At 39.3% G+C, this 72,089-nt stretch overlaps 1 protein-coding gene across 4 annotated transcripts; it reads left to right on the top strand.

Moving 5' to 3' along the window:
• Nucleotides 1–12,019: 12,019 nt before the first annotated feature.
• On the top strand, nucleotides 12,020–53,500 carry Dsc3 (desmocollin 3). Of its 4 annotated transcripts, none has more exons than XM_006525593.4 (17): nucleotides 12,020–12,148; nucleotides 12,358–12,573; nucleotides 22,834–22,918; nucleotides 24,719–24,918; nucleotides 26,038–26,157; nucleotides 27,305–27,460; nucleotides 28,655–28,799; nucleotides 30,728–30,894; nucleotides 33,177–33,311; nucleotides 33,644–33,829; nucleotides 40,131–40,390; nucleotides 40,504–40,646; nucleotides 42,828–43,052; nucleotides 45,987–46,211; nucleotides 48,089–48,210; nucleotides 48,548–48,802; nucleotides 50,861–53,499. In XM_006525593.4, exons 2-17 carry the CDS (start codon nucleotides 12,505–12,507, stop codon nucleotides 51,056–51,058), a joined length of 2,691 nt encoding a protein of 896 aa, XP_006525656.1. In that variant the 5' UTR covers nucleotides 12,020–12,148; nucleotides 12,358–12,504; the 3' UTR covers nucleotides 51,059–53,499. The 4 variants fall into 4 exon arrangements, with proteins under 4 accessions (XP_006525656.1, NP_001278738.1, NP_031908.3 ...); NM_001291809.1 differs by lacking the exon at nucleotides 12,020–12,148 and adding an exon at nucleotides 50,739–50,781 and having other exon boundaries at nucleotides 12,333–12,573; nucleotides 50,861–53,500; NM_007882.3 differs by lacking the exon at nucleotides 12,020–12,148 and having other exon boundaries at nucleotides 12,333–12,573; nucleotides 50,861–53,500.
• The last annotated feature ends 18,589 nt before the right edge of the window (nucleotides 53,501–72,089 follow it).

The raw sequence follows: 72,089 nt of genomic DNA, 5'->3' as shown, positions 1-72,089 counted from the left end.
GCGAAAACTAACAGCAGTGTATCAGAGACAGACCCAAAGAGGCAAGAAGGAAATAGAGACAGCTGATTTTTCTCAGGTCACTGATTCCCATTGGTTCTCCTGAATGATCAAGCAGAAACATAGATGTAAGTGAAACTAGTCTGACTAGAGGTAAAGCCTGAGGCAGAAGCAGAGGCACAGAAAATGTAGATGTGAACCAAGGGTGTGTTCCTGATGTGATCAGTATAGTGGGATTAACCTTCAGAGTTACCTTACTTCTCAATGGTTAATTTTGATGACCAACTTCATTGGAAGAAAGAACATCTAATGAGGGGGTAATTGATGAAGCATGACATTGGGTGTGTCTAAAAGGGATTTCTAGAGAGGATTAGTTGAAGAAAGAGGCATACTCTGAAGGTGTTGGCTTCCTCTAGTACTGGAGATGGAGGAGGCTCCAGGGAGTCTACAAGGGTAACTCCAGCTAAAACTCCTAGCAGTGGGGGAAATGGAACTGGAAGTGGCCACTTTCTGTAGCAAGGCAGGACTCCCAATGGAGGGATAAGAACATCAACCCACACACAAAACCTACCAAAATTTGTTCTGACTACAAGATTTGCAGGGACAAAGATGTCTCAGGGCCTGAGGGAATGGCCAACAAATGACTGGCCCACCTTAAAAGCCATCCCATTGGCAAGCACTAATCCCTGACACTATTAATGATACTCTGTTATGCTTACAAACAGAAGCCTAGCATAACTGTCCTCTGAAAGGCTCCACCCAGCAGCTGACTGAAACAGATGCAGAGACTCACAACCAAACATTAGACATAGCTCAAGAAGTCTTGCGGAAGAGTTAGGGGACGTATTGAGGGACCCGGATAGGGACTGCAGAAGACCAATAGAGCCAACCAACCTAGACTCTTGAGGGCTCCCAGAGAGTGAAGCACCAATAAAAGAGCACACAATGGCTGGACATAGGCCCTCTGCACATATGTAGCAGGTGTGCCACTTGGTCTTCATGTGGATCCCTCCACAACTGGAGCAGGGGCTTGCCCTGACTCTGTTGACTGCCTGTGACCCTGCTCCCCTAACTGGACTGAGTTGCCTGGCCTCAGTGGGAGAGAATGTACTTAATCCTACAGTGACTTGAGGTGCCAGGGTGGGTTTGTACCTGAGGGGGACCTTCCCCTTCTTAGAGGTGAAGGAGAGGGGGAATGGAGGGAGAATCTTGGGGGAGTGGTAGGAAGAGATGAGGAGGCTGCAATCAGGATGTAAAGTGAATAAATAAATTAATTAATGGGAAAATCTAAATTCAGTCATGTCCCATGTATTAAAATAAGAGTCTTCTTCAGTAGCTTTCTGTAGGTGGAGCTAAAGGCTGCACCCTTTGGTATGTGCTGTGAGACCATGGGTAAGTAATGTCTCCTTTCTTTAAGTCCTCCAAGTCTTTTACCTCTTGTTACCACTACACCCCCATACCTATTCATTCCTCTCTGTGCTCTAAACAAATCAAGCTTGTCCTGATTCAGGGCCTCAACATCCATAGATCTCTCAGACTGAAAAGGTTTTCTCCCTGGTTCACTTCTGGAATCTGAGTGCTGAGCTAAAGTTCACATTTCAATCCTTCGTGGGGGACCTCTCTAAAATACCACCCTTCTCTTCTATTTAAACCAGTCCTAAAAGACATGGCAGAAAGGTGTGGTTTCCAGAACCATGTTGCCATTACTGTCAGAGGTCTGTCACCTAGTGCTCTTACCATTTCAATTCAGAGCTAGAGAGTGAGGTGAAAGGTAGGAAGAAGAAAGATAAATGGAGAGATTATAACAAAACTCATGCTCTGCAGGTGGAGATGAAAGAGCTATTTCAAAGAGAAGCAGGATTTACTTTCAGAACTGTCCTAAGCCCCTGATTAGTAAAATACTGTACTTAGTAGTTAGTGTGCGATAGTGGAACCATATGACTTTGTCCTGTATTTACTTATCTCCAGATGCTAAGAGCATTACAGAGGCTTTAGGTAGCCAAGAAGAAATATAATGCTGATATAATGTGGGAACTCTTTTCAACAGCTTCAGACATCAAAGTGAACTGTAAGCATCATGTATATTGTTAATAGAGGGAATGTTAAAAGGAATCATATAAAACTATAAGCCCTGAGAGTTAAAAATATATATTATCCCCTGGGTAGAGGAAATAGAACCCCTGGGGGCTTTGAAGTGATGGGTATTTCTTCAAGGATAAGAAACATCTGGATTTGAATGATGATGAGAAAGAAATCCTTCCTAAATACCATTGTGTATTGGAGTTTCTATAAATCAGAGACTCTGAAAGTAAGAGAGTACAGGAAAAAGAAGGGCAAAAATGATAGCATGCTCAGTATCATTCACCGAGAAAGGGCTTTACAAAAAATAATTAGATTTTTTTTTTTATAAAATCACATATTAGATGGATAGTAAAGGTTCGGTAGAGCACTAAGGCTTGAGGAATGGAGACACTACCTTAAACTCAAAATAAAACTGATTTTACAAAATAGCTGTTGGAGAACCAACTCATACAATTCCATATAGTTCATGGGGGAAATAAAATCAGCAAACCATTCCAGATATGTCTGATCACTTCCTGGGTTTAGTACTGCTATCATAATGTTTCTAGGTAAGTGAAGGGGTCTCATCTTTCAACGGATATTACTGAGTGAGGAGTCTTAGTTTGAGGACTGTGTACCTAAAACAAGAATCATATCCTCCACCTGCACAGTAGAACATTCTTGGAAATCTGACAAATAGCACAAAGCAATACAAAATTGAATCCTTTCTTCAAGATGTTCATGTGATTGGACTGGGGTAGGGTTCCAGGTGGAGCAGGTGCTGGTGCTTATTACAGTTTCCCAGGAGATACGTAAGCATAGTCAGTACTCAGAACTACTTTTCTTGGTGATGGTCCCCTACACTTACAGCTTGACTTGTGGGAGAAACAGACTTTTGTCTTGCCTTAGCTGCAGCCCACATTCCCATAGGTTCTAGTCATGTTCAGACCTGAGTTCCTTTTGTGATGATATATTTCATCTAGGCAGATAAAAGAGTTTTTAACTTTTTATTTGCAGAGCTGGAGAGATGGCTTAACAGTTAAGACTATTTACTACTCTTCCAGAGGTATTGAGTTCAATTCTCAACAACCACATGATGTGTCACGATCATCTGTAATGGAACCCAATACCCTCTTCTGGTATGTTTTTTTTTTTTTAAGATTTATTTATTTATTATATGTAAGTACACTGTAGCTGTTTTCAGACACTCCAGAAGAGGGAGTCAGATCTTGTTACAGATGGTTGTGAGCCACCATGTGGTTGCTGGGATTTGAACTCTGGACCTTCGGAAGAGCAGCCGGGTGCTCTTACCCACTGAGCATCTCACCAGCCCTTCTGGTATGTTTGAAGACATCTACAGTGTACTCATATTAAATAAATAAATAAATCTTAAACATTTTATTTGCATTTTGCTGAATTATTCTGAAGCTTAATTGTTTTTATCATCCCAAGATCGTCTTCTTCTGTCCAGCTTCCTCTTCTGTTGCAGGAGTTGTTAGCCTCCCAAGGACTATCTCAGTACAACATTAGTTGTATGCATTAATTTACCCATGATCTCTATGAGTCCTGTGACATGTCTTGTGTTTTTTTTTTTTTTCCTCATATCGTTCAAAGGCCAGAGAATGTACAGCAAAGCCATTAAGTTCCTCATGAATCTCTCCATTTTCAAGCAGAAATAACAAGAACTCAGCACTTTCTTTTTTGACCTATCAACTCTGGTCTTTATGCTTTCACAACAAGTCAAATGGGATATATCCCCAGCCTCCATCTAAAAAGAAACGTTAGAATAGCCTTTTGCTCCCAACGTGTTTTTGCCAACATCTTCCTACCATAGAACAACAACAAAATCAGTTCTTATTGAAAGAATTGGGCTAGATTTACAACAAATAAAATAGAACACTAGTTGAAAGTGTAAAAAAATTTTAATTTTTAACTAAATAATATTTAAATATTTGATATTATTATATGTTGTACATAATTACATGTCAGGTAATATTTGGCAAATATTAACATTATAAAACATCACATACTGAAAAGCAAGCCTATTAACTTAAAATTGATAAACAATCATATAAAAATTGCTCAACACTGTTATTACTGCAATACAAACACAAGCACAAAGAAATAGACTTCATCAGAGGAATGTAATTTAAATCACATGATGCTCATGGCTGACACTCTCAGTCCAGGAGAACAATGTTGAGACGGATAGAGCGTGATTAGATTCCCTGAGGTTGATGAGGACTGGTTTATTTCTAATGAAGTCAATTGTAGCATCTGCCCTGTGCCTGGGTGATTCTGATCATGGAGACATAAAAATAAAGAACAGAAATAAGGCTTATGCATACGAAAAGAAATGTGTATAATGTTCATGGCTCAATACAACATGGAAAGAAAATGTTTAGCATCTTTTAACAAATTAATACAATGTAATTCTGTAGGACATGTAGAAGAGTGAGCTGCTGACACACTTGACTATAGCCAATAAGTCTCAAACATGTTGTCTGAGCAAGAGCAGACATGATCACCCATGCCATGTGGTAGATGGTGAGCCTCTAGGAGGGTGTTCAGTGGTTTCTGCCTCTTGGTGTTCATAGCCTTGGGTAACTGTGGTGCTCACATGCTTTCCTGGATGAAGAATTGCTTAATGACTACTACTTAATAAAAGTCATAGAAATGACAATCACTTCTGATACTGAAGTCAAAGTCAGTAGCGTCTGTTTTGGGTATCTTTCCTTCCTTGCTTTTTCTGCATGAAGCCTGTGAGATACACTGTTTGCTGCCTCAGAAAGCCTGGCTCCTCATAAGCAAAACATGGTGATGATGCCTCTAATGCCAGCACTTAGGAGGCAGAAACAGGAAAATGAGTTTGAGACCAGCTTCAACTACTTAGGGAGTCCCTGTCTCAAACAAAGAAACAAACACAAAGTCCGTTTGGTCTCCAACTGGTGATCATTAGGACCCTGAGGCCTGCCAGCAGACACACTATTAAGCTTCAAGTCAGGATTACATTGAACCTTGAAATAATAGCATCTCCAGCTAAACACTGACTAAATCCTTGGTGGTAGTTCCCATGTAAAGACAGATAGTTAAGCCACACACTGGTTTCCTAGGATCTATGGGAAGAGAAGCCCTTGTTTAAGACACTCATTGATATACAAGTGATTTCCAACAGATGAAAAGAGAGACATGAATAGATCACAGCTACAGTGTAGGGTTCCCTTTATGAGAAACTCTAGGGAACTCAGAATGACTGTAGGTGAAGGAAGAAGATTGTTACCCCAGGCTAGGGTTGGTGTTGATGAGAAGAAAGAAACTGGCCTATTTATCATTGTGAGTGGTGACCCAAGTACATGCATTTGTCAAAATGGATGGAACCCTTCATTTAAGGTTGGAATTTTATTATATTCATTACAACTCATAAAGAAAAATGAATGGCCAGGAGTGTCATTCTTTGATCAACTGACTGAGATAACTTTGAATCTAATTTGGGCATATTGATGGCAATAATTGCATCAAATGGTAAAGAAAAAAATCTTTCCCAGAGTTCTTTGTTCTTGTAAAATAAAGCATCCAGGGTTTTGAAAAAATAGAGCCTAGTTTAAGGCAACTGTGCCAAACGAGGTAACAGATGATTTAAATCTTCATTAAAGTAGCTAAGCAGATGGGGCTTGGAAAGCCTCACAATCCAGAAACCTAATATTCGTAGTAATGGAAAAGCATCTTCATTTTTTAGTACCCTGTGACTGCCAAAAAAGCACCTTTAATTTTGTTCTAACAATAATCAAATACACAAAGGTATTGAGAATTAAAGAATGTTGTCCCCATTTGTTCAAAATTAGAAGTCATCTACAGGAGGAATAGGCCAGAGAAACCTGGTACCCATCTGGTTAACTGCCTTAACACAATTCTTTCTCTTGTGAATAGAAGTGTTTGAGAAGTTGCCTGTGGGTCAGTCAGAGGTATGCTCTCATAGGATGACATTCTAGGAAATTATCTACATTATAAGAAGGAAATGTAAAGGGGGAAAAGTACATTAAACTTGCCTGAGTACTAAGATCATAGTGTCTCAAAAATCCTTCAGGAGAGAGAGAAAGCCCAAGTAAGAAAGAATGAGGAGCTGAGACTGGATGCTAGTTATCTTCAGAATTCATAAGGGTGGGTCACCATAAAGGATAAAAGAGGACATGGTCATAGCCAGAGCACTTACTCACCTAGTCTATTTGAAGGCAGTTAGGACAGGTAGCCATGTGAATGAGAAGAAAGCGCTTTAACACTGAGCCTCAGTCCCAGCACTGTCCACCATTCTAGCACTTGGGAGAGGGGCAGATGCAGGCAGAGCAGAGCATAGACGTGAGATGTCCATCATCAGATGATTGAGAATCTGTTCAGATACCATCCGATAAAAGCGTAAGTCTGTTCAGAGCTGAAAGTGAGGCAGCTCTGGCTGATGTCAGTTTCTGAGTTTGGGATCACTTATTCAGAGTAATTTTAAATTATTATTCAAACAGTAGAGGGCAAAAATTAGTAAACTAAATACTACTTCCTGATTAGAGACTCTTAATTTAAAACTGAAGCATTAAGTATGAAGCTTTTTTTTTCTGATAATCAACCATAGAGAAGTTGGAAATAGACACAGCCAATTTTGTAGAATATATCAAGGTCACTGAATTCTTACTGGAAAGTGTGGATAAATATATTTTCTGATAAATTCCTACACAACTACTAGGAAGACTGATATCTCATTTCCAGTATTTTGAAAAATATTATATATAGTTATTTTATGTATATGAGTGGTTGTCATGTTCACCAAGTTTGTACCTGATGCCCACAGAAGCGAGAAAAAAGAGTTGAATTTGAATCTGGAGTTACAGACAGTTGTGGCTGCTGAGAAATAAAGCCCTATCTTTTTCAAGAACAGAAAATACTTTTAACCACTAAGTCATCATCTCTCTAGTGCCTTCCCTCTTAAATGTTCATAAAGGACCACTGAGTTGAATTTATGAAAGAGTGGGACTCTGGATGTATTCTTACACAGATGAAGTTGGGAGCAGGATAATTGGAGAGGAAGAGTGGGATGCAGATATGACCTAAGTACATTGTATTCATTGATGAGATTTTCAGACCATACTAAAAAGATTTTAAAATCTCAGCCAGTCTTGGTGTTGTCAGGCTAAGGAAAGAGAATCAGTGTGAGTTCAGTCATGAGATACAAAGTGAGTTCCAGACCATCCTGGGCTGCCTAATAGGACTCTACTCAGAAAAAAAAAAAAAAAAGCCAAAATATCCCAGAACAAATAGCACATCAAAAAAGAACACAAACAAACAAAAAGATTTTACAATAAGCCAGTGCACAAATTTTAATAAACTTATACACAATTCATTTTAAATAAAACTTAGGCACAATTATTGCTAAAGCAAAGAATGAAGGAAAGGTTGTTAAACAAAGGCATGGACTTCACATAGGGAGTTGATAGGAAGCTCCTTTGTACTCCTGATCTAGGTGACAAGCCTCTGAACCGGGGACTGTGCTAGTTGCCTAGGCAGATGTTGAAGGATGGTCCTCAGGTTCTGGGAAACTAGAGGCTGATGGGGCAGTGATTCAAGCATGACGCTAGGATAATGACACAGGAGATCTGGAAGTCAGCCCACTCACATCTTAACGTTCATGCCTGGACAATATCCTACATACAGGCAGAAGCTTACAGTGAGCTCCAAAGGACACGGGAAGGTCCAGAAAAAACTGAAGTCTCATCCAGTAAAGAGATTCTTCCCTCTGAAAGAATTATAGCTGGGATTTTTAAATTCATTACATGAGATGGAAAGATGGCCCCACCAGTCAAAGCACTTGTTGTGCAAACATGAGGACTTGAGCTCAACTTATATAGATATATGTGTGTATATTTGTTTATATTTGTGTGTTTGTACGTGTGTGTATGTGTATATATATGCATGTGTGTGTGTGTATGTGTATGTGTGTGTGTATGTGTGTGTGTGTGTGTTTGCAGTGGTGGTGGTGGTAGCCTAACTCCAGGTTCGGTGAGAGATTCTGTCTGTAGGGAATAAGGAAGAGAATGTGATAGAGTAGGACTTCCAACATCTGCCTACTTCTGATCTTCATCATGCACAGCAGTACATACATTTACATACAACACACACACACACAATCAATTCCTCTGACTATGAGCTTTTGTTCATGGCTGTAAGACATCATTATTGACACAATGGGCTTTTGTTTTCTTAGTGGAAATTATCCTCCCTACCAGACTAGTGGGAAGTCGTAAGGCCACTGCCCTGACTCCTTAAAAGGACTGCTTGCTGAACAGACTAATTGTAAAGAGCTTCTAGACTCCAGTAGAAGAAGAGAAAGACCTTGGAAGAGTTCTTGACTCACATGTTAGTAAAGGGAGACTGACAGACTTCCAAGCTTGGCACACCCTACATGAATTCATGAATTGGCCTTACTGTCATCATTCCTGAGACTGCATGGTGATGAATCTGGGAAATGAATAAGTGTAAAACTTGTGTGATGGTTGCTAATGCTATATTGGAAGGCCAATACTCTCAATGGAAGAGTTTTCTGTGGACAACACTGGATAATCCTACTATTAATCACTTGATGAAGAAACAAATCCTAGGATGAGAAGTGAGACTTGAAGGGACCAGTAGCAGAGCCGGATGAAGAAGAAGCACCTTATTCTAAGGAGATATGGATATTTGAGTCTATATCTGAGGTTCCCTGGGCTGCTTGGAAAGTTTCTGTGGGACAGAATAAAAGCTCAAAATTTAGAAATGGAGCCAGACAAGGATTTCTGGATGGCTCTTACACTGGGCAGAAATTCTTGAATGAAGGTTTCATTTCATTCCAGCTTCTAGCAGTCTTTTGAGTGGACCCCCAAGTCAAGTTTTTTGTTTATTTAGTATCATGGGAGATTTGCAGATGTCCTCTAGCAATGTTGTAGCTTGCTATCCCAAAAAGTGGCTGTAAGGTAAAATCCCATGGCAGAATTAGTTTATTTTGTGTCACTGGAATAATTATTCAAGGCCATTGTCTGCCTGTTCTTCACCAAAACTGTGTTTCAATTTCTTGTTGACAGGTTTCTTTCAGGCATCTTGCTGCACTGGCACAATATTACAGAAGTGTTTGAGGTGACCCACACTTGCTACAGCCCTGACCACAGACACTGAGGTTGAGTGGGTGTGCTAGACCGGTTGGTACTAGGTTGCACAAGCTAGGCCAGATCAGTGGATCAGGGGTCGGCCTTTACCTCCTAAGATTAGTAACCCCTTGTGATTGCCAGAGACTCTTCAAGGTCCAGGCACGTTACCCACTCCCTCTGATTCTCCACACTCCTTCTTTTTGTGCTTTTGGCTTGAGATGCTAGGCTTTTGCTAAGCAGCCTACTTGAGACAAGAATTTATTGCACAACCGTGGTAGTCTCAATGTCACAGTATTCCGGTTACCACCTCTACAAGCTGAGAATCTAGACGAAGCCAAAGCATTCAGTTCAGAAACTCCTAGGATTGTTTCAGTTTGCTTTCTGTGAACTGTACTCTAATCCACCTAGACTAACACAACTTTGCATGCTCAGCTCAAATCTCTTCCTAGTATTGATTCTTCTTTACTTTTTTTTTTAACCTTTAAAACTAATACCAGAATGGGTGGGGGTAGTAATTGATTTCACACCTGGCTCATTATGCTTTTAGCAATGATTCCCAAGTGACTTCCTATTGTGAAGGTCAGAATAGTGAGACATGTTAGAACAGGGCTCTTTGCTTCCTCATGTCTCATGACGATTTAAAGTTGATTTTTATTACAGATAATACCCAATTCTAACTGCATTCAAGCCAAAACTCATATTTTAAACAGACATTCCAAATATATTTTAAAATAGAATTCATGTGAAAATATATACAACTGAATGTATCTCTAGGGTGTTCTATGTTGCCATTATGAGTGACAGAAGGATGTTACCCCTTTGGGTAGGAATTAAGAGTAATGTCTGTCCAGAATGGGGACTTCCAAGCCAGCTACTAATGCTACATTTCACCATCATAATGCACTTAGCATGTTGCATGTGAACTTTTATAATGTAGGTTGGATGTATTGCTCACATGCTTTCTTAGCGTGTATGAAGTAGACTTGCACCAGTGTTATATTTTAGGAGGACACTAAAAGTAACTGTCCTGTCAGTAGATTTACTAATACTGTGTACCAGACAGCCCAACAGCCAAAGGACAACTTTGCTGAAGTTTTAACCATTTGGGAGACAGCCATAGGGGGTAAGATTCTAGATAATGTAAGATCTAGTTGAGGTTATTAAAAATAAAGGAACATTTACAATAGAGTAGAATGCATAAAAATATCTACCTATGTGTGTGTTTATGCATAGAGACACACATATTCCATAATGATTAAGGAAGAATCATATAAAAGAATAGTTTCATAGATAATGGACCTGAAAGCCCCATTACAAGCCCTTAAGTATTCAATTTCACATGTGCTGAAATTGAATATATTGTCATTTCTTCTAGGAGAAGCTCTAGCTCCTCTGTATGGCTTGTCCTGAGACAGTTATCCTAGTCCAACTCTCAGCCTGTCCAGCCGTTCTGAACCAATAGGCTTTTCTGTCTCCACCATTTGAGAAGCTAAGTCTCTCCAGTGATTCTCACACTCTGGCCTTGCTGCCTTTGCTCTTACCGGAACACTCCGAACCGTCTGCCTTTCTCTGTTCTTATCTCACGCATCTTTGCTTCCTCATAGGCCGAAAAACCCTGCTCTAGAGTTTCTTCCCTCTTCAGCCCCTCAGCCAGAGGAAGAATCCTGAATGGGACAACTCTGTGCTGGCCTGTCCTTCCTCCTGTACAGCAGAAAAGCCAGTTCCACTCTGAATCGCAAACTGATTGAGTTTGGGGAAGACACAGCTTTCCCTGTGGTTTCTCTGAGTAAAGGAGGTTTGAGAACAGGAGCTGTAATTCTCCAGCGAGGATAGATTTGAAGTGCTGTCTCTGAGACCAGAAAAGCCTTCCACACAGACTTCAGCTGACGGTGTTTTACACAGACCAGGAAGAAGACCATGGGACTAAATCGAGGCATGTCTGAATATCGAGAGCTCGGGGAACCCTCACACTTTGGGGGAGCACGTGGCTCTTAGATACGGATGCTCTCAGAAGTAATCAGGGGAGGGTGAATGAAGGCAGTCACATAATTATTACCACATTACTGTGCACTGATCCATGGTTCTGACCAAGAATTTTGAATGCGTTTTGAAGATCAGCAATACATCTGACAAGGATTTCTTCATGAATTCTGCCAGCAGAGCTCTAAAGGCCCTTATTGTGACAAATCAGTGCCCATGGATCTTCTTCCCACCTAAACTTCGAGTCACTTTGCACAAAAACTGGGTCTGTGTGAATGCTTTCTCCAGCCCTTGGACAATTATAAATGTCTCTTGAATGATGAAGAAACTGCAAACCCCGTTTTACTGAGCACTTTGCTTGGGAGATTTTCCTGTAACCACATCTGAAATTTTATTATCTTAGTACAATCACATTGAAAAGAAAAAAAAGAAAAAGAAAAAGGAAAACTCATTTGACCAATTAGTGAACATGCAAAAAACAAATCTCTGACCCCTCTCCCTCTCCTTCTCTCTCTCTCCTTCTCTCCCTTTTCCCTTCTCCTCCTCTCCCCCTCCCTCATTCCCTCCCTCCCCCTCCCTCCCTCTGCCACAAATATTGTGAGTAATTAAAGCACAAAGTGTTTTTTTTTTTTTTTTTGGGGGGGGGTGTGGATAAACGGTCAGGTAAGCACTTCTTTTCTCTGATTTTAATATCTGGCACAGAAGATCCATGGCATTCGGGACAATTTTCCTTCAGTGGTTTATTTAAAAATGTTAATGAGGTTTGGAGAGACTACCTGGGTTTTGTTTCAACGTGTGAAGAGGTTGCCCAGATTTTGCACAGCAATGGGCTGGATGGGAGGATCCTATGATCAGATCAGGTGTTCCTGGCACCCAGAGTAGAGTCAGAGCAGGCGGCTCCAGGTTCCGTAGTGGGGATGCTCAGCACAGTATCAGCGAAAGGGACGCGGGTAAGGTTGGGCGGCAGCCCCGCGGGGCAGAAAAGGGGTGTGGGAGAGTTGGCAAAGGGTGGACCCGGGACCGCTTTCCTGGGAGTGAGCTCCCTGGCGGCCGCGGGGAGCTCAGGGCAGGCTCAGGCATCTCCAAGGCGGCCCTGGAGGTGATAAAACTTGAGAAATAACTAGGAGGGGCCACCCAGCGTCTCCTTGGTCCAATCCAGTTTCAGGCGAGAACACCGCTCCTGGGCGAAGAAGCTTGAGAGAGGCCAGAACGACTTCTCGGCAAACTGCTGCGGAAACCCTCCTGCGTCCAGGCTTAGAGTCCTTGTTTGGCGCCGGCCTGCGTCCTCCTGAGGCTGCACTGTGCGATGGTGGTTCCTGAGTTCCGGAGCCCACAGTGCAGGGCACTATGCACGAAGCTGCTGCTGACCCTCTGGGTGAGTCACTCATGGGTGTAAGAATGGGGACCCACCCAGATGGGAAAGGAGAAAAGGTCCTCTCTGGTCTCTACGGGGACTCAAAAGACGACAAGCAATGGGTTGAGAGTGCTATTTCTTGCCTGGTTCAAGTTCGTTGCGGAGGAATGATAGGCTAAAAGTTATTTGAGGTGATTTTATTTGAGGCGATTTCTGATTTAGGGCTTGTCCTCTAGCTTCTTGGCGGGCTGGTGTCTTGGTCACAGTGGGCAGTAAATATGTGAGTCAAAAGCAATGAGGACAGGTGTGTGTGTGTGTGTGTGTGGTGTGGTGTGCTTTGGAGAGGGTATTTAGGATCATCGACCTAGCAAAGGGCTGGTGTGGTGAAACTCCAGGGACTTCTTTTCCCTAGATGTGTATTGAGCCCAGCAACCTTAGTGCAGGCCCAACGCTGTGTCCCTGAATGCTGTCCTGGGCCTGTCTCTGAGAAATGGTGTTTTCAGCTATGCCTCCCTTAAAAGATTACTCAAAAGGCTGGCAGAGCTGCCATCCCCACACCTGCTTGCTCACCTGTGTGCCAGAGATCCAGGTGTGGGAAGGCTGCTGAAGGGTTGTACTGGAGTTCATGGGCAGACAATGGGACTAGAGTTGCAGCTTTGTCCCGTGAAAGCATTGTTCCTGTGTAGAACATATCATTGGATCTCCAGTGTCATCCAAACCCAGAGTTGAGCTTGTGATCTTCCTGGAAAAGAAGTTATTGACAGTTTTCTAGAGCTAGGGAGACTAGATGTGGAAAATGAGGAATTCTGACCACATGGTAACCTGTAAAACTTCAGTCCTGTCCCAGCTAGGTTGAGTGACATACATAAAGTGACTGAGGACATTACCACTTCGATGCTCCAAAGACAGGCAAGTTCAGAGGGCCCGAGGACTCTATCAGACGAGGGAGTTGGTCCTTTGTGCTATTCAGAACCTTGTTTGTTTGAGAGCAGCTCAGGCTGACCTTGAACTAGCTATGTAGCTAAGGATAGCCTTGATTTCCAGATCCGATGGCCTCCACCTTCTCTATGCTGGCATTACAGACATGAACCACTTTAACTGACTCTTGGCTAATTCTGGCAAGAGGGCCCAAGTTTATCCCCTTTTTAAATCAGGAAGTTACAGACATCAGACTAATACTCAAGATCTGAAGTTCATGAGCCAAAAAAAAATCATAAATAGACCCACTCATCTGCCGCTGCAACACTGAGAGTTGGGGTTTTGACTGACTGTAAATAAGCCCTCCTCAAATGCTATGTTCTTCTGGCATAGATATGCTCAGATGAATTTTCAACATTTTCGTTTAAAAATATGACTTTGGTATTTTACATTTTCATTTAGTAAGGAATTAGGAAACAAAAAGAGACTGTTTTGTTCTCTGTTTCATGGCATGTTCACTCATGGTTATTAAAAAGGAGTTGCAGTGGGTACAGAGGGGTGACGCTGACTCTTTTGCCTGCTTTGAGAACCCTTTCCTTCCTACCTAGGGTTGCCTCCTTCAGCCTTGATTGAGGTGTGTGCCGAGTCTCATTGTAACTGTTATGCTGTGTTTGGTGGAGATCCCCGGGTTCCCTGCTCTTTTCTGAAGATTAACAAGAGTGGATCTAAGGGAGAAGGGAGGTGGGAAGTGGGGACTGAGAGGAGAGGAGGGAGGGGAAACTGCGGTCAGGTTATAATATATGGAAGAAAGAAAGGAAAGAAGAAAAGAAGGAAAGAAGGAAGGAAGAAGGAAGGAAAGAAAGAAAGAAAGAAAGAAGGAAAGAAAGAAAGAAAGAAAGAAGGAAGGAAGGAAGGAAAGAAAGAAAGAAAGAAGGAAGGAAAGAAAGAAAGAAAGAAGGAAGGAAGGAAGGAAGGAAAGAAAGAAAGAAGGAAGGAAGGAAGGAAAGAAAGAAAGAAAGAAAGAAAGAAAGAAAGAAAGAAGAAAGAGAAGGAAGAAAGGAAGGAGGGAAGAAGGGAAGGAAGAGAGGAAGGAAAACAGAAAGAAACTAACAGGAATTTCCCAGAGTTTAAACACAAACTCTGAAATCAGAGCATGCACACAGATTGGTAGTTTGTCTCAACAGTAACTTCCAGCTTACAAACTTGTTAAATTTCATGACTGCACTTTTTTTTTTTTTTGATTCAGTGGCCTTTGAGCATAATATTAACAGGAACATTTTAGAAACATCTTTATTCCGTAAAGGGTAATCATGGAACTTTACCAACAGTGTGATCTGCTTTGAGGAGGACTTTTCAAAGCAAGTCTATCCCAGATCAAAGACTCCGCACATTTCCAACAGCCAGTCTACCCAGCTACTGGCAAATGGAGGAATCTTTCTAACTGGCAGGTTTCTGCATCTCTTGTCTACCCAGACTCCGAATTGCCACCAAGTATAGCTGGGGGAGAAAGAGTCAAATTAGGAAAACAAACAGGATAAAACCACAGTCTCACTGTTAATGAAGGTTCTTAAGCATTACTTTTAGAGTGTCTTCCCTGTCCAATGCAACAGCAGATTAGCAGGAAACAGTACCAGGTGAACTGTTTTCTGTATGTGGCAGGTAATGGGCTCATTAGCATTTATGTTTAGTGCTATTCTCCACACTGAGTCTGTGCTCGAAGCCTCATTAGCTGTTGTAATTGATAAGAGGTATGCATGTGAAGACAGTCGCCATTTTCCTAAAAGGACTCCCTTTTCAGCAGTCCCCTATCCATCCTCTACTTTCCCTCCCTGGAGTGTATAAAGTTACCTGCAACGGATGTTGATAAACATGCCTTCTATCTTTTTAGGTTGTATTTTGATTTATGAGTGAGAGATGATTTAGGCAAATAAAGTAAGTAAAGGAAAAGCAGTTTCATTTTAAAGCCTAATTATATGAAAGCTAGAGTTTAAGCCAGGCATGGCGGCATGTGTCTTTAATGACAGCACCCTCTAGGCAGACTTGGGAAGACTGCTAGTTTACATAGCTTGATCTATACAACAGACTTTAGACCTGTGAGGCTACATAGTCAGATTCTACATTCCAATAAAACAAAGAAAAGAAAATCAGGCTTTTAACATGTATTTAGACTGATTCATTTTCAGCTAGACTTTCCCATGCCCAGTGAACCCCAGGCCTCGTACTTGTTAACTGACATGTTTTAAAAGAGGTTGTTAATAGTCGTACTGAAATGACTGTCTAAGAGCAACTATGACTATGGAACAAATACAAGACTATGTGTATTTTTTTTGCCCCCGTTGTAATCCTCATGCCTGGTGCCTGCCATATAAGGCATCTTTGGAGACCTGTGGATAGTCATTCTTCTCACTGAATCTGAATTCCCCTCTTAAAATGACGTTGGTCAGGAGAAAATGTAGTAGAATCATCTAACTACTGTGACTACCAAGTTGTAGGCTGCAAAATTTATCCTTGAGGCAGTAGGGATTCAAATGCTAGTGTTTCTGTTCTGTCAAGGATCGTTGTCCACAGAAGAAAGGAAAGGTTTAAATCCCAGTGTTGATCACTCTGCTCAGTCAAGGCATCAATCGCCATTTTCCTTCTGTGCCTCTGGCTAGTGAATGCAGGGCTCTGCCTGTGCTGGAATACACACTCTACAGCTGAGCCACACCCAATCCCATTTGGTAGCTGCATGTGCCTTCTGTGGAAAAGGTGTATGAAGGAAGTCTCTTTTCTGTGTTCAACTCACAAAACTGAAGTATTCAAAATTTAAAAAATTGCAGATAGCTTTAGTCTCTCACTCTCCATTTGACATGAGATCTTTAAGTTAGAATTTAATGATATTTCTGATAGTTGAGCAATTACATCACTTGTAAAATTTATATAGCAATGTTAAAAAACCCAAAGCTTGTTATATTTTAAGGCTATTTAAATTTTCTTTCAATCAGATATTTGAAGTTACTCTTAAGAGTTCTCCTTTTAATGTTTTTTCTTTAAATTCAAGTAGTCAATCAATTCATCACATTTTTTGCATGTTGTATTTTAAAATGTATTACCTTCCTTCCTTCCTTCCTCCCTCCCCTCTTTCTGTCTTTCCTTCCTCCTTTATTTCTTTTTCTTTCTTTCTTTCTTTCTTTCTTTCTTTCTTTCTTTCTTTCTTTCTTTCTTTCTTTCCTTCTCTCTTTCTCTCTCTCTTCCTTCCTTCCTTCCCCTCTCTCTCTTCTTTCTTCCTTCCTTTCTTCCTTCCATCCTTCCTTCCTTCCTTTCTTTCTTTCTCTTTCTTTCTTTCTTCTTTCTTTCTTCCTTTCTTTCTTTCTTTCTTTCTTTCTTTCTTTCTTTCTTTCTTTCTCTCTTTTCCTTCCTCTCTCTTCCTTCCTTCCTTTCTCTTTCTTTCTTCCTTTCTTTCTTCCTTCCTTCCTTGCTTCCTTCCTTCCTTTCTTTCTTTCTTTCTTTCTTTCCTTCTTTCTCTCTCTCTTCCTTCCTTCCTTCCCCTCTCTCTCTTCTTTCTTCCTTCCTTTCTTCCTTCCATCCTTCCTTCCTTCCTTTCTTTCTTTCTCTTTCTTTCTTTCTTCTTTCTTTCTTCCTTTCTTTCTTTCTTTCTTTCTTTCTTTCTTTCTTTCTCTCTTTTCCTTCCTCTCTCTTCCTTCCTTCCTTTCTCTTTCTTTCTTCCTTTCTTTCTTCCTTCCTTCCTTGCTTCCTTCCTTCCTTCCTTTCTTTCTTTCTTTCTTTCTTTCTTTCTTTCTTTCTTTCTTTCTTTCTTTCTCTCTTTCTTTCTTTCTTTCTCTCTCTCTCTCTCTCTCCCTTCCTCCCTTCCTTTCTTCCTTCTTTCTTATTTTTTCCTTCTTTCCTCATCCCTCCCTCCTTCCCTCCCTCCCCCTCCCTCTCTCTCTTCCTCCTCTCTCTCTCTTTCTTTCCTCCTTCCCTCCCTCCCCCTCCCTCTCTCTCTTCCTCCTCTCTCTTTCTCTCTCTCTCTCTCTCTCTCTCTCTCTCTCTCTCTCTCTCTTTCTTTCCTCCCTCCTTCCCCCCCTCCCTTTCCACACAACATATATAATGGCATACGTGGGGATGTCAGAGGACACATTGTAGGCATTAGTTGTTTTCTTCCATCAGGGTTAGAACCTAGGCTTGTTGTGGGGGTCTGGAGAATCAGTCTGCCTCTACATCACATGTACTCTAGAGACTGAATTAAAGTTGTCCAGTTTGGAGGGAAGCCCAAACATTCTGTTCTCCTTCATGTTTGTCAGACTAATAAGAACTGAGTTCTTTCAGAATTATACAGAATGGACACAGAACAGAATTCTGAGATCAGAAATAAGTGAACTCTTCTTAGCCCTCTTTATGAGAAACCTGTGAAGTGAGAAAGCAGGCTAATATCATCATAGACATAATGTATGGAAAATGATGAAATACATAACAACCAGCAAAATCCACAGAGTACCTAAAAGTTATGTCTTAAGAAGGATTGCCTCACCTAAGATGTATCATTAAATTATTTGAGACCTTCCTGACTGTTTTTAATATAGGTACTTATAGCTATTGATTTCTTTCCTATTATTGCTTTCATTATATACAAAAGATCTAGCATGTTATATTTTTATTTTCATTGCATCTTAAAACTTTTACAATTTCCTTCTTAATTCCTAAGATGGATAATTTATTGTTCAATAGTATGTTTTCCAGTCTCCATAAATCTGTGTATGTTTCATGTATGTGCTTCTGCTAAGAAAAATGTATATTTTGAAGTGTTTGGAAGGATGTTCTGTGGATGTCTGTTAGGTCCATTTGATGTTATGCCATTTAACTCAGGTATTTCTCTGTTTATTTTCCAAGAGATTACTTTTCTATTGTTATACCAGTATTTGATGCATGTATATTTAGACTCAATTCTTTTCTTCATAGTTTTTTTTTCTCAAAAAAAAAAAGATTGCCTCAAGAAAAGGAAAAGTCAATAGTTTCTCTTTAACATGCTAATGATATGTTGTTAGCAGAATAAAACTGTAGTCATTTCAAAATAGACAGCCAGTGCAAATTTATTATTTAAAGGAATTCTTAACAATTTTGTTACATTAGTTGTGATTTCTTTTATTATCATTATTATTAGATATTTTCTTTATTTACATTTAAAATGCTATCCCAAAAGTTCCCTATATCCTCCACCCACCCTGCTCCCCTACCCACCCACTCCCACTTCTTGGCCCTGGTGTTCCCCTGTACTGGGGCATATAAAGTTTGCAATACCAAGAGGCCTCTCTTACCAGTGATGGCCAACTAGTCCATCTTTTGCTACTTATGCAGCTAGAGACACTAGCTCTGGAGGTACTGGTTAGTTCATATTGTTGTTCCACCTATAGGGTTGCAGACCCCTTAAGCTCCTTGGGCACTTTCTCTCCTCCATTGGGGGCCCTGCGTTCCATCCAATAGATGACAATGAGCATCCACTTCTGTATTTGCCAGGCACTGGCATAGCCTCACATGAGACAGCTATATCAGCGTCCTTTCAGCAAAATCTTGCTGGCATATGCAATAGTGTCTGCATTTGTTGGCAGATTATGGGATGGATCCCTGGGTGGGGTAGTCACCATAAGGAATTATTAATGCAATTGTTTGCAAATAGAAAAGAAATAACGAAATTGTTTTCTTTAAAATTGTAACCATTTATATAAAACATGCCACAAATTGTGCAAAATAGTACTTTTGAAACTAAGAAACCCCCAAATTAAAAAATACCAAACTAAGCTGAGTGTATTAGCACATGGCTTTAGTTCCAGCATTATGGAAGCAGAGGCAGATCCATCTCTGTGAGTATGAAGAGAGTCTCATCAACATAGTGAATTTCAGGGCAGCCAGGGCTACAAAGTAAACACACTGAGCAGTGTTGAAGAGGAGGAGAAGGAGAACTGAATGCTATGATACAAGGCAAATGGCACCCTAGATGAAAAATGTGATGTCTCAAAAGTAATTTAAAAATGCAAATGAGACAGTCATCAGATTAATATGTTTAAAAGGAATGAAAGATTCTAAGAGAGTCTGAGACATGTGTATCAGTATTCCAGCTGCACAGATAGTAAGACTTGGAAAGAATTTAGCAATGACCAGTGAGATGGAAGAATGTTCTAACACCACTGTGCTTTATATAACAGGTTCATATTATATATTTTAATCCCTTATACCTTTAAGGTATACTCAGTTTATTATTTTAGAATAAAAAACCGAAACCAATATAAATAACTGTAAGTATAAAGTAATGGTAAAATTGTATTAAACGTCAGTTGTAGAACACACACTGTTATGTTACCAAGAGTTAACTCTTAAATCTGTATACATGGCATACCTGATTATATCCTTCCTCATGGTTATTACAATATTTCCCCGAGATTGTGTATATGAGTTGGTAGGTCTGAAAGAGTCAGAAATGGATGTGTAGAAAGATGATAAGAATAATACTCTTGTTAGTGATGTATCTTGTTTTATTTCTAACAGACTTGCTGTGAATTTTAGGAAATTTAGAGTACACAATGATGACCATGCTCTAACTTTGGAGCATTTCCATAGCTTTGCCAAGAAGTCTTGAGACCATTTTTAGTCAATTTCTCTTTTTTCTCCCAGTGTAGGCAACCAGCACCCTCTTCTGTCTCTATATAGCTGTCTGTTGGAAATATTGCTTAGAATGAAATCATATAGAAACACTGCCTCTACTGTATCTGATGGGTGTAATGTTGATAGGTTTATCCATGTTTTAGATCAGATCAAGTCTGTTTATGTAAATAGCAGAAGGTGAGAAATCTGCAATCAGCAGACCATGCTACATAAACTTTCACTGCAACTTCACTTATTGCATGTCTAGATCATCTGTTATCTGTTCACAATTATGCACTTCTTCCTCCTTATCAAGATTGCTATTATGACTATTCCTGTAAAAGTGGCTGTGGACACAGATTTTAAAACAGCATAGAATTTATTTGATGTGCAGTTCTCTTAGAAACTGCAACTATATCTGTATGGTGATATCACCTTCTATTTCCATGGACAACACCAAAGGTTTCTAGTTTTTCTGCATTCTCAACAGCAACATCTCATTTTCTGTTTTGTTTATTCTAGCTCTTCTAGCAAGCTTGTCATACATTAGATGTACATGTCTGTGGAGTCCCATACTGTTGGGCATTTTTCATCTTTCTAACCATCATTTGTACATCTTTGAATACCTTCTATTCAAATGTTTTACTAATTTTTTCATTATTTACCATCCTTTTTTGGAGCTAAATTTTATATTATTTAGTATTTTGCAGAGCTAAAATTTATACTGTTATGGATATGTCACTAATTGTTCTCTCATTTTGAAAATAACATTTCCCATTTTGTGCTTTTAATTTTTGTTCCTATATCATGTTCTTAGAAGTGCAAAGGTTTTAAGTATCAGATTGATCTTGACCATCCTGTTTCCTTACTGTTCATGTTTCCATAGCACAGCTAAGAGTTGTTGCCCAACATGATTATGGCATTTCCTTTTGAATAGATCTCGTCCTTATCCTTAGGTCTGCAATCTGCTCTGAGGTAATTTCTGTACATGGTGTTCCTTATGATTCATCTCCACTTTTGTGCAGAAGCAAATTTTAATCACCTCAGAGCCATTCAGTAAGGAAATATGTCCCTTAAACTTTTCATAGGAGATCCAGAAGTGAGCCTTATTTCTAGGATGTGATTTCTATTCTATTGTCTACACACTAGGCTTTGATTAGTGTAGCCTTGAGCTACCCTATTCAAAACTGGGTAATGTCAGACCATTCTTCTTTTGGCGGGGGTGGGGGTAGGGGAGAGACAGGGGTGTCTCTTATAACTCCTTAAAGACTAATGCCCCTTTCTCCTTCCTTTTTTCCTTCTTCCCTTTCTTTTCTGTTTCCTTTTCTTGAGACAGGGTTTCTTTGTATAGCCCTGGCTGTCCTGGAACTCACTATGTAGCCCAGGCTGGCCTTGAACAAGAGATTAGCTTGCCTATGCCTCCAGAGTGTTGGGATTTAAGGTATGTATCACCACATATGGCTAAATGACTAATTTCTTCAAAGAGAAATCTGAGATTCAACAGAAATCAAGTCTGTAAACTTTGTCCTTGGATTCATGGAGAGAGGTGAAGTTTATACTTATTTGGGTCTTTTAAAAACTCTTTCATCCTGTTTTATTATTTTCCGGGTAACTTCTTTTTTTTTTTTTTTTTTTTTTCTTTCAGTAAAGACTTTAATAATAGGAATCTGAGATCCTTGTGGGTCCAATCACCTTCAACACTACCAAGGCACCATAAAATTAACAGTAGTAAATATGATGGTAAATTAGCTTGGTTTTCAACCTTCCTAATGCTGTGAATTTTTAATATAGTTCCTCATGTTGCTGTGACCCCAACCATAAAATTTGTTTTGCTGTTGCTTCATAATTGTTATTTTGTTACTCTTAATGACCGTAAATATCTGTTTTCTGATGATTTTAGGTGACCCCTGTGAAAGGGTCATTCAACCCTCCAAAGGAATATCATCTTGTACTTTTTTGAACAAATGTATTCCAAAGTGTTTTATCCTAAATGGAACTGTTTTAGCATAGGACTGTTTCTGTCTCTCTCCTCTTTCCTCTTGCTAGTTTATAGGAAAGCAACCTATTTATAGTATTGGTTTAGTTGGTGTGTGTGTGTGTCATGGTACGTTTGTGAAGGTCAAAGGAAATGTTGGTGGGTGTCACTTACTCCTCCCATCAGGTGAGTTGTGGGTACTGAACTTAGGTTATCAGCCTTGGTGGCATGAATGTTGGTGGCTCAGGGACCCACTGAGCTTTGTTGGTGTCCCAATCAACTCACTTTTGCATGTATATTTTATTTCCTACGTTCTTTCTAAAGTCATTTATTTGTTTTGTTGCTAGCACAAAAATTGCATATTCCTTGTTTATATATATATATACACACATGAATATAGTATCTATGAATACAGTTGAATACAGTTTTGTTTCTTATTTTCTAACCAATTTGTATATCTACATCAAATAATTTTCTTGTGTAAGTGCTGAGATAAGAAGCTCTAATATAATGTCACACAAAAGTGGCAGGGGCAGTTTGTATTTCCAATAATGGAGAAGAATATTCAGTCTTTCTCATTTAAGCATGAAGTTAGTTGTCAGTTGAGCACAGACACTCTTTGTTAAGCACACATGCTAGTCTGTCACTAAAATGTGAGGCTATTTTTATAAATTGCAGGTCGAGCTTGTTAAATGCTTGTTCTTCATTTACTGAAATGGTCATGTGGTTTCTTTCTTATTCTAAGATGAACTAATGTGATGTTTAAACTTTTCTAGGTCTTCAGTTTTGTTGGTGAAGCCTGTAAAAAGGTGACATTTCATGTACCTTCAACACTAGAGGCAGACAAGATCATCGGAAGAGGTGAGAACTTTCTGAACTTTCTTTGAAACAGACTTATAATATTCTTAGTCTGTCAAGAATATGGGGGTATTTTCTATGTACTCTGGAGCTGGTCTATATTGGGTTAGAAATAGAGACAATTCAGTATTATTTCAAATATGCATTTTTGCCTTGTAGATGCTGAATCAGGTGGTCAATTCTACTATGAGTTTTCAATCCATGCTTTTGAAGTCATTAATCTTAACAATTTAAAATATAATACTTCTAACAATACTCTGGGGTTTGAGTATTGCAGAAGTATAGATGTGTATTGAAGAGAAACACTTTAATATTCTTTTGTTTTAAATCTAGATTTTATTTAGTTTGTGTTAGTATATTTGCACACTTGTGCTATGGTGTGTGTACATGCATATGTGTGTGAGTGAGTGTGAGTGTGTGTGTGTGTGTGTGTATGTGTGTGTGTGTGTGTGTGTGTGTGTGCATAGATCAGAAGACAACACAACTTGTGGGATTTTGTTATTTCCTTCCACTCAGTGGGCACCAGGGATCAACCTCATGGTTTAAGGCTTGGTTGTAAGCATCTTTAGTCACTAAGCCACCTTGACTGCCCAGGAGAAGTATTATAGCATTATTAAGAAGTAAAACAATGCTTGTTCCTCAGAACTGTAAACAGTCAGCCATTTTAAAATGGAGACCTGAGGACCTGACTGAACTTTTCTTTCTCTAAGCAGCTGGGTAGCTTTGCCCAGATGTGTTTGTGTGTATATGTGTGTGTGTGTGTTGGTGTAGAGACATTAGAGGAAACCACCATGATATTTTTTAAAAGAGAAATATTCATCCTATATATATATAATTGCCCTTTCAATAACGTGTGCAATTTTTGACAAGACTGTCTCAGCTGATTTCATCCAATTAATCTCATTTTTTCTACTGTGGGAAACAAGAAGAGAAAAAGATAAGGAGAGATACGATGTTCCTCTGGAAGAATAAGCCAGAAGGAATCATTCAGCTAAAAATATACAGAGGAGAAAAAATATATTGTTATAGTCATTAAAACCTTCACTGTCTTTTGGTGAAACATGAATCATCTTGTTAAGCCTACCCATAACAGTTTTGGGCTAAAGCAAAGGTATGCAGGAAGCAAAGGAGCCCTTAGGTGAGGTCATTGTTTGAGCATCATCAGTTTGGTTTCTATAAAAGCAAATGGACAATGGGATGGGTAACAGTTGATTTTTGATACTTAAATATCATTACCTTTTATTAGGAAGCAAATTTTTCAGATAGAGAAGATGCCACATGGTATTCCTGGAGAGGGTCATGGAAAGTTATGTATGTAGGGATGGAATGTTCAAAAAGTGCTATGGGAAGAATTCAGAGACCAGTTTTTCTTACTTGACTGTCAGCTTGTATGCTCCTTTGTTCTCTATGCATCTTTGTGTTTCTTCTGACTAAAGGCAGGTGCACCTTGAGACACCCTCGGTGTATTGTTGAGGGAAATATTCACTGTGTTTATTCAGGTGCATGTGAGGGTGTGTGTCTCACCTTTGTCATGAGAGTCATATGTCCACCTCTTTAGTGGAAGATCATTTTCATAAGCTTACTAGAAGCATGTTAATTTTTAAAACAACTTTTTCACTATAATATACAGTCAAGAAAATTTTAATTAAAATAAAATTACTATTTTTAAGAATGAAAGAGAACTATTAAGGCATTTCAAAACTGCATAGTGCTTGGTTATTTTGATAATGTATATTATTTTAACATATATGTTTTCTTTATGTATGTATCTCCACCTTGCACCTGGAAAATTTTTGCTGGCAGTTAGTTTGAAAGAGTGTCTCAGCTCGGCAGATGGCATCATGCCAAGTGATCCTGATTTCAGAGTTCTAGATGATGGGTCAGTTTATCCGACCAGAGCTGTTGTATTGTCTGATGAGAAAAGATCTTTTACCATTCAGCTTTCTGATTCAAAGATGCAGACACAGAAAGAGATCCCTGTAATCCTGGAGCACAAGAAGAAGGTATGCAAAGCTTGTTGCACATTCTCAAGCATGGAGCGGTCTTTCTAGCAAAGTTCTTTTCTTAAAAATAGCAAAGTGGGCCGGGTGTGGTGGCACACGCCTTTAATCCCAGCACTTGGGAGGCAGAGGCAGGCGGATTTCTGAGTTCGAGTCCAGCCTGGTCTACAAAGTGAGTTCCAGGACAGCCAGGGCCATACAGAGAAACAACCAATATATATATCTCAAAGTGGAGCAATGGAGAAATAACACTTCTCTCCTGCCCTCCCCCCCTCCCTTCTGCCTCTCTTCTCTCTTGACCTGTTTTGTTCCTATTATTTTTCTTTCCTTCTCCCTCCATTTTCTAACTTCATTTGGTCTTTTGTTTTTCAATCTTTCTCTTATATTTTTGGTAGTGAGCCTAGCCTTTTACAGCGGAGCCATCTCTCTAGCCCTCAATCTTTCTTAACACTAGTCAAATGCTGGCTTTGCTTTCTCTGGTGTTAAATGAAAATGATATCTACCTTTGGCGAAGCTTTTGTCTGGTCTGATTTCTAACTAATGACGGTTGTGTTCCTGTACGGTATCTATTCATCACAGCCTTTAGAGTTTCACATTAGTACAAACACATACTCATGTGAAATAGCATTGTGAATAAATTCACAAAATGGTGGATGATTTCAATTGGCCTACACAGAATCTATGCAAATGAACTAGTGGTAAAGCTAATTAAAAGACTGCTTGGCACTTTATGGAATATTTAATAAAATAGTTATTAATAATGACCATGAAATTAAATGTCTCCCTTTGCTGCAACATGAAATGAAATAATCATTTCTACAACATTTGGTGGAACCTTTTGTAGTGATAGAAATGTTCTAGAATGTTCTGTAATCTCTAGTGTCTGGTACACTGATGCAATGTTAATGGCTACTGATGTTTAGCATATAACTAGTGCAATAAAAGGACAGATGTTTCCATTTAAATTACTTTTAGTTAACACAAAAGATCACACGCCTGGTGGTAGGCAGTGGCTGCTGTATAGGACAGAGCATGTACGGAACAGTGCAGGCTGTGCATTTTCTTCTGCGGTTCACATGACTGTGATGTTTCCGATAATTCAGAACGTTTCTTTAAACTCAGGTACTGAAGAAAAGACACACTAAGGAAACTGTCCTCAGAAGATCTAAGAGAAGATGGGCACCCATTCCATGTTCAATGCAAGAAAATTCCTTGGGTCCCTTCCCATTGTTTCTTCAACAGGTAGGCTTTCTTTCATTTTGATTGTGGTCTTCCTAAGTGGAGAGTCTGTTTTATTCTGCTTTAGCAAATATTTAAGTGTTAAGCAAATAAGACATGACTAAAGTTATTCATAAAATACAAGTGAATAAAATAAGAAGACCACGACTGAAGAGCTAATGGTGTAAGACAACATACAGGCTTTGCATGTTTCCATCATGCATTCACTCATTTAGGAGGTGGTTACTGGATAGCTATATCATCCACTACATGGTGTGGTAGGCACTGCTGTACGCACTGGAGATAGAAAAAAAGCCGAGTTCTGGTTCTTAGTATAGCTACTTTTCACTGAATTTCCAGAAAGTACCAGCTTTAACAAGGGAGATGCTCAGTCCTGTCCTGTGAAAGCACACTCCAGAGAAGCAAGTCTAGTATGTGAAGACAGCACCAAGAGCTCAGGAGATATGATGTCTCAGTATGTAGCCCAGGCTGGCCTGAATCACATCATCTTCCTCCCTGAGTTCTACATATGTTTGTACTACTGGCTTATCTTGAACACCTTTGTGTAGTCAAAAAGACTTACCTCTAGGTTCAAAGTGTGAATATTGCTTCCACTTCTAGAGCACAACTGAAGTCTTCATGGATATAGATAATTTTGTTTATATAATTTATTACAACATAATTATTCATACTATTACTTAGATTAGTATATTTTATTATTGCATTATTTTTTGTTCATATTATTTTTGTATACATCCCATCATCTGGACTTCATGTAGCCATACCTAGCTGCAAGTGAGATAGATCTATATCCTTCTTCCTCGCATATTTCTGCTCAGCTGTAAAGAGGATGGCAGGGTAGGGTCTGCAAGATGGATTAGTGGTTAAGGTGCTTGCCATCAAGGTTGATGCTTGGGTCATATTCCTGGGATCCACATTGTGAAAGGAGAGAATCGACTCCTCTATGTTATCCCCTGGCTTCCATATGTGTTCTAAGGCCTTACTCTTACCAACTCTAACTTATATTGCTCTTTTCTACTGAAGTGTTGGTAAGATGAAAGATATGTAAAATACATACATACATGCATACAAGCACACACACACACACATATATACGTGATACATACATATAAAACATTAAGTGTATATACCTCTGTGTATTTTCTTTCAGGTTCAGTCTGATGCAGCTCAGAACTACACAGTCTTCTATTCAATAAGTGGGCGTGGAGCTGATCAAGAACCACTTAACTGGTTTTTCATCGAGAGAGACACTGGGAATCTATATTGTACTCGGCCTGTGGATCGTGAGGAATATGATGTTTTTGATGTAGGTGTTTTATTGATAAATATGGCTCTATATTTGTGAACTGTCTGTTTTCTGAGTCCTTGCCTGCTCGTTTCTTCCTGCATTCTGTTCTTAGAGGTCATCTTAAAGTCTAAGGAGAATAGCATTCACTGTGTGTTGGAATGCTTGACAAACCTTTATACTAGCTTTAGTTAGGCAATCCTGAAATGAGGCAAAGAGATTTAATTGTATTTGAACATAAAACTCAGTACAGTTTTAGGAGTTTGAGTTAACTTGCCAGACCCTTTCTCTGGTCACCACACATTATCAGTTCTTCAGGAAAGGCACATAGGTGATCATCTTCCACTCCTCTGGCTTGCTTTTTTGTCTTTTTTTTTTTCTGCATATGTTATTCTCTGACCATGTCTGATAACCAGATAAAGGAATAAACATAGGAAGCCAAGTCCACATAAAGGTTAACAGGTCAGCTTTCTGATAGGAATGTACAGTCAGGTGGGGGCAGTCTTAGAGGGTTTCCATTATAGAAGAGCATGTGTCATGAGCTGTCATGAGCCAACCCTGGGGCTTGGCAAGAAGACTCCCCACTGGAAAGAAGTCTGTTTCTAGAGGATGAAAGAGGTGCTGAAGAACCAACCTGACTGCTGTCTTCATGTGGCACCCTTTGCCTTTGGTTAAAAATTGTTCAGCCTGGTGTAATTACACACTGAGCAGAAACGCATTCTGTCTGGTGTTACATTTTCTTTGGTTAATGAGCAGTGAGGGTATTAGTAAATGTGTTTTGCAATAACTAGTTAAATGCACAGTCTATGAAGCATTCAATAAGAGTTCAAAAACAAGGCTGGGAGGTTTTGCTTTATGTATTATGTTGCAGGATTTTTTTTAAAAACATGGTCATGGAATGACCATTCTCAGAATGAAACTTACTGATGTCAGAGATACTAAAGAGTGTAATCTGAGTCCCAAGAACAATCAGTGACCCCCAATATTGCATATGGTACTTCATTTCTAACTTCTCTGCATTTTGACATGTTCTTTATCTCAAGTAGAGCTATTTTCTCCCAATACTGAATACCAGTTGCTGTAAGGATCTCAGTGTGGAACAGTGACGAGATAGCTTACTACTGAGAGATTTGCAGGGAAGGTTTCAGGGCATCTCTTGTCCTCTGTGCTGTGATGTTGACTTGGCTGCTGATGTTGCTTGTATCTCTCCCACAGTTGATTGCCTATGCATCCACTGCAGATGGCTATTCAGCAGATTTACCTCTCCCACTGCCCATCAAAATAGAGGATGAAAATGACAATTACCCTCTTTTTACAGAAGCAATTTATGCTTTTGAAGTTCCAGAAGGCAGTAGACTTGGTAAGGTCGTTTCTATGTGAAACATGTTTATGTATAATTTTGAGACACTGAGATTTTTATTGTTTGTTTTTGTTTGCAGGTATGTGTGTGTGTGTGTGTGTGTGTTTATAGACTAGAGTACAATTTCCACTGTCAGCTTCAAGTTCTAAGACTCTTTTTTTCAGAAACCTATCTCCCTAATTGGGGATTTTATTTTCCTGTTTATGTTTATGATCATGGGGTAATACAGATCTAGAATTTAATTATCAGAAGACACTAATTAAGTCCCATCAACTGTAATCAACAAACCTCTTACAAGGAACTATAGGAATTTCTGACATGTTCAGTATGACACAACTATCCATCATGGGATGTAGCTATTAGTCAGGATTTGTACACTGTAATATGCATTTTACTTTATCTTCTCATTGTGTGGTTTTACCCTATCCTGTTTCTCCAGAGAAGACTCACAGGATATAATGAACAGTAAAAACAAATGTAGTTTAGATATTTCAGTGGGGCCGTGGAGAAGTATTACATTACGCAGACTGATACATGATGTAGCCTTTAAGTTATTTTTAAATTTCTGTGTTCTTGAACTACTTCACTACATACAATTTAGAATAAATATTAGAATAATTTGAGCGACACAGGTCACACAGTCTCCATCATAAGCACTCCCTTTCAATGTGGAAAGCAAATTATTTTATTTCTGTGTATTGTCATAGCTTGTTTCTGAGTATTACATCATGAAGAATGAACACACACACACACACCTCACCAAAAAGGTGAGATGGGGATCTGGCATAAAAGATGGCTGATATGCTTTTCTGCTAAGATTTCTGGTCATTGCTCATATCCCTACTGTACTACACATGCATTTTCATATATTGCTTTTCTTTATTAAGTCTCTGAAAGGGGTAGTGGCAGTTGTTTTGGGTTCTCTCACTTATCAATACTAGCTTCATGAATCTACGGCCCTATCACATTTTCCTGGTTTCTAAGAGGGGTAACTGATTTCAGTTCTCCCTTAGAACCAAGAGAAAATACCTAGATTTTCATTGACCTGGGTTATGAATCATAACTCACCATTAGGTTCAGATCTATTAATATGAGACTCTTAAAGGAAAATAAATAAAAATAGATGACATCAGAGTAGACATAGCAAGAAAGTTCGAAAGAAAAAGACAAAAAAAAAAAAGTGTCTTCAAATGAGTGGGAGATGAAAAGAAAGAGGGAACTAAAAAAGATCACCCCGAGGGCATATGATAAAACTCAGCGGATAAAGGAGCCTGCCACTAAGCCTGATAACCTGAGTTGACTCCCAGGATCCATGTGGTAGACGAACAAAACCGATTCCCGAAAAATCATCCCCTAGCTTCTACATATGTGTTTTAACATGTCCCCCAATAAATGAATAAACTAAACGTTAAAAATCAATTCGATCATTTACATAAGTACACTGAGTCTTAATTTATATATTAATTGAAAGTCTAATAAAATTGAATTAATTTAAGAGACATGGTTTATGCCTTCAGTTGGTTTATTATTGCCATATGTGAGAATATAAATATATATTAACTTTAATAGATCATATATATATATATATATATATATATATATATATACCCCAATTTGATCTCAAATTATTAATCCTACTGCCTCAACCTTTTTAGTGTTGGGAATATAAGCAGAGCCACACCCTGTTCTGAAATTACAGTTGATTGACATTTAGTTTTTCATAATTTACTATCAAACATTTTAATCTGTGACTCTGAATGCCAGAATGTTTGGAAGTTTTCTTCCTGAGTCTTGCCAAAAGTTGTGTTTATTTGGCAAGAATCACATTTTAAACTTGGTTCCTAGTGTCAATGTGCCAAGTTGAAAAGTATATGTACCAGGTACATTGTGCTGTTCCGGAAGTTCAAATTTGCTTTTTAAACACATAGGTACTGTAGTGGGAACAGTTTGTGCCACGGATAAAGATGAGCCTGACACTATGCACACACGCCTCAAGTACAGCATCTTGGAGCAGACCCCACCATCACCTGGGCTTTTTTCTGTGCACCCTGACACAGGTGTCATCACCACCGTCTCTCACTACATGGACAGAGAGGTAATGTCCATACTGCAGAAAGTCACTTCATTGTGGACTTAACCCCTTTTCCCACTTAACTATAACTTGCTGTTCTCTTATTTTATTTGAATAACAATTCCTGAGATGTTTCCTGGTTTTTATACATTTCTCTTTGTATATGAAAGAAACCCTACTTAATTGGAATAGAGTTTAATTGGTGCTTGTAAGGTAGGGTACAATGTATTTCTTAGGAAAATGGCTGTGTATTCTTTTATATCCTTTAGTGTGTAAGGCTAGTTGGTTCCAGAGTAGAAAAGGCTCAGTCATCATGCAGGACATAAGGTTTAACTTTTTTATTTTGTTTGTTTGCTTGTTCTTATACCAATTCAGTTAGTCTAGCCGTGTGCAGTTTTTTTCAAAGGAAAGTATTAGCTGGGATACAATTAAATTAATTAGTAATAGTATTTGGTCATGTGTGTGATGATTGTATTCAGTTTCTTTATGTGAATATTACTCAGTGTTTAAACGTATTTACTTGATTGATTAGCAAGATTTAATACATATCCAATCTGTTATAGTTAGAGAAATTGATTGATTGGCCCAAGTCAAATTATTTTAAGAAGTCTTCTGTATTTTGTTATTAATTTTTTTGTTTTGTCAGACTATTTAACTCAGAGTCAAGTATTAACTGAAGAAGATGAGCCACATGTACAAAGTAGCTTTATTGGGACACTTCCAATGCCCCCATTACAGGTAGAATAATATACTTAGAATGATTGCTATGACAAGGACAAAGGCTATAAAAAACGTCAGTGGAGTACAACTCCAAAGGAAAGAGGAATGTGGGAATCTACAGAAAGGAATACAAATTAGTAGTAATGTTATAGTTACCATTATTTAGGGTTTTTTGTAGCATTGATAAAACATGGGCAGTAACAACATTACTAGTTGCTTTCCTATTCTTGTAACAAAATACCTGATAAAATCAGTGTAAGGAATGAAGGGTTTATGTTGGCCCCTATTCAAAGGTGTAGTCCATCAGGATGGAGAAAAAATGGTAGCAGGCCCTTGAGGCAGGTGGTCACAGTTGTGCTCTCAGGGGAAGAGAGGGAGAAATTCTGCTTGCTCAGCTCTTCTCCTTGTTATAAAGTCCAGAACCTGGCCTGTAGAGCTGTGCTACCCACATTTAGGTTGGGTCTTCCATCTCAGGTACAGTAAGCTCCCTTACAGACCTGAATGATTGTTTCCATGGTGACTTTAAATCTCATCAGGCTGATAATAGAACCATCAGGTTCTCATCTTGCTTCTTCAGTTTCCTTCTAAAATAGTCTCTGCTTAGCTGTCTTCTTTCCCATGTGCTGGAGAAGGCCATTACTCATTATGTCTCAGCTCTGCTCATCATAATATCTTCTGCATGACTCTAACCACCTACCTGTGGAAGGGTGCCTCTCAATTGGTACCTCCTAACACGGAGGATGGGTCACATATCTAGCTATTGCTGGTTCTTGTTTGTTAGATCTTCATTAAGCAAATACAATCCTATGTGTGTAGAACAAAACTCGAGTTCGCAGCCCTTTTTGCTCTCCTCTGTAACATTGCTGCCCTTAAAGCGCTGTGTCATTCTGGACTTCCAATGATGGCTGGTGGCAGCCTTGTCTACTTGCCTATATAATTTGTCCCTGCATATCATATTCAACCACATCTTACTTTCTTAACTGGATAATTGGTTATCGAGTCCTGCCCTACTCTCATTGCCAGGTACATTTCATCTCCATTTCCCTTTGCTTTTGTTTATGCTGCTTAGGTTTGAACTTCCTGTCTAGTGTAGGGGTTCACTACCTGTTAACCATGATGCCTGGCTTACTCTAGACCAGTGGTATCAACCTCAGTTGTAACCCCTTTGACGAAACTCTATCTCCAAAAATATTTACATAAGGACTCATAACTAGCAAAATTACAGTTATGGAGTAGCAATGAAAATAATTTAATTTTGGGGAGTAAACAACAACATGATGAGCTGTATTAGAAAGTCACAGCATTAAGAAGGTTGAAAACCACTGTTCTAGACAACACTTATATTTGCTGAAGAGTATTGTAAAAGTCAAATGTCATTATTTCATAGTCTTCTCTGACTTTCCTATTTCATGTTAGGACATGTATAAATTCTCAGTATGTCTTTTCCAAATTACCTTCCTCTTAAAAAATTTTAAGAATATATCTAAATATATAAATAAAATAAAAACAAGCAAAAGAATGTGAGAAACAGGTTTCCTTTATGAGTCTAAACAAGTGTCTGAGCGAATTAATTGTTTTACTTTCAGGTCGTGGACAAGTACAAACTGATAATGAAAGTTCAGGACATGAATGGCCAATTTTTTGGACTAATCAGTACATCAACTTGTATCATAACTGTGCAAGATTCCAATGACAATGCACCCACATTCAGACAAAATACTGTAAGTTTAGAAAACCCAAATCTACCTTTGTTTCAGCTATTTCTGTTTATTAATTTGGGCTTAAAAAGGTATTGCCATCCTTTGAGGCATGTGCTCATTTATGAATAAAACTGCAGTTCAAATATATAACATACACATCTATACATATCCTCTGTTTCCTAATTTTAGTATTTATGTGATCTACCTCTTGTTGAAGTATAATAACATTAGTCTACATTTGTAGAAAATATTCTTTATTTTAAATTTTCATGAAAACAGGTTATTTTGGAAATTAAGAAACATTTTACTTTGTGACGTTTTCTAAAATTCTAAGTGACTTTCTTTTCTTCTAGTATGAAACTGCTGTGGAGGAAAATACATATAATGTTGAAATCTTGCGCATACCTGTAGATGATAAGGACATGATTAACACTGCCAACTGGAAGGCAAATTTCACCATCTTAAAAGGAAATGAAAATGGATGGTTCAAAATCACAACAGACCCAGTGACAAATGAAGGTGTTCTGTGTGTTGTGAAGGTAAATAGACGAGTGAGAACTGTATGTCAGTGGTTTTATCAGCTCGGTGGCAGCTTCATCAGAATTCTGTAGTAGCCAGTGAGAAACAGAAGAGGTTAAAGTGTCTGTGCCCACATGACTGCCATCTTCATTGTCTCCTAGTGTCTGCCAGAATACTGGTAAACTATGATGATTTACGTATCTTCAGCGACACCCCTTCCAAACTTACTGAGCTCTATTTAAATTCTTAGTATAATTTTGCATAAGTCACTGTTTTTGCACCTTACGTTCCTGAGCTTGGGTCTATCTTTATAAGAGATACTTTTTTTTTTTAAATGCTACTGTGTCCATTGGAGCCTTACTTTCTCCAGGGCCTATTCTCAATGTAAATTAGGAGCCCCACATGCTCATTGTTCTCTCTAGGTGATATGTCTGTTTGAATTTTTTTTTTTTTTTTTGGTTTTTCGAGACAGGATTTCTCTGTATAGCCTTGGCTGTCTTGGAACTCACTTTGTAGACCAGGCTGGCCTCGAACTCAGAAATCTGCCTGCCTCTGCCTCCCAAGTGCTGGGATTAAAGGCGTGCATCACCACTGCCTGGCGCCTGTTTGAATTTTAACTCTAAGAGACAATACCTAGGGTGAATACAAGTATTATATACGACATCTCTGAATAGATCTATTTTTATTGTGCATATGGTTATTTGACTGGATGCTGTGTTCTTTGTCTCAAGATTTTAAGGCAGGAAGGTCTTTGTTTGACAAGAACATTTGATATTTCTACCCTAGAATAAAAGATAATAGTGTCCTGTGGTCAGGTAGTATGTCTATTCACTGACTAAGGGCCACTTACCTTATTAATAAGAATATAATGGTAACCTTGCTGGTTTTAGTTGTTTTCTTATTTAAGAACTCTACGAGATTGTATATCAAGGCCTAGAATGTGGACAGTCAGATATTCAATCTTAGTATCACACATCTATTTCAGCATGTTCCTGCTTCACTGATTCATTTTCACTGAATTTCAGATATATAGACTAAACATTTTTCACCCAGCAAACCTTGAAACATATTTATTTCCATTATTTATAACATGACAATTTCACCTATTTTTATAATTATACACACAAATTCATAGTTTTGCATTTAACATAATTTATAATCCTACATTTAGTATTTAAAATTAATAAATAGGTGTGAATTGTTCTGTACATATACATAATTATATTTCTACATATAGTGAATAATTTAGTTTTTAAAAATGATCAGTAGTTCTGAACTGTGAATATTGTGTATGACAGTCAATGAAAGAGATTGCATATAACTTAACCTTCGATGTTTCTTCTCCTTTAGGATAAAGTATTAATGCCTCCAACTTATAGTAATAGTAGTAAATAATGATAATAAGCAGATTGACAGTGATAGAGGAAAATCAGTTCCTGAAAGGCCATAGGCGATCATCCATCCTGGATGAAAATCTGGCTTATAAAATTCCCATGCTGGTGACCTTTCCAAGACACCATGCCCCAGTAAGCTCATTTTTAGCAGAACATAGTCACAACTTAATGACTGTCTGTAGTCTCTTCTCATAAGGCCCAGTTACAGTCTCATGTCTACACCCTCTAGTAAACTACCACTGGCAGTAAATTGTCATTTACCAAATACCAGGCATATCAAGTGCTTACATGAGAATAGACTATTCATTACTTAACTTACAATCAATAAATGCATTATTTACTTCAATTTGATTGATTTTAATAATTAAACTATTCATAGATTAGTTTAAAACTAAAAATATTTAGATGAAATTACCTGCTTCTTCCTTAACAACTGGGTTCTTCTAGAGGAATCAGTAAGCATTGCCAGCTTCTCATTTGACATTTTAAATGCCTCTCCTCTCCTCTCCTCTCCTCTCCTCTCCTCTCCTCTCCTCTCCTCTCCTCTCCTCTCCTCTCCTCTCCTCTCCTCTCCTCTCCTCTCCTCTCCTCTCCCTTCCCCTCTCTTTGTCTCTCTGTCTCTGTCTGTCTGTCTGTCTCTCTCTTTTACACACACACACACACACACACACACACACACGCACACACGCACACACGCACACACACTCCATGGGCTCTTAGAATCTGTTTTTAAAAGTTGAGGCAAGACTCACGCATATATTTCTAAAGTGTACTTTAATATATATTCAAGGAAGAAAATCAACTCTAAAATGTCAGAGTAGGAGTGAAAATTCTGATTTAATGACTATGAACTGAACCTTAGGAATCCACAAGGATTCCCCACAATGTTTTGGTATGCAACCATCACTGGAAACCACTCACCTCAGCCATGCCCACCGTTGAACTTGGTTTACTACAGTTGTTCCCCTGAGCTTTGTTTCTCTAATTTGTATCTAGGATTTACATTCCTATTCGCAACTGAGATTTGCATACAGTTCCTTTCTTTTGTACAGTTGCTGTTAGATTTTCCTCTATCACTATCAATCTGTTTACTACCATTACTAATTTGATCCTTGTTTTGTCAAGTATGCAGATGCTGCTCAGCTGTCTGTATGAGTAAGATTGCTTGATTTTCAAGCAGGAAGAACTGAGGCTGAAGCCTCAACACTAATGTAAAAACCTTGGCATGGCTGAGTGTGCCTATAACAGCAGTACCTGGGAATGGGGATGGGGAAAGCTTGAGGCTGAAGCCTCAACACTAATGTAAAAACCTTGGCATGGTTGAGTGTGCCTATAACAGCAGTACCTGGGAATGGGGACGGGGAAAGCTTGTTGGCTAGCCAGCCTTGACACAATGGTCAAATTTGGTTCAGGTTGAGATCTTATCTCAAGACAATGTGGAGAGTGATAGATGCAGACTCCAGAAGTCCAGCCTTCTCTGTCTCCAAACCTGCATGTGTGTAAACCTGTACATTTATATAATGTAACATACATGCACTCACACACACACACACACACACACACACACACACTCACACATATACACACACAATTTATATTCCTACTTTCCTGTGTATTAAAAGAGAATAGAAAAAAACCAACATCATTGAATTTGAATATTTATTTTATTTTCATAGTCCCAGATTGTTATTTCTAATATCACTTCCAGTTTTTTGATAAGTAGACAGAATCAAAGAGAAGTAATATGCTGTGGCTCACATAAGTAATACCTGTCGCTTGTGCTCCACATGCAACCGCAGCTGAATGTCTACCCTTCCTTCCCAGGACAGGAAGCCCTGCCCATTCAGCCAGAGCGCTATCCACGTGATGCAGTGCCTTTGTTATCACACATTGCTCTTCCAGCATCATGTCATATGGACATATTCTTTTTATTTCAAATTTGACTTATCTGGCTTGATACAGTATCTTTGCATTGAGATGAAAGGGTATTTTCTTATTGAAATTTTAATTAGGTTTTACTTTTCAGAATTCACATTCTAAAATACCTCATTTTTCTAAATCAACTGTTGTTAGTTTTTTCTAACATTCTTTACTCAATGCAATTTGTACCTGCCATGTTGCATTCTATCATATATATGTATATGTACCATATATATGTATATATATTCATTCACAAAATCTTAGAAAACCAAATTCATCACAACAGCCAACACTCATCTTGAAAGGTGAATATTTCTAAGAAAAGACTTGTGCAGCTCTATACTTGGTTACCTTTTAAACTCATGAGTAGTTTTTCTTTCATAAACCAAACACACTAAGCACAACATTTGGAATTCACTTTGACCATGTCTCCAAAGAGTAGTCTTTCTTAAAAGTTGAAGTTGTTGGGTTTTTGTTTGTTACTTTGTTTTATTCTCATTTGTTTGTTTGCCTATACGTTTTCTAGAGAGAAAGAAAGGACATGGAATTGGACAGATGGGGAGGTAGGGAGGGATCTTGGAGGAGTTGGAGAATGGGAAACAGTGTCCATAATCTATTATGTGATTAAAAGTTATTATTATGTATATAATAAGCACACATACATGCACATTCATATACCCCTACTCAAAGGAAAAAAAAGAACGAGGTAGGTGAGTTTGATTACTGTAAAAGAATTGTTCATTTCTAACATCCGGGCTCTTTGTTGTTAGCCAGAACTATATTCGAGGGATGAATGTACTTTTATCTTCTTTTGTACATGAATCTGTTGACTGAACAAGAATTACTTGTGTATAGTTCTCTTAGTTGCCTAGAACTTTCTAATTTGTCTTGATCCAAATAAGCTGGGATGGGAAAAGTACAGATCTTGGCCATTTTTACATGGAAGGACCTGGAGTCTCTCTCCATGAATTTTTAGGGGATTTGTTAACACTTCGTGTAGAAGTGAGGTATTTTTGAATAATATTTTAAATTAATGATACAAATGTATAACTTAGTATAGAGAGAACTTGCATTCTTTGCCACATTGACTGTGAGCCTAGAGAGCTGGCAGGAAGATGCTATGAGGCTTTAGGAAGCTGCCCTGGATCGTGCAGCTACACTGAGTCAGAGCCTTCAGGCTTCCCTTCACGACCTCCACACCCTCACATTTCAGTGTTGTCCATGTCTCTGTGTGGCTGCCCCAGCACATGATTTGTGAGATGGTCCTCAGCTGCATCTAACAGATGGATCTTCATCTTGCTGCTTGCTTCCCAGTTCTGGGATATACTAAGAATAACTTCATATGTATGCCATAGGTTCTAAGATTTAGGAAATGTTTTTATTTTTTAGCGGGTATTAACCTATTAATACTATAAATATTAATAAGGACAGTATGAAAATAATTTTATTCATCAGTTATTTTTAAATTGTATGTATATATGTATGTATGTATACCTTATGTATGTAGTGCCCATGGAGGCTAGGAGAGGCTATCAAATCCCCTAGAACTAGCTATAGGCAACTGGATGTGAGCTGTCTGAAAAGGATTCTAGGAACAAAATTCTGATCCTCTGGGACAGCAGTAAGCACTGTTAACACCTGAACCATCTCTCTAATCCCTCATATATCTTTTTGGATTTTGTTCACTATTCGGCCAGTGAATATTTTGATAAGTATAAAGATGATCAGAGAAAACATCCTGTGATTTCCTTCACAGTAGAGCAGAAAATAATGTTTTATAGATTTTGCTAGGTTGTTCTGTTCTTAAAAATCTCTTATAGCTAGGGCATTTATTTAAATGTTCCTGGAAGCTGATGGACCAAAATTAGAGATTAAAATGTACCCGTTAAGGAAATGGTCTGTGGCCAGGCTACGCGTCTTTAAACTCTTGCCCAAATGAAAACTTTTGACTTTGGAGACTTTCCCTTTCTCTCCTTCATACAGCTGCTGTGTAGAATGGGGGTAATAATGACATTGCTGCTGCACACAGGTGTGGGGATTTAGTGAATTTATACTCCCTGCTTAAAGCTGTGCTGTATGTCAGCAGTGACCACTGTGGTGGAGTTTATCATTTTGATAGTCTTCTGCATTTCTGTTGTGAGAAGTCCATATGGTAAATGACAGACAATGTCAAAGTGCCATTCTTAAATTGTCAAGAACATAACTTGTGGAACAGAAGGCAGCATTACATCTTTCAGGAAGAAATCATCAGAACCCAAAATGGATTCCTAAGAAGAAACAAGACCCTTGGTAGATTTTGATTAGAGGAAATACAGGCTAGTGATGCCTCACTTAGATGTCTCATATAAAGATACTTAAAATAGATGTGTGGGAGCTGAGTAAGGGGACACAGCAGTAATCTTAGCACTTGTAAAACGGAGAAAGGAGGATTATCCTAGGTTTAAGCCAACTTGGACTACACAGCAGCAAGACTTGGTTTTAATTGCTCAAAGATGAAAATATACAAATTACAGCAACAGAAACCAAATCAAACAGATTCTCAAAGCCCCACAAACACAACAAAACACAACAACAACCAGACATTCACAATGCCCACCAGTCAGAAAGTAAATAAAATCTTTTCACCTTTTAGAAACATCCAACTTTACAAGATTTCTCACTACCAGAGGTAGAGCCCTAAATCCAGCTTATTAGACATTGACACAATTCTGTAGTATTTCCAGGTACAGAATAAGTCTTTTTAAAATAATGAAACTAACAAACCAAAAAAAAAAAAATAGTTAAGGGATTTCTTTCACACTGCTATGTAAAGTTATCTTTGGAAATTTTAGAGGTGAGCCTTGGCCAAAGCTGGTTGACACAGGGTCACAGTTCTAGCAAGGAAGAAAAGTCATTTTTAATAAAGCACGAGTGTGAATGTATTATGCAGTCCTGTCCAAGTGACTAGTTACTTGAAATATCAAATGTATTGCATACTGAGGTAACATGTATCTCTTCTACTTTAAAGCCACTGGATTATGAAGAAAATCGTCAAGTGACCCTAGAGATTGGTGTGAACAACGAAGCTCCATTCATTAAAGATGTTGCAAACCGAATTCCCACCATGAACCGGGCTATGGTTACAGTACATGTGAAGGATCAGAATGAGGGGCCAGAATGCAAGCCCCCAGAGCAATATGTGCGGATCAAAGAGAACTCAGCAGTTGGGTCTAAGATCAATGGCTACAAGGCCTACGACCCTGAAACCAAGAATAGCAATGGCTTAAGGTACACAAATCTCTGCAGCCGTGTGGTGACAGAGTTGTCATAATTGAAACAGGTAATTTATTTTGAGGTATGTTGTAACACCAAAGACTTATAAAATTTCTTTTTACTAATAGGTACAAAAAATTGCAGGATCCTAAAGACTGGGTCAGCATTGAAGAAGTTTCGGGGTTGCTTACCATATCAAAAACCCTAGACAGAGAAATAATGGCTCCAAGAAATGACATGTACAATATTACAGTCATGGCAATTGACCAAGGTAACAAAAGTATTAATTTGGTATTTTATAAAATAATTGAAGAATACATTGTAATTATCCTTATGGTGAATAAATATTATGGTAAATATACAGACTTCTTGAACATTACCTCAAGACTAGTATTTCTCTTGTCCTAGGAGATGACTTTGGCGAGAAGACACCATTTATTTCTGGTTTTGTATGTTTTGTTGTTTTGGTTTGTTTGTGTAGCCAAAGGTGCTTTTAAATTCACCATACAGCCAAGGATGTCATTTCTCGTTCCTGATCCTCCTACCTCAGCATACTGAGTGCTACAGGGTTGCACTCCACACTAGGAAAAATGCTTTTGTTGTTGACATAGAGTCTTATTCTATAGCCCAAGATGACTCAAGTCCATTATATAACTCAGGCTCGTCTTTAAGTTGTGGCAATTCTCCTGCTTTAGCCTTGCCCATGTTGGGTTTATAAGTGTGAGCCATCATGTCCAGCTAAATAACACACATCCTATTTATCTTTATAGTCTATCTGCAAGAACTTAGTTCTTGCACGGTTTTGTGGCAAAGGACAATGATCAAACTTAACCATGAGACTAGATGAAGTGGTCTCCTCAGACTCTTTACATATCTTTGTATCACTTTACCTGAAGGCTTCCCCATTCATTAATTAATTTTCAATAAAGCAATTCATTAAATTAATTAAATTTACATGCTGATCGAAGATTCCCCTCCCTCATCTCCTCTCAGTCCCTCCCTCTCAAATCCCCTCCTCCCCATTCATTTACCCCTTCTTCATAAAAGGTGTGGCTTCCCATGGATAATCAACCTGCATATCAAGTTGCAGTGGGACTAGGCAGGACCAGGCAGCCCAGTTAGGGCAAAGTCAGGCAAGAGTTGTTAAGGGTCTCACATGAAGAGCAAGCTGCTCATCTGTTACATATGTGTAGAGGGGACTAGGTGTGTCCCATGAATGCTCTTTGGTTGGCGGTTCAGCTTCTGTGAGCTTCTATGGGGCCAGGTTAGTTGACTCTGTAGATTTTCTTGTGGTGTCCTTGATCTCTCTGGCTCCTTCAGTATTTTCTTACCCTCTTCCTCAGAACTCCCAGAGTTCTGCCTAATGCGAGTCTTTGTACCTGTTTCTATCAGCTGCTCAGTGAAGCCTCTCAGAGGGCAGTTATGCAAGGCTCCTGTCTGCAAGTTTAGCAGAATATCAAATAGCGTCAGGGGTTGACTCTCTCATGGGATGGGTCTCAAATTGGGTCAGTCATTGATTGGCCATTCCCTCAATTTCTGCTCCATCTCTATCCCTGTACATCTTTAAGCAGGACAAATTTTAGATGGAAGTTTTTGTGAGTAGGTTGGTATTCCCATCTCTCTTTTACTCATTCAGCTAATTATTAAATCCTTCTAAACTTGAATTTTAGTTTTTAAAGTACATTTCCTCTATCCATGGCTTTATTTTAAATAACAATAATTTCAATGTGTTATATTACCCCATACTCATTGAATTAGAACCTTTGGTTGTGAAGCTTTTATGTAATATATTAAAACCTCCCTATGGGTTTGAATGTAACATGGGACTAGAATAATATTTCTATAACCACTTCATCATGACTCATTAACATCCATGAGTCCAAGGAAAGAGAGCATTCAATTCACCATTTACTTCTATTGTTTATAGCAATTCTGGCAAAGGGCTTGTTGAAACTTGTATCCGATAGTATCATCAGCAGGAGCCATCTTAATCTGTAGCTTTTATTCATTTATATTTTTATTACCCATTCATCTAATAACCAAAGATTATATTTTCAGGAAATATAGATTCTCTCTGTTACACTCAGTAACCCATGCTTCCATATGGCATGCTCCAGTAGTCACAAGAGCTGAGAAATAGAGCTAGCTTAGATGACCATTATGGATAAAGAAAACATGTTACATATACACAATGGAAATTCATGTCTCTGTAAAGAAAAATAACTAGTGACAGTTGCAAGAAATGGATACAAGTGGGATTCATTATGTTAAGAGAAAAGTGCTAGATTCAGAAAGACAAATACCACATATTTTCTCTCATGAGTTGGACCTAGATTTAAAATTATGTATTTGTGTGTATATAAAAATAGAGAGTAAGATTTACTTTGCTTTTTGGAGACTCTACGATAGGAATCTGAGACCAGCACTGAGACTTGTCCCTTTCCCTTCTCAGAGGGTAAATCATGCACAGGAACACTTGCAGTGAACATCGAGGATGTGAATGACAACGCACCAGAGATAATTCAAGATTATATTGTTATCTGTAAGCCAAAGATGGGGTACACGGACATTTCAGCTGTGGATCCTGATGAACCTATCCATGGCCCTCCCTTTCAGTTCAACTTGGCAAACACTTCTCCAGAAGTCAACAGAATCTGGACCCTCAACCAAGTTAATGGTATTACAGAAAGATAACAATTCATGTGATTTGAAACAGCAGAATAACTATTGGAGGGTTTACATATTAATTTGCACAAAATATGATGCAAAAGTTTAGGATGTTAAATTAGTTTTCTTCCAATGCATATATTTGTGTGTATATGTGTGTGAGTGTATGCACATGTGTATGCATCTGTTTATAATATGCATATGTTTGCCTGTGTGTATGTCTATGATGATAGATGCTAGGAGAGGGTGTCAGATTTCCTGGAATTGGAGCTATAGGCAGTTATGGACTGTCCAATATGGGTTCTGGGAACTGAACCCTGGCCCCCAGGAAGAACAGCAAGTGAAGAACAACAAAGCTATTTTTCCAGCTCCAGATACCATATTCTTTCATTCTACTAAACTGTACATATACTGTTCTTTCTGCCTAGAAAAATCACTTTCACTGTGTCTCAGTTTCATGCTAACATAAAATGCATGCATTGCTTACTACCGCTCAAATAAGCTGCATACCCTGAGTATATGCACAAGGATGAGTCAGGCAGGCAGCACCTCAGCTCAGATGCTTAGCCTCTGAGGACTCTTCCCACAAGCATATGCAGGGCCCTGTGACATTATCCATCATGTGTCAGAACACCTCTCACCTTGTATGACCGTGGTTTGCCAGCTTATGTCTCTCACTTTCAGCACTGAGCCCAGTACCTAGCACATAATAACTACTTAAAAAGTTATTGCTTAATCAGTGCTTTATGAAAAAATACCTAGGAAGGGAAAAGAGCACAATAGGGCAAGAGTGATTGGGTGTCATCAGTGTTTAAAGGTTTTCTTAGGAGTGCTGAGTACTTGGGTCTAAGGAAGGGTAAAATTAGGTGGTGAGGACCATGTCCTAAGCTGAGGAGACTGATCTTTGTACTGTAGGTGACAGTGGGGTATGGATTGGGACTGTGGAAAGGAGGTCATATTGCATCCAGATTTATGTCTTATATAGATGACAGTAGTGTCCGAATATAATTGGGAGAGGGCCAACCTGAACAATAAGGGAAATCCGAGGTTGAACTATTACAAGTATATGAGACGGCTTTAGCTTATCCAGTGGTCTTTAGAAAGGTCAGTGATTTGTATAATCTTTCCTTAGATACTGGTGTTGCTAAGTACTCCAGTATAAGCCAAGAACCACTCTTAATTTTCTAGCAAGCTTTCAGGTGCAAGGTGTAGCCAAAACCCAACATTTCTAACAGACATTTAAGCTGTACAGATTCCAGGAGCTTTCTGGGCTGTATTCTATGCTGCATATGGTCATATTTTTGTGTAATGAGAAGTAGTATAGTTAGCTGTGTTATGGAGATTATTTCTACATACAAGGCATTAATCATACAGGGAGTACTATGCTTTCTGGAACACTGTCTTTTCTAAAAAAGGGTTAAAAGACAGCAAAAAAGTAAATGGCTTAGTGTTACATATAATTTTAGGAAGCACGCTTCCCTTGCCTGGTCTTCTTGTCTGGTGCTGTGGCCCTTTTTGACTTAGCTCCGAGATCATGGCTCTACTGCCTCCACTTTCATCTTGCCCCGGTTCCAACTGAGAACACCTAGAGCTACCGCTTGAGTTCCACAGGCCTTCATCCCCATGGCTGGTCTGTCAACCACCAACTGCCGCTCTGATCTCACTCAGATCCCATGCTAGCTCTTTCTGTCTCCACTTGCTGCTTGCCCATGTTGTAATGACTGCCCAGGTCTCACCCAGCTCCTTTTAGCCCTGTGAAAGGAAAACACTAAAGACTTTTATATTTTAAAACTGATCAGATAACTCAAAGGCTGGGCTAAGAGTATCTCACCCCATCCTCCATGGCCTTCGAAGGCACAACTGCGGAGGTCACAAACTATCAGTACCCTGAGAAACCTACATGTCTGTAGGTCTTAGTCTGACTCCGAATCCTCTCCTCCCTTCTCTTTCTGTCGTGCCTAGAAATCCTGTCTTCTCTTTCACCCAAAAATTAGCTTCTACCATCTTTATTTACCCAATCAACAATTAGGCAAACAGTTAGGGGAACTCTCTCTACAGCTTAAAACATGAAAACTGAGAACATTCTCTGTGTATTGCCAAGCACTGATTCTTTAACAGCATATGAATTAGAATTAAAGAAAAATTTGACCCTGACATTAAGAATCAGTTCTTCTTACTCTGTAAAGATCAGGGGAAATAAGATATGGCTGGAATGCTACTAGGTCAATTCAATACTAGATTAATTTTGTTTATTACTATTATTTTGGCCTTTTGAAATAGGATCTCACTAAGTAGCTCAGGCTAGTTTCAAATTCACTGTCCTACAGTCCCCCCTTTAGTCTCAAGTACTGAACTTAGGTGTGCATTCCTTACCTGATCCAAACTTATTTTTTAAGGCTTTCTTTCATAGAATTACAAGTGGGCACATGTCTAAGGAAATGTTAACTTCTGCAAAGGGTTGAAGGTATCAAAGGCAGCCCCCTTTGTATTTTTTGAATTTGGAAGTCTGTTTCATTTGATTTTTGTTTGTTTGTTTGTTCCCTGCAAGAGTGGTAGAATAGATTCTGAGGAAAGAATAAGCACTCATTACAAAGAGCCTTGGGCTAGGGAGAGCTCAGTCTATAAAGTGCTGTCTGTGCAAGCATGAAGACCCAAGTTCAGTCCTCAGAGCCCACATGAAAACATCAGGATAGAGTAGTATCAGTTTCAAATCCTAGAACTGATGGTTGGGCAGGAGATGGGTGGAGCGCTGGGCTTGGCAGCAGGCAGACTAGCTTAATCTTGAAGTGCTAAGTAATGAGAGATCCAAAAACCAAGGTGGTCAGTTCCTGAGGAATGATATCTAAGTTTCTTATGGTATGTCTATATTTAAGCACACTTTATGTGCACACCTGTCCATACAAAATAAACCAATCAAAATAAAATCTTTTTATTTTCTTCAAAGATACAGCTGCTCGCCTGTCCTATCAGAAAACTGCGGATGTTCAAATATACAACGTTCCTGTTACTGTAAAAGACAGAGCAGGCCAATCTGCAACCAAAATCTTGAGAGTTAACCTGTGTGATTGTACTCATCCCAGCCAATGTCCGCTCAGATCAAGGAGTGCAGGAATTACCCTGGGAAAGTGGGCCATCCTTGCCATCTTGCTGGGCATTGCTCTGCTATTTTGTAAGTACTTTCATTCACTTGAAGATAAAATGAGAAATAAAAGACCAGAGGGGACTTTTGGGATAGCATTGGAAATGTAAATGAGGAAAATACCTAATTTAAAAAAAAAAAAAAAAAACAACAAAAAAACCAGACTATCCAAAAGGATCTTGAGAAGTGACTATAGACAAGCAACCATCAGCAGTGATTGCCTTTTACAGGTTCCTGCTGTATTCTGTGGTAGCTGAGTTCTACTTGAATCATCACTACATGAGGGAACACAATCCTTTCGGACACAGGTTGCATGCTTGGACAAGATTGTTGAAATGTCTCCAGCCTACTGATTTCTGCTTCCATTTATCATTTATAGAAAGAACCTGCTCTTTGGGGGTACAATCGAGTTAATTGATGTGAAATTCTTAGACTGGTACATTTTAAGTTTCTAACACTCAGTTATCATTTTTCATCAAACCAACAAAATACATATATCTTTAACACCCACTAAAGTCCAGAAAATGGTACTAGGTAGGATTCATTGTTGAACAAAATAGAGAAATTAAAACAAACAAACAAACAAACAAACAACAACAACAACAAAAAAAAAACCCAACCAACCAAACAACAAACTAGAACCAAAATGTCAACCATCACCAAAATGTTTTCTTTTGACAGGAGAAGAAAGTAGGATTACAGTAAGTAGAATGACCACACTGCTGTTCATGTGGTAGATCATCAGTCTTGGCCACACATTTTAACACATGGTCTAATCACCAGGTCATGCCTACACGACATAATTTGGGAAGTCAGTCCTGTGGCATCCCTAAAAACATGGGCTTTCAACGACTATCTGGTCTGAAGAAAGTCAAACAATGGTGTTGAGCCTCCTGTGTCTAGACAGAAGTGATTTGAAGGGAGAAGGGTTGGAAAATGAAATCAGAAGGAGAAGGAAGTGGAGGAGAGGCAGAGTGACCCTTCAGGGGACAGGTGGTATGTAAATCAGAGCCGTCTGGGTGGCCTGAAGTCCAAGACATCTGTAATAGGGCCAACACTGAGCATATCTGATTGAGAGGCGTGGTGGTGTTGTCAAATCTGCACGCTAAACATGGAATGTCCTGAACTTTCTATTCTTGTTTTCCTGTTTGTTTGGTTTGGCTGTTGTTTTGGTTTTTGAGAAAGTCTCACTGTGTAGCCCTGGCTGTTCCGGAATTCACTACATAGACCAGGCCCAGTGTGTAATTTTCATTTCATGAATTATTCATAATTATTTTCTTTCAACAAATTAAGGGCTTTAAAATCTTAGGTCAAGGGCCTATGGAATTGTAGGCTGGAATTGCAGCCATGGTTTGTCGTTGTGCTAGAGGGTCTTCTGGACGACTGCATGTAGCAGTTATTACTGTGGCGTTAGTGATCACATTTTCTTAAATCTCCTATTATTACGATGTAGCATGGAAGTCTAGATAAGATATAAAATGTGCTTAATTTTGTTTGTTGAAAACAATCTGATCTAAGGAAAAAAAGGGGGCTTTTAAATTTTTATTTATTTTTTAAATTTTCCAGTTGGCAAATTGGATGAGTAAATATCGTTAATGTTTGACTTAAATAAATACGAGCTACTTTTAAGATCTACAATTGAACTCATGATTCTAAACACTTTCACACAAAGAAGAGGATTCCTTCTGTTAGAAATATCACCACAATGCACTTGTGATTACTGCACATTTCAAATTGTGTCTGTAAATTTTGAAAACAAGGATATTTCAAAGGATGCCACAGTTAATGTTCTTATTGTCCTCCTTTGGCCCAAAGAACAAATAATAAAGGATGGTTGCTTTATTCTATGTTTGAAAAATTAAGTATGGCCTTTTAAAACTGTATTTCTTAATATTATTTTTACTTAGCGGTACTGCTAACTTTGGTATGTGGAGTTGTTACTGCCCGAAAAGGAAAACACTTCCCTGAAGATTTAGCGCAGCAAAACTTAATTATATCAAATACCGAAGCACCTGGGGATGACAGAGTGGTGAGTCATTTCTTTGGTGAATAATTATCTCTATAGTTTTAAGATCCATCCCTGTGAAGTTAGTAGGAGTGAATTTACATTTGTAAAGAGTTGTAATCTTATAAATTGTTACATCTTCAGTCTGTCAGTATTCCAAAGCTTATGGTGTGGCACTTACTGAGCTTCGTAAAACAAATTTACTCTTCAGGTTTAACTTTTCTACTTTTTGGTAGCATTGAACTAATCTTAGTCTTTTGTTGTGAATTTTTTTTTCTTACTACACTAATCACTCTGATTGCTTTCTGCAATCTGTGAGATTCTTTGACCCCCACTGATGTCTTCTTTTGTTATAATGCAGTGCTCTGCCAATGGATTCACCACCCACACTGCCAACAACTCCAGCCAAGGCTTCTGTGGTACAATGGGGTCAGGAATGAGGAATGGTGGGCAGGAGACCATCGAGATGATGAAAGGACACCAGACCTTGGACTCCTGCCGTGTGGCCGGGCATCACCATACCCTGGACTCCGGCAGGGGAGGACACATGGATACTGACAACTGCAGATACACATACTCAGAGTGGCACAGTTTCACTCAACCCCGACTTGGTGAAGTGAGTTTCCTTAGATGTTTTACTCTGAAGTAAAGAACAATCAGACACTGATATTAATGTACATTTCCAGAAACTGCTTTGCCACAGTGTTTATGAGTTTCCTCTTGTTAGTCACTTAAAAATGCTTTGGTTTTGTTATAGTCTTTAATTTTTAAATATTTTGATTCCTCTGTCACATTCATTCAGTTTCTAGACCCTTATAAGATCCAGGGACGCCAGGCGTAGTGGTGCATGCCTTCTAATATCTGCCCCTGAATGGTGTATCTTTTAGGTGTATCTCTATCTTATAAACTCCTTGGATAAGAAAAGAATGTGAAGAAAAATTCTAGTTCCTCACAAATAGACCTTTTCCAAATTAAATTTGTATTTTGCTATGAAAACATAAACTTCTAAATGCAGTTTTATGTTAAAGACTCCACACTTTACTGAGGTGCAGCTTTAGCTTAGAAAGCTGCACAATTAAGTTAAGCCAGACATTATTTACTTAGTTTACTTTTCTTATTTACTCTAAGTGCATCACTTACGGTGAATCGAGGAATCACCCGCGTAGACAATGTACAGGGAAATGACCCAGTTCATGGGGACATTTAAAATTTATTCTTAGTAATTTTGAAATATACAGCACACCACTATATGGATTGTTTTCAATACATAAAGCATACTACCAGATATAAAGGGCCTTATCTAGAAAGAGGCAATGATGAGGAAGAAAGGGTTCAATGAGTGGGTCTCAGTCTAAATCAGCAGTGTTAGGATGCTTTTAAAAATACAAATGCTTTTGTTTCATTCTAGGAGAGTCTAATTCCACTGCTGTGTGTGTGTGTGTGTGTGTGTGTGTGTGTGTGTGTGTGTATACAAAGTCTCACATGTGATTTGTATGTCAGGGAGGGTAGGGTAGGGGTCCTGTTTAAACATTCTTCTCAATGATTCATGCCTGAATCAGAGGGAACTTATGTGCTCTTAGCAAATATTGTACCAGACATGGTTAATTCTGTGATGGACAGAATATGGGTAATATTCTAGAAGAGGGTTCTTGGTCACTGCCTATATTATTATTATTTTTGTCTTACATTGTCACATTAAAGTTTTTACATGTTTTATATTTAAAGATGGCATTCATGTGAGATTATAAGAATTGTCAAAGCTCCAGACACTCATTTAGGAACGCCCTTCAGTGTTATAACTGGGAGGAGAAGCTAGCAAGGTCATGGATAAAACAGTTGGTAGCAGCCAGCCAGGAGCTGAGGATAAGGGAAAGGCTGTGCAGGTCAGCATAGGGAACCTTGAAGATTGGCAGACGTGCCAGTGAAACATAGTACTGAGGGTAAGGGAAAGAGGGTAGCAGGACATTGTACTGAGGGTAAGGCAAAGGCGGTCAAAGGCTTGGCTGCCTCAGAGCTCAAGTGTAGCATCTGCAGTGTGAGTTAAATGGATGATATTAATTTCATTGATTTTTCTGGGGATATATCTCTGGCTTTTGGATATGTTGGAATGCAGAATTTTTTTTTATGTTCCTCATCACTGCACAAGATAGAGGTTTAGTTCATGGTCATTGTATCCTTACGAGTGATGGGCACGAGTAGTATACTTCCATCCATTGCTCTTTCTATAATTAGTTTCCTGAAATAACAAAGTGATATTGGAGGAGAGGTTGACTTAAAAGTAACACAAGTTAGTAAACTAAAGTTATTTTAAACCAGAACCATTTGGTATTCACCTACAGATTCTAACCATTTGATATATTGTCTCCATCATGTGAACTGACCTCAATATAAGATGTAACATTTGGGGATAAATATTTAATTATGACTTAAGTGTACTTAGATATAACATTTGTAGACCTACTTTTATTTTGATGAATTATTAAAAATGACAACTATACTGATTTATGATATGGCTGTAATATAGACCAATCATGTGCATTTTTTGTGTGTAGGACTCCATTAGAGGACACACTGGTTAAAAATTAAACATAAAAGGTAAATAAAATAAATTTTCTGTTCATATGTTGAAGTTGTTTTAAAAAAATAATACAATCCTCTTTTTTGGACTTTACAGAAATTGCATGTGTGTAATCAGAATGAAGACCACATCCCATCCCAAGACTATGTCCTCACCTATAACTATGAAGGCAGAGGGTCTCCGGCCGGCTCTGTAGGTTGCTGCAGTGAAAAGCAGGAAGAAGAGGGACTTGACTTTTTAAACAACTTGGAACCCAAATTTCTTACATTGGCAGAAACATGCACAAAGAGATAATGCCAGTGGGTTACAATTTGAGATAGCCTTATCAGACATTCCAGAAATTTGAAACAATGATACTGTAAAACAGACTCAGTACTTATACAAAATGGTCTTGAGTTATGCTGGCTTGACATGTGATATTCTGAGTGTAGTCTAGTGTAAAATTGACACATATTCGGAAGAAACCATTTGTGAAATTCTGATCTTTTCCAGGAGTTTTGTGCTGTGTGTAACTCTCCTGCAAGGTGAGGCAGGAACTGTGCTCCAGTTCCTGGTCTGTTATAGGGTCACGAGATCCTGGCTGTGTGCAGGGCATGTATCTTCAAGTACAGCTAAGGTATACCTACATTGTGTGGCTAAGAGCTTCTGCACATATTATTTTCTCCATTTTACAATCTCCCCCCTATCAATTTGCGTTGTTAATGCAGTTTGTTGCTGACCACTTTTCAAAGAGTACAAGTGTTAAAACAGAGGACCAGAAGCGCTCAAGCTGTAGTAGTAGAGTTAAGTAAGGTCCACAGAGAACTCACCCTGTCAGGAGGATATTTTCCAAACAAATGAAACTATTAGTCTGAAAACAGTTAAGTTGTACCACTATCACATCCTTCTAAGGATGGTTTAAGAAACAAACAAAACACCAAGGAAGGATGTTTTAGGACAGAACAAACTTATGATGCATTGCATTAAAACTTTTGCAGAGGTGAAGATCGAGGGCCTGACTCTTTATAATTTCTATCAAATACTTTATTGGACATTGGAAACAAACTTTTGTACGCTGGCCTAATGTGTGCCAATTTTCTGTTTCAGCACCTTCTGAAGCCAGTGTTTATTTGCAACCAAAGTATGCACTGGAATGACATTTAAAATACAAAGGAAACAACAAGGAAAATGACAATGATTGAAAATAAGGCTGGGGATGGCTTATCTTGTAAAAAGAAATCAGGATCTTAAAGGAGTAGACTTCCTTCTGCCAGGCTACAGTGGGCTGTGTGACACCTAAAAGTGTCAGCTTCTGCCTGCTTGAGTAATTTGTTTAAATTTAGAAACATATATTGTAGTTTTAGTGGGGAAGAAAGAGACAGCCACATGGAAGAGTAGATTCATTTTGCAGGATATATATACATTTGTGCATTCAAACATTAGCAGCCAATTACGAGATTCAGCCCTCTACACTGCTGGAGCCTACGGCTTCCTGGCCTGCAGTTCACAGAAAGGATGTGGTTTTCTTGGGACCTAGTGTTGACAGATGCTGAAATACATGCTCTACCGCTCTTTTCTTCTATGTCTTCTCTCCTTTTCTTTTTTTTTTCCTTTCTTTTATTCTATTCTGGGGTATTGGATTACCTCTGCGTATTGCCTGGCCTCAAAATCTTAGTCCTCCTGTTGCAGTCTCTGGATATTAGAATTATAGGCAGATACTACCATTCTTGTTATTGAAGTAGAGCCAATTGGTCTTGTCCTTTAAAGTTGGAGCCTTCATGGTGCTGGGAGATAGTGGGAAAAATGTTGTTACCTTCATGTGGACTCAGAATCATAGCTTTGTTTCCAGAACCCACTCAGACTTTATGTGAAAGTAGCTCTGGCAGCCGTCCAGAGAGTCAGCCCTTCTTTTTCCTGTCTGCCAAGGCTGCTTGAAAGCCCTGCAGCAGATTCACTGAGCTGGCAAATCTTCCAGAAACTCTATAATCCTTCAGAGTGACTTTATTTTTATTTTTATCAGTTTGCTTTGTTAGAGGGGATTTATCACTTACAGAAGAACCAGGAATTTTGGATCTATGCAGGAAAGACCTTTTTCAGACCTCTTCTCATCTGGAATATGAAATCAGGAAAGTGGGCTGCAATGGGGGATGTAACTCAGCCTGGCATGGACAAAATAAAGGAATTGAGTCCAAGCTTTGCGTAAAACAGGCATGATGACAACATGCCTGTAGCCACAGCACTTAGGAGGCAGGGAGCAGGAAAATCGAGGGAGTTCAACATTCTCCATAATTATGTAGAAGCTTGAGGCCAGTTTAGGTTACATGTGGTGAGTCTTTGGATGGGCCAGAATTGTTATACTGGTCAAACTACATGTGCATCTAAGATTTTGATTAGATTTTAATTTTTTTCCTGTTTTTATTTTACCCCAAGGGTTACTTTCATGATAGACTTTTGAAACAATCAATTTGTTTTTTGTTCACAGCATCATATAATATTATACTCTTCTCACATGTATAGGTGAAAATTGTGCTATTTTAGTGTGTAAGAAAAATCATCTCTCCTTTTGTAACACTTTCCTTCCCTCCCCTGGGTTTTTATGTAAATGTACAGTCCATTTTTTTCTTACATTTATAAGGAAGAAGTTAACTGTCTAAAGAACAATTGGAGTTTATTTTTCAATGTTATAAACAACTTTAATTTGACAATTAAATTGCTTTTGAACCTTGTCAAATAAAAACAAACAAGCGTTGAATGTGTGAAATAGCATTTTCTTGATGAGGAATGTAATATAGTGATGTCAAGTTGCTTTCCCGTCTTTGCTGGGTGTAAAGAGTAAAGAATCAAAGGTGAGACCACAGCAGATTTGAAACACTGAATTCCAGACTAGCACAAAAACTAAAACATTCCACAGTACCTTTGTTGTGTAGGGGTGACTATGCTACAGAACAGGACACTGGACAGTTGTCAGCATCATCAGTATGCACTGGGACCAGGAATTGTTAAGGCAAGCGCTCCAGATGAGGACTGCCTGGTTCTGACTGCAGTGATACCTGAACTTGATGACGAGTAACAGCTCATAAAGGCTGAGCCATAGCTCCAGCCCCGTTTTTCTCTGGTGTAGGAATTTACTAATAGAATAAAGGGGCTGTATTTTTGTGACATACGTGGAGTGCACTGACATTCTTTCTACCCCTCACAAAGAAGCTGTTAGGATCTAGTGATGTGCGCGGTTAGCTGCTCCCCCATGTGTTTTCTGGTTTGCTTTCTGGTGAGCTGAGAGTTCCTCTTGAATTCTCTAGGCAGGAAAGGCTGGTGTGTTCTCTTTATTCAGCTCCCTCTTCCCCACAGCTTCTCTTCCAGTATCCACAAGAGGGTGTGGGACACACCCTTCAATGACTCAGACTTCTCCTGTTCTCAGGATGAGCACATTGACGTGACTCACATACTGGCGTGCCTACACATACTTCCCCAAGCTGAAGCACCTACATCTACTCTGGGACCCCGAATATTGAACTTCAGCAGAGAAACCTGCATCCTTTCTCATTTATAATCCTTGACTCCTGTGGGAAATGTAACCCTTGTGGGGAGAAAGCATTTTTATGTCTATGTAAGATTTACTCTGTGTGTGTGTGTGTGTGTGTGTGTGTGTGTGTGTGTATGTACACTCAAATGAATATAAGTGCCTTCAGAGACCAGAAGGGGACATCAGATACCTGGAGCTGGAGTGAGTTGTGAGGTGGTCGTGAGCCATCCAACATGGATATTTGGAACTGAACGCTGGTCCTCTACAAGAACTGCGAGCACTCTTACTACTGAACCATCTCTGTAGCCCTAGAAGAAAGCACCTGTCAGTTCTCTTAGGCAGTATTCCCACCAGCCTATATTCCATAGGCAGCATTTTGTTCTTAGATTCTGACACTCTTTACATAGATGCTTTACTACTATTCTTTCACAATGCTTTATGCTAAATATGCTATGTGATATAAATACATGCACATTATTTTTTTTTAAAGATTTCAATTTCATCCTTAATGATTCAGATGCTTTTATGTATGTAATCTGTAACTCCCTAGTGTCACTGAATTACTGGTTAGAAAGCTATGTTATAGCTGAAATTATACTGGTGAATCATGCAAGCCCTGTGATATGATGCAATGTGCTAGAAGCTAAAGGCAGTCTTACAAATTACTCCTATCCTATTGGATTGTTTCTTTGAAATATGAATCATCATAGACAAGTTAAAACAGACATATAATAATGTAAATTCACTTGAGGAAATGCCAAACAAAAGAGGCTCAAGAAAGAGCGAGCACAGAGACAAAAACAATGATACATTGATGACTTTAGTATATACCTTTAATGATAAATAAGCGTAGGTAAGTTTAGTTTGTAGAAGAAACAGTGTTTGATAGTGATGTCTGAGAGGCAGACAAAGTAACAAATCAGAGAAAGATTAGACAGTGTGAGTCAGAGTCACGGAACTCTCACGAGAACAGATCGGAAAGACGCTTCTTAAGAACAACACAGGGGAGAGAAGGGGAGTTGGGAACTGAGCCAGTTGGGAGTCAGTACCGTGAGTGCAGTGCAGTGCAGGTCAGCAGAGGGAAAGAGCCAGATTAGAATAGAGGTCAGAGTTAGTTTGAGGTCAAGCAGAGCAATTCAGTGAGAAGCTGGATTGAATCAGTCAGCTTAGACAGAAGTTTGGGCCAGAACAGCTGATTTGAACCAGCCAGCCAGAATTCAGGTAAAACAAAAAACAAAAACAAACAAACAAACAAACAAACAAACAAAACTAGAAAGAGTGAACTTATTCAGCAGGAAGCCTCCAAAATGACAATTACATTAGGTGAATAAAAGTTACTTTTACAAATGCTTAAAAGTTGTATCTGCTATCAACTTCTATTCATATTTTTTAAAAAAATACGATTAAACCAATTACTATTTCTAACAGCTGATAACTTCCAATCTATATACAAGCAAGCAGTAGTAATCATGTAACAACAGGTTAAGGCCACTCTCTACAGGAGACTTCAAGACAGCATAAGCATAAAGACCCAGAGAGAGGGATAAGAAATCACAAAACTACAGACATACCTGTGGAGAGATGGCACGGTGGTTAAGAGCACTTGATGCTCTTATAAAGGACCTGAGTTTACTTGCCAGCACTCCTAGTGGGTTCCTCATAATGGCGTATTACTCCAGATCCTGGGCATTTTATGTATCCTTCTCTACTGCATAGGCATCTGCAGACACATGATATATTTATATACCTTAACATACATATGGTGTGTGTGTGTGTGTGTGTGTGTGTGTGTGTGTGTTTGCTTGTCTGTCTCTCTCTCTCTCTCTCTCTCTCTCTGTGTGTGTGTCTGTTTGTGTATACTTAGGCCAAGTCAAGAGCAAGGTTCAAGTGTAATTTTTGTAATTTGTCAGGTACCTATTTAAGTACTAGATCTACTCATGCAGTCTCTTGTTTAAAATACTTATTAATTTATTCATTCAGTTAATGATAATTCTTGGTCAGTTACCTCATGCTAAGGATAGTTTTAAGTGATAAAGAGTCTCATTGACTCTCTTTACTAAGGTTTAACAGTTATAGGAAAATTACATGTCCTCCTTCATTCTAAAAACAGTAGGACACCCAGGCATGAGCAGAAAGTTGAGATGTCACTAGAGGCCACTTAGGATTTGTCACATGATGGAGATTGGTTCTAATGCTTTGATTCAATCAGGAATCTGAATGTCAAAATGCTGAAGGTCCTTGTCTCCAATCGGTTTTTGATAGATCAATAAAGAAGCCAGTGACTGGGCAAAGGGAGACAGGGCAGGACCCTTAGAGTTGTGTGGGCTAGAACTCAAGAGGGATGAGAGGGAGGATCTAGATGATGTAGAGGGAGACAGATAGATGTAGGGGCTGCAGGAGATAAACCCAACCAGTCACCTGAGAGTGGCCACTTCCCCTTTTGGGCCTAGGGTAGCAGACACAGGATTAGAACTGCCCAGCCTTTGAGTAGCCAAGAAAGCTAGTGTGTGTGTGTGTGTGTGTGTGTGTGTGTGTGTGTGTGTGTGTGTGTATCCAACGAATTCCTGAGCAGGTGTCTGGAAGCGCAGGACTGGTTGGGAGCACAAAGCGTTGTAGCAAAAAACTCACCACAGTCTCTGATGAACATGGAGCTTTAGGATATTGTTTCTTCTTTTGCTTAGTTGAATCCAGGCTTACTCATGTGTTACACAGTTGTTCCCCCACTAAGCAACCTGCCCCACCCTTGCTTGCTCAGTTTATTTATTTTAAAGCTGGTATCTGCAGGCAGAAGAGTAGAGAAAGTCTAACTTTTCTTATGTAAAATCCATTGTAGAAATTTTAATAACTTATTGAGATAGTGACTGTTTCTTTTAGCCATCTAATACATTTATGCTATGAGTTTATTATGTTCTTGTTCTAACTGCTTTATCTAAGGGAAACTTCACATAAAAATGGAGTCTGCATTGCTTGGAACATGAAAGGCAGATGGAAAGCCACCATTATTGGGCACATGGTGACAGTTAATTTTTGAATTCTCCTGTATGTCTGTGTTTATTTTGTACATTAAAACTTGGCTGCTCAGAGGTAAGGAGTGTGCATGAGTTGAGAGAAGTACTGAGGAAGGGTGGGCAGAAGAAATCCCATACCAGTCCTCAATCTACTGCCCTAGAAAATTTCTTTGATTTGCACTATAGTATTTCTGTTCAATAAGTAAGTTACCAGTCATCAACAAACAATGGTTATACAATGCCTGCAAATCAGTGAGGTTAATAGTCACTATCATAATGCTACTTTCTAAAGTTGCTTTAGGAAGTAGTTTTACACAGACACCTACGTTCAATTTGGCTAAGTAAGTTGTTCAAAAATGAAGCTTTCTTACCAAATATTCTGATCCCTCCACACACACAGGTGCAGAGAAAGAAAATGTGGGATATTTGTACCCACAAGAAAAGCCACAATAGCACAAAGTCCTGCCACCTGCTGATGGACTTACAGATTGCTGTATTGAGTGAAACAGGCCAGGCTGGTGTTCTCACTGAATTCTAGAAACCAAGAACTCAAACTTGTGGAAGAAGAAAAGAATGCTGGTTCCCAGAGACTTGGGAAAGCAGGAGAGCAGAAAAGAGGTCAACCAGAAGTACGGAAGGAAGCACCTTCCGCTCTTAGCAAACACAACTGGCTGTTGGTTACAATAGTCCACGCTGGGATGCTTCAGTTGACTAGGAAAAAAGATCAGCCTCTCCATTCCCCACAGCACATCAAGATGGCTGGTGGAGAGGAGGAGAAGGGCTTGGCAGCTTCCTTTTATTGCTAATTGTGTTCCTGTGCTGACTTACCAGGGATGAATCAGCAAAAGATAAACATAAACGTGAAAACCCCATACCGATTATAAATTTGCCATCTCAAATTTTTGAAAATTTCATACACATTTGGAATTTTCTTATCTTTGTTTTTATCTGAAAATTTTATTTTCGTGAAATGTTCTCTTTTTGTTTCGTGTTTTTTATTAAATTCTCATTTGTTTGATAAAGTAAGATTTCCTCTGCTGAATATTTGTATGGCACCCTTCTTTCCCCTCATCCCAGCCATATCTTTTGTTGTGTGTCTTGCATAGAACACATGGTTAAATTACAAACCCTTTTAGTAGGAGTGTGCATTTACATTTACTATTGCAAAGTAATTATTGATATACCCGGCCTTTGCTCTATTGTATTGCTATGTTATTTCTTTTAGTCCCAGCTTTGATCCTTCATTTTTCATTCTTTATTTGCACAAACCACATGAGAGCATTTTATTATTTGCCTTGGAGTGCAGTTCTAACATTTATTCACAGATGAATGTGTATGTGTAACAGGCACAGTGGAACAATCTCACATCCATCCAAGTCATCTGTGTGTATTGCATAAAGGACAGGCTTCACTGTAGTCAAAACAATGTTGCTGTTTCTACAGGAAATCTTAGGACACTTACTACTGTGCAAAGAAAATTCATGCCCATTCATTACAAGCTGCTTTACTGACAGCAGCCAGCTCACTTTATGCCAAGACACATTTGCCTATGCTCAACCCTCATGTAGTGTGCATTACTACAAAACTGGCTGCCAGTCTGTGGCTCTCTTTAAGTGAAATACTTCCAGGGCTTATTAATGGTCCAACAGATGCCTGTCTGCCTGTAAGTTGTTCTTCCTTTTCTCTTTCATTTTCTCTCTTTTCCCTCTTCTTTCTTTGTAATTGCTGTGTGTACAAGGATGATTTATGACTCCTGAATGCCTCCCTGGCTCCACATTCCAAATTCTTCATTATTTTTCCTGTGAGCATTTGTATATACAATTCATGTGGCCATATGTGACACGACAATTCCACTTATTATCTGAGGAACTGTAAAGTGTTTACTAGAGCATGTATCTCAACTTTGTAGACTGTTTTTGATAGAACTGAATTAATAAATTCCTTTTCATAGTGTTAACTACAAGCTTATAGGATTACTGTGTCATACACACACACACACACACACACACACACACATCAGTGTGTCTTGTTTTCATGGTTTGTATAATTTTGTCTTTGGTTTTTACTTATTTATTTATTCTCTCTTTTATTTAGAACAGTTTTCATTTATTTGTGAGTGTGTGCATGTGTGCATGTGTACAATGTGTACATGTGTTTGTGTGCGTGCATGTTTGTGTATGTGTTTAGATCAGAGGACAATTCATAGGAGTTGGTATTCCTCCTCTACTCTGTGAATGTCAGGTAGGGATCTCAGGTGGTTAGCTTTGGGGGTTGCATCTTTACCCATGCAGCAATCTGTCCTCTCTCATGCTCTTTATTTTGAGAATATTGAGTCAGGTACTATTTGGGTTCACAGAGAAGCAAAAGGTCTCTACTGTGGGACTAACTTTTAGTGAATGTTCACAAACTTATAAATAATCAACCTAAATTCATGCTCCAGATTCTTATCAAGAAATACATTAGAAATCTTAGATTGCCAACACAACTTACTGCAGACTCAGTGATTTGAACAATTGATAATAATTGTCCCAACAGGACAGATTTCCAGGGAGGTCCTTTGTGTGGCTTATTCCATGACACCTACAAGTCCTTTAGAACTAAGACCCTACATTTAGGTTGGGACTTAATACTACTTTTCTCCCTAATCTCCCTCTTTTCTTTTTCCTTCCCTTCCCTTCCCTTCCCTTCCCTTCCCTTCCCTTCCCTTCCCTCTCTCTTTTTTTTTTTTTTTTTTTTTTGAGACAGGGTTTGTCTGTGTAGCCCTAGCTGTCCTGAAACTTACTCTGTAGAACTGGCTGGCCTTGAACTCAGAAATCTGCCTGCCTCTGTCTCTCAAGTGCTGGGACTAAAGGCATGTGCCACCACTGCCCAGCTACTCCCTGTTTTCAAACATAGTGACTTAGAGAGCTAAAGCTTCAACAGATATATACCAGAGCAAGTGGAGCCAAAGTTTAGCCCATGACACCATCCATCTCTGGAACTGGAGAATGATGAATCTTCAAAACTTTATTACAAAATTAAAAAGTCAATAGTCTAAGCAGGGAAAGAAAAGAGATCATGCTTTCAGCTTAAAGACTCAATTCATCAGTCTTTACGTTCTTATTTTCTCTTTTCACTCAACTCCCCACACAATTGAACCATTCTAATGAATATTTTATTTCTCTTGTAGTTTTAGGTTCTAAAATTTGTATTATTTCTTTGTAATATTCGGTATTGATTCAGATATCCTTTTCTCAAAATTTGCTTTTATTATCAATTTATTTATTTTTAGTATTTTGTGTGGATGTAGGTCAATCTTTTTAAAAGTCATTGATGAATTTCATGTCTGCACAACTAATTCTTTTTTTTTAATTTGAGTGAGTCTTATTTTCCTGTTCTTTATACGGCTTGTTAAATTTGAATATTTAATAATCATAACATGGTTATAGACAGAGATTTTCTTGATGGTCTGGAACCAGACAGAAAGAACACACACACACACACACACACACACACACACACACTCACACTTGAAAGGATGAAACAACTATCTTTCCTGAGTGACTTTAGGCTGATACTAGGCCTGCTGATATCCAGTTGCTCTGTGGTGAAAGTTAAGTCTTTTCAAGACATTTCAATACGCATAGCTGGCCTGAGCAGACATTTGTGACTGCCAGGTCTCCCCTCCGGAAACTCCCTATACCATCTCCCTACCCGACCCCTGCCTCTATGAGGGTGCTCCTCCACGCACCCACCCACTCCTGCCTTCCTGCCCTGGCATTCCCCTACACTGGGGCATCAAATACCTTCAGGTCCAAGGGCCTCTCCTCCCACTGATGTCCAACAAGGCCATCCTCTGCCACATACGCAGCGGGAGCCATGGGTCTCTCCATGTGTACTTTTTGGTTTGTGGTCCAGTCCTGAGGAGCTTGGGGGGCTGGCTGGTTGACACTGATGTTCCCCACATGGGGATGCAAATCTACTTAGCTCCTTCAGTCCCTTCTCCAACTCCTTCATTGGGGACCCCATGCTCAGTCCAATGGTTGGCTGCGAGCATCTACCTCTGTATTTGTCAGGCTCTGGCAAAGCCTCTCAGGAGACATCTATATCAGGTTCCTGTCAGCAAGCACTTCTTGGCATCCACAATAGTGTCTGGGTTTGGTTATGTATATGCGATGGATCCCCAGGTTGAACAGTCTCTGGATGGCCTTTCCTTCAGTCTCTACTCCATACTTTGTCTCTGTATTTCTTCCTGTGAGTATTTTTTCTCCCTTCTAAAAAGCATCTACATTTTGGTCTTCCTTCTTGATCTTCATATGGTCTGTGAATTGTATCTTGGGTGTTCTGAACTTTTGGTTCAATATTCACTTATTAGTGAGTTAATACCATGTGTATTCTTTTGTGACTGGGTTGCCTCACTCAGGATGATATTTTCAAGTTCCATCCATTTGCCTGCAAATATCATGAAGTCATTGTTTGGCATATACTCAGAAAATGCTCCAACATGTAATAAGGACACATGCTCCACTATATTCATAGCAGCTATATTTATAATAGCCAGAAGCTGGAAACAACTCAGATGTCCCTCAACAGAGGAATGGATACAGAAAATGTGGTATATTTACACAATGGAATACTATTCAGCTATTACAAACAGTGAGTTCATTTGTGAATTCTTAAGCATTCTTCATGAAGGTAGGCAGCTGCATAAGGTGTCCCATTTCTAAAGAGTCTTGTCTCAGCTTTTCTTTGGGCTGTTGGTGGTCTGTTATGTAACTCCATCTATGATGCTAAATACTGAACACGTGTATTTTGCTATCCCCAATCACTGTCACGAGAAACACTACCTTTCTTTTTGTCTGAGGATTGAATCAGAGTTTAGCAAACCAGTTATTCAAACATTTCAACTAGATTGGAATACACACACACACACACTTCAAATAAGGTATTTGTATTCATCAGCTTTTCTCATTACCTGGAACAAATACCAACAGAACAATTTAATGAAGGGGTGACCATTTTTGGGTCATGTGTTTTCAGAAGACCCAGTTTGTGGTTGCTTGGCCCTTCCCTTAGGCAGAGTTTCATTACAGTGGAGCCATATGGAGAAGTCATTTACCACACAGCCCATATGAAAGAGTGAGATGACAAAAGAGAAGGCCCAGGGCTGAGGGGCAACCTTCCAGGGTATATTTGCAGTAATTTAGTTCTTCCAGATAAGTCCCATTGTTGAAGTCTGCACCACTTTCCCAAAAATAGCACCAGCAGCCTGAAGCCCACAAGGTCAACACAAGAGCTTGCAAAGAACCATTTATGTTTAAGCTATAACTGTGTTTTGTTCTATTAACTCCCAGGATAAAGGGAACTGGGCTGGCATGGTTGAAATCCAAGAAGGTAACTGGATAGGGAGGGCTTGAGGCAAGTTAAATACTACCTAGCTCTGCTATCATTTTGGGGATGGTTCCTTCTTGATTTGGGGTTTGCTTGAGTCCTGTAAATCTTTGTTTTTGAAGCTCCCAGAAAATTGCTTAGAAGCACCTGCCCTCTCAGTGCCTCTGGAAGAGGGACCATTTGCAGTTCTGTAGTTTATCACTTTGCTGATGGATCCCACAGAGTTCATAACTAGTCAAACAATTAATTTTCCAAGTTTCTACCCATCTTCTGGCATTTTGTGTTAGAAAAGATATGTTGGAAAATAAAAAACATCAAAGGTTTGCAATGTTTAATCCAAAAGGCTAGTAATTTTTCTTTGAGACATAGGTAAGATTAAATCCTAAAGATTCAGGCTCAGTGGTAACTTTTGCTTTTAGAAATTATTTGTACAATACTTCTTGGCTATAGCAAGATTTACAGAGAAACTCTTACGAGGCTAGGGTTGATTTCCTTGTAGAATCTGTTAATGCCATTGTATGTCCGAAGCTCTATCAGATATCTGATCTGTCACTCTACTTCCTTCAAGTCAAAAATCTACTTGCTTTCAATTTAGTGCATGGAACGTTTTTCTGTTTCTGATACAGAATATAAAATGATTTGCCTTCATTTAAAAACATTAAAGTGATTTTAGGGATTTCTTGTATTTTTCTTCTAAAAGAAATGACATTGTTTCTTCTGAGAAACTGTAACATGTGGACATTGACGCTATCTATGTGGAGGTAGTTTTCAAAATCATGTTGATTTAATCAACCCAATTAATGTAACTATAAAATAGCCTCACGAATAGGCTTGGAAAGTTGGGTTTTACTTCCAATTACCTTTTCAATTAGCTAAGAAGTGCTTCATGGATTAAAAAAATGTACTAATAGGATTGCTGAGAAGAAAAGGGTCATTTTGAGAGAATGTTGGCCCAAAACTTTTAAGGGATTTTTTTTTTTAAATAATGAAACAAGGTTAGCCATTAGAGACAAATGAGCTTCTTCTGCTGTCAACTGCCTTGAAGAATGTACCAGAATATCAATATCCATGTGAATCCATAACTGCTTAATAACATGATATCATTAGGCATGTGCTTCATAAATATTTACAGTTTTGATTTTATATTTAAATATCTTTATAATAAAATACCTGCTTACTATTAAGTATATATAATGTAAAGAAAGTATAATGAAAAACTTCACGGCACTCTCTAGTGTGAGGAACAGGGATCTTTTCATTGTTCTGTGCTTAGCTTAGCTCTGGGGAAGGTCAAAAGCTGTGTGTTCTTATCTTCCTCAAGCTGAACAGAGCGACCTAGAACTCTCAGTGTCTTTTTTTTTTCCCTCAGAATCTTTTCCCTTATACAACTCCTTGCACACATGTCAGCTGGTTTCTGAATTGAGGTATTATGAGACTTCTCAGAACTTTCAAGTAACTTTATTCTTTGCTCAGTGGTCTCTCTTTAGATAGGATTGGAGTCAGAATTTACACTGCATATAAATCTAAATCTTTAGAGTCTTTGCTATGGTTTTTATTAGTTTTCTAGTTTTCTCCTTAGAATAGATTTTTATATTCTCTACAGAATAGATTGCTTTAAAGTGTGTGTGTGTGTGTGTGTGTGTGTGTGTGTGTGTGTGTGTGTGTGTGTGTAGGTGTTGGCACATCTATGTGGGTGAAAATGTCTTTGGAAGCCAGAGTTGTCAGAGCTTTGTGGAGCTGGACTTAAAGCCAGTTGTGAGTTGCCCACTATAGGTACTGGAAAACCAAGCTGGCTCCTCTGTAAGACCAGTAGATGCTTTTAAACTGATGCTTTCCTAGTCCCGATGGTGAGAGACCAAATTTTGGGTTCAGACTGCATCTTAGAGAACCTGACCTAAGGTTGAACTCAAGGCCGGTACCTAGCATTTGTTTCCAAGTTACCCTCCAACAAAACCTGAATTCCAGTTCCTAGGCTAGCCTCAGTAAGACTTGTATCTCCAGGTTAATTTCCTCCAACAAACCTGCATCTAGCTCCCGTATCTAGGCTACATGCCCACCCCTGCCTAACAACCACCAATTAGGAAAAAAGCAGAAGTGAAGTTTACAGTTTGGTTCCCAACACCAACCAATTATGCTAAAGGCCACAGTAGCACACAAGTAGATGCTTGCCAGGCTAGAAACACTCACCCCTCCCTTGTTGCTTTTTATAAAACCTTGCCCCATGAGTGTTCGGGGCTCTTCTTCACCAAAACTGTCCTGTGGATTGGCAGCGGGTTGAGCCCAAGCTCAAACTTGTGAATAAAGACTCTTATGCAATTGTATCAGATTGGCTACTGGTTGGTCTTTCAGGGTACAAGAACGTTCCTTGGCACAACAATGTTTACAACTTTTCAAGTATTTGAGAACATGGAGTAAAGTTTCATCCTTTGGTAGATTAAAAATGAGGACTTAATTTCAACTGCATTCGAACTAACTGTATGGACTTGCTGCCCATCCAGTCTAACTAATGAGGGAGCTCCAGTTCCTGTGAGAGACCTTGTCTCAAGCATATCAACCCTTGGTTCACATACACCACCACCACCACCACCACCACCATCAGCATCACCACCACCACCACCACCATCAGCATCACCACCACTTCCATAACCAGCAGCAGCAACAGCAACAAAAGCAGTTACCAATATTAGGCCAAGTTTCTAGATATTTTCTATAATAAGGATTAGACACGCTCATCCATAAGTCCCTAAAACAATGTGTGCGAGAAGTGTTTATTTACCCAAATTTGTTTGAGTAAGTAAGTCAGCAGGGCTTTGGTGATTTAGGGTATTTTCTTTCTCACTTGTCCTGTGTTCTAGATGGGAAAATGCCAAAAACCTTGGTGTTATAAAACATTTTTCTGTGTTTTAACATGGAAATACTGTACTCATGTTCTTTCCAAATAGATGGAGACTTTAAACCATTGTTTCTCAACATCCTTAATGTTGTAGCCCTTTAATACAGTTCCTTACATTGTGGTGACACCTAACCATAATTTTTGTTTTTACTTCATAATTATAATTTTGCCAGTTATGAATCATAATGTAAATGTTTTTAGAGGTAGAGGTTTGCCAAAAGAGGTTGTAGCCAACATGTTCAGGTTAAGAACTGCTGATTTAGACGTAGGTAGTTTTCATTAAAGTAGGTCTAGAGAACAGGCTTCTCTCTCTCTCTCTCTCTCTCTCTCTCTGTCTTTCTCTCTCTCTCTTTCTCTCCCTCTCTCCCTCCCTACCCCTCTCTCTCTCCCTTTCTTTCTTTCTTTCTTTCTTTCTTTCTTCCTTTCTTTCTTTCTTTCTTTCTTTCTTTCTTTCTTTCTTTCTTTCTTTCTTTCTTTCTCTCTCTCTCTTTCTCTCTCTCTCTCTCTCTCTCTCTCCCCTTCCTTCCTTCCTTCTTTCCTTCCTTCCTTCTTTCCTTTCTTTCTTTCTTCTTTCTTACTTTCTTTCATTAGTCATTCTATTGTTTACATTTCAAAAGATATCTCCCTCCCTGGCTACGCTTCCACAACCACCCTGTCCTATCCCTTCGTCTCTGTGTCCTTCCCTTAGCCTCTATAAGAGTGCTCATAGAACCACTCATCCAATCCTGCCTTACTCCTCTAGCTTCCCCCTTCTCTGGGGCAACAAGTCTCCACAGGACCAAAGGTCTTCCATCCCACTGATGTTGGATAAGGTCTTCCTCTGTTTCATATTTATCTGGAGTCATGGCTCCCTCCATATATACTCTTTAGTTGGTGGTTTATTCCTGGGAGTTCTGGGTGATCCAATTAGTTGATATTGTTCTTCGAATGGGGTTGCAATCACTTATCAGCTCCTTTAGTCCTTCCCTTAGCTCTTCCATTGAGGCTCCCAGCCTCAGTCCGATGGTTGGCCGCTAGTATCTGCATCTATATTGGTCAGGTGCTGGTAGAACCTCTCAGGGAATAGTCTGAGAACAGGTTTTAATGGCATAAATAACTACAAATAGTTCCCAGTTATGTTACAAGATTCTTTCTGTTGCCTGAAAATTCCAGCTTCCACATTAAAAGTGTGGACTTTTAATGCATATGTGAGAATGCTAAGGAAGGAAAGCATATTTAAACTATTGTGTAGCAAACCCTAGTATCTTATGATTCTCAAGTTTTTCTTTAGACATAGATACTAGATATTTCTTAGTCATTATTTGTAAAAAGGTTCCAGGCTTTTGTAGCTGACAGAGCTTAGCAGAACTGATTCCATTGTGGAAGTACCATTCAGGCTGTAAATCTCAGCATGTAGACAGCACCACCTGCCAAATAAAAACATGGACCTAATCCATCAAAGTCCATAGTTCTTGGAAAGTCTCTAAACTTATCAACCTTGTATTTTGGCTTCTGTAGCTCCACTTCTGGCTAACTGTTCTTGTTAAATGAAGTATGCCAACCCAGAACATGTCTTTTTGTGCTTAAAAGCTGCCTCTGAGACAGGGTCAGTACTACACTGGGATCCCAAACACCCAGAGTAGTCCCTGGCTGACTTATAGAGTTTTTCTAGTGATTTAAACCCATGTCTGACTAGTCTTTTTTGGGGGGGAAGAACTCCATAATATTTCTAGGGGTCCCACCAGGATCTGAGAGACCAGACCTCAACACACCAGAGATCTTTGAGCTTCTTGGATTGAGGAAGAAGAGTGCAGTAGTTGGGAGACTCTTTGGAGGTACCAGGCCTGAGATGGACCAGCCCCCCAGGGTTCCTTCTAATAAATTGTTACCTAGTGTTTCAGCTTCAGAGGGTTACAACTTCACTTCCAAAGAAAGCAAATTAGAAACTCGCCTGTCTCTCACCTTGGAGGTAAGAGACATATGAGAGAGGTTTAATGCAACCACCGATTCAGTGTCTGGAAAACATGTGAGACATAAATGGATTTCCCTGTCTGTTGAGGTGTATGAATATTTGGTGGCCACCCCTTGTTGTTGAAATTATTTAATCCTGACCCAGGGTTTTTACCCTACCTTTGACCCTTTAGTTCCCAGACAAAAGACTCACAGCCTTTATATTTACAATAAGCCTTAAATAGCACAAGCGCTGGGCAGCTGCCTACCTTCTATGCTAATATAATCCACTTTCCTACTGCTAACTGCAAGTTATTACTTACTATTTACTATGTTTCATCTGGGCTGCTCTTAATTGGCCAGCCCCAGGGCTATGTTTTTATGGCTCACCTAACCCATAGTGGCTTCTCCTTCATCCTTCTTATCTTCTTCCTCTCCTTTTGGTTCCCCTCCAACCCCAAGCCTGTGAAACCTATACCCCACCTATGTCTCTTCTGTCCAGCTATTAGCATCTTTATTTACTAATCAGTAATAACTTGGGGATAAAGTCACTTAGTGTCTATGTGTGGATTCTCTCACCTCTGGGGTAACCAGTCTTAGGCATCCAGTATTAGCATTTGTACTGGCTAGTTTTGTGTCAACTTGACACAGCTGGAATTATCACAGAGAAAGGAGCTTCAGTTGAGGAAATGCCTCCATAAGATCTAGCTGTAAGGCATTTTCTCAATTAGTGATCAAGGGGGAAAGGCCCCTTGTGGGTGGAACCATCTCTGGGCCGGTAGTCTTGGTTCGATAAGAGAGCAGGCTGAGCAAGCCAGGAGAAGCAAGCCAGTAAGGAACATCCCTCCATGGCTTCTGCATCAGCTCCTGCTTTCTGACCTGCTTGAGTTCTAGTCCTGACTTCCTTTGGTGATGAACAGCAACATGGAAGTGTAAGCCAAATAAACCCTTTCCTCCCCAACTTGCTTCTTGGACATGATGTTTGTGCAGGAATAGAAACCCTGACTAAGATAAATTGGTACCAGCAGAGTGGGGTATTCCTGTGACAATCTGACCATGTTTTGGGGAGGACTGTGGGAGGACTTTGGGACTTAGGCTTGAAGATCCATCCGTTGTTAAGAGCTCTGTTGGAGGTTGTGCAGGAGCTTGGAAGATAATGTTGAGAACACTGTAGAAGATGGAGGTCTGGTTTGTGAAATTTCAGAGGGAAAATTAAAGACTCTTTTCAGGGCCATTGCTGTTTTGATTGTGAAGATTCTGTAGTTCTGGTTAGCTGGGGCTGAAGAATCAGCTGTGATTAACAAGATACCAGAACTACTAAAGCAAAAACTTTGCATTACTGGGACTATTGATGCTGGTTAGCTGGAGCTAAGAAATTAGCGGTGATTAAGAAGAGACCAGCATCATTGAGGTGACATCTTCTGGGAAGTGTTTTCTGAAAGCACAAAGAGACTGTGTTCCAGAGATAGCCAAGGTTGCACTCCTGCTGCAGCGGGACTTGGTAATATGTAAGGGTCACCTAGGTGGTATTGGTTTTGAAGGCATGAAGGGGTCACGAAGAGCAGCTGAGGCTCTGCACTGTGAGAGGCCATGGAAGGCCATTGGTGAAGGTGCAGCCGCAGTTGCAATTGAAGGCCCAGGACTGAAGGGGTCATGCAGTGTTTTGGAGATGCCAGTACTATGAGATGACCACCAAGAGCAGCAGCAGCAGTGGAGTACAGGCAGCTGGAGCCTAGAGGACGACACGTGTGCTACAAAGGGCATGGCTGGAGAAGTCACCCAAGCCCTTAGAGGAGCCCAGAAGGTCGTGAGTTGGATCCCAGACATTGGGCAGTTGGAAATTGATTTTTGCTTTTGATTGTGACTGTGCCCTGATATTTTTCCTCTTGAAGGAAGAGACTATTTTAGTGGAGCCCACAGTTAAGAGACTTTTAATTGTAAAAAGACTTTGGATTTTAAAAGAGATGGATATTTTAAAGAGATTGAAATTTTAAGAATATATAAAGACTGTGGGATGTTTAAAGTTATTTAGACCTCGGGGATGAATAAGAATGTAAGGGTTGAGGCTTACTAGTGATGTGTTTGTGTGTCAAGTTGACAAGGGGTCAATTGTACTGGCTAGTTTTGTGTCAACTTGACACAGCTGGAATTATCACAGAGAAAGGAGCTTCAGTTGAGGAAATGCCTCCATAAGATCTAGCTGTAAGGCATTTTCTCAATTAGTGATCAAGGGGGAAAGGCCCCTTGTGGGTGGAACCATCTCTGGGCTGGTAGTCTTGGTTCGATAAGAGAGCAGGCTGAGCAAGCCAGGAGAAGCAAGCCAGTAAGGAACATCCCTCCATGGCTTCTGCATCAGCTCCTGCTTCCTGACCTGCTTGAGTTCTAGTCCTGACTTCCTTTGGTGATGAACAGCAACGTGGAAGTGTAAGCCAAATAAACCCTTTCCTCCCCAACTTGCTTCTTGGTCATGATGTTTGTGCAGGAATAGAAACCCTGACTAAGACAGCATTATAATACAAACGGCATCAAGCCAACCCAATACAACCCCGGGTTGTCCTTCATCCCTCCCTCTTTCCCTTTCTCCTTCCCCTTCTCCCTCCCTTGCCCCTTCTCTCTCTGTGTGTCCCTGTCTTTCTATATCTTTTTTGTCAATTCTGTTTCCCTGTATTGACCAATGGCTTTCTCTGGTGTAGGGATTCCCTGGCTTAAGACCCTTTTACCCTTTTCTGTTGGAGAACCAAACCCTTTTGTCTCTGCCACTTTACACAAGAACCTCCACTCCACTCTGGGAGAGGAATATTTGCTAATTTTGTTGCTTGACTTCAACTTATGGTCAGGGTTTGTTCTTGCATGAAATTTGAGAGCTGAGACTGTCATCCAAGCCTCCCTGCCACCTAAGTGGAATGCAGACAGTTCCCCCAGGTGAGCCTTCCCTCTGCATAGTGCCTGTTCTTATTCCTGTCCTCCACTGCCAGGTTGCTGACCTGGCTGCCCAACAAATGGCCCTAAGATCAGTGGGGCCTATTGATATTCTGGTGACATACCCTGACCCAGGACTGTCTGAGACTCCATGGTACAACCAAGAAGAAATGGACAATGAAAAAAGAAGGAATGAAGAGCTTCAACCCACAGGTTAATGGAGGACACCAGAAGGAAAGATCATTCTTCCAGAAACAAGAAGAAGGTCTCTGGTAATTGACCTTCACCAGGCTTCCCACATGCAGTTCACAAAACTTTCTGAGTTTCTCAGTCCAAGGTATGCTAGACCTAGACTAGACAGCCTCGAGTGGGAGGTCTCAGCCAGATGCCAGGTTTGTGCTCAAAGAAATCTGAAACAGAGAGCCCTTATCCAGGAAGGGGTCCAAATAAGAGACCAAAACCTTGTGAATTCTAGGAAAACCTACTTCCCCAAGATCTAGCTTGTCAGGGGAGGAAACAAATAATTCTTAGTTTTTGTAGATCCAGGTGAATAAAAGCATTCCCAACCTAGAATTAAACTGCTCAAATAAATAGCTCCTCTAGAAACTAGTCTCTGATTTGCCCTCCCCTAGCAATAGGACACAGTAATGGCCTTCCTTTCATAGCCAAGACCTCTCAATTACTATCAAAGGCTTTAGAAGTAGACTGAAAACTTCATTTTGCTTAAAGGCTGCAGAGTTCTGTGCAGGTAAAACATGAAAAAACAGATACAGAGAAGCTATTGGCTAGAGTGACCACAGACAAACAACCTATATTTATCTTGATCTTCACTCTGCCTTAAGTGTCTGCCTGTTTTGGAGAAAGGAAAAATATGGGAGTTTATCTTTAGAGATAGGAACACAGAGTTTACAACTCTATGCATACTCTGTGTTGGGCCAGGTTGCCAGGATCAGGCTAGTTTCCATTGCAAAAATTGAGGGTGGAAAACAGAGACTTTCTTAAACATGAATATATAGAAAAGGCAGCTCCTTTCTAAAATAGTGCACAGAAGGAAAATGTAACTCAATGGCTATAAAATTGATATGTGGAAAATTCTTCCTTCCTTCCTTCCTTCCTTCCTTCCTTCCTTCCTTCCTTCCTTCCTTCCTTCCTTCCTTCCTTCCTTCCTTCCTCCCTCCCTCCCTCCCTCCCTCCCTCCCTCCCTCCCTCCTCTCTCTCTCTCTCTCTCTCTCTCTCTCTCTCTCTCTCTCTCTCTCTCTCTCTCTTTCTGTCTTTCTTTCTCTCTTCCTAAAATTCTGGTCTTTGATAAACAGAAAACCTGTTGAATCAGACTCTATGCCACAGGATGGGATCCTGGGGATAGAGTTAATTATTCCCAGCAAGAAATTGGTCAGGATTACTGGTTTTGCTGAGGCACCCAGCCCCTGTACTGGCTAACTAGACTATCCGACTAATAACTGAAAAGTCACTGTGATTGGAGGCAGCCCAAACTAAATTTAAAGGTCTTACAAGGAACTAAAACTTGTCTAATATTCCAAACTTTAACCTAGGCAATTCACCTTATTCTGATGCCTGTTGTTCTGTCTTGTGGTTTTATTCATGTGGATAACTGTAATATTACTCAGCCCTGGAGACTACTTGGTGAGCATATATTAACAGCTTGACTACATGTGCCTTCTCTGATATTTTCAAAACTAAGTGGAC

This window comes from Mus musculus, chromosome 18 (genome assembly GCF_000001635.26).
Source record: "Mus musculus strain C57BL/6J chromosome 18, GRCm38.p6 C57BL/6J".
Lineage (NCBI taxonomy): Eukaryota > Metazoa > Chordata > Mammalia > Rodentia > Muridae > Mus > Mus musculus.
This window is presented reverse-complemented; position numbering and strand designations above follow the sequence as displayed.

Coding starts and splice junctions, on each gene's coding strand:
- Dsc3 (NM_007882.3), top strand. CDS start 12,505: ATGGTGGTTCCTGAGTTCCGGAGCCCACAGTGCAGGGCACTATGCACG. Junction 33,312..33,643: donor CCACATTCAGACAAAATACT/GTAAGTTTAGAA, acceptor CTTTTCTTCTAG/TATGAAACTGCTGTGGAGGA. Junction 43,053..45,986: donor GACCCTCAACCAAGTTAATG/GTATTACAGAAA, acceptor TTTTCTTCAAAG/ATACAGCTGCTCGCCTGTCC.